This window comes from Salvelinus alpinus, chromosome 26, assembly GCF_045679555.1.
Source record: "Salvelinus alpinus chromosome 26, SLU_Salpinus.1, whole genome shotgun sequence".
NCBI classification, from domain to species: Eukaryota; Metazoa; Chordata; class Actinopteri; order Salmoniformes; family Salmonidae; genus Salvelinus; species Salvelinus alpinus.
This window is the reverse complement of record NC_092111.1, coordinates 37,607,791-37,679,879: the sequence shown is the minus strand read 5'-3', so window position 1 is coordinate 37,679,879 and position 72,089 is coordinate 37,607,791. Positions and strand designations below refer to the sequence as shown.

Here is a 72,089-nt window from a genome sequence, read left to right as displayed (position 1 = left end):
ACTCCTTTCTTTGGTTGGAAAATGGCTGTATGTATGTAGGCGCTGACCTAACATAATCGAATGGTGTATTTTCGCTGTAAAGCCTTTTTGAAATCAGACACAAAGGCTAGATTAACAAGAAGTTAAGCTTTAATTTGGTGTATTGCACTTGTGAATGTATGAAAGTAAAATATTTTGAAAAAATATTTTTTAATTTCGCGCTTTGCCATTTCAGCGGATGTTGTCGAATCGATCCCGCTAAAGGGATTTGATCCCTAAGAATTAACAATGACCAATCCCAATAGATCAGAATAAGATTTTGATCCAATGAATTGATAGCACACTGAAGTACAACAGCCTAATATCAACAATTGGTCCGCATTACATCATCATCAACAACAGCTGGTGCGCGAAATCTAATATTGAGGAAGTCTCAAGGTTTTGCTCGCCTGAGGTAGAGTATCTCATGATAAACTGCAGACCACATTATTTCCCAAGAGAGTTTTCATCTGTATTTTTCCTAACTGTCTATTTACCACCACAAACCAATGCTGGCACTAAGACCGCAGTCAATGAGCTGTATGTGGCCATAAGCAAACAATAAAATGCTCATCCAGAGGCGACGCTCCTAGTGGCCGAGGACTTTAATGCAGGGAAACTTAAATCCGTTTTACCTTATTTCTACCAGCATGTCACATGTGCAACAAGAGAAAAAAAACTCTAGACTAGCTTTACTCCACACACAGAGACGCGTACAAAGCTCTCCCTCGGCCTCCATTTGGCAAATCTGACCATAACTCTATCCTCCGGATTCCTGCTTACAAGCAAAATATAAAGCAGGAAGGACCACCGCTCGATACGGGAGATGTCAGATGACGCAGATGCTAAGCTACAATACAAGCAAAATCCGCACTGAGCTAAATGGTAGAACTGACGCTTTCAAAGAGCTGGACTCTAAACCGGACGCTTATAAGAAATCCCGCTATGCCCTCCGATGAACCATCAAACAGGCAAAGCGTCAACCCACGACTAAGATTGAATCGTAGTACACCAGCTCCGACGCTCGTCGGATGTGGCAGGGCTTGCAAACTATTACGGACTACAAAGGGAAGCACAGCCGCGAGCTGCCCAGTGACACAAGCCTACCATACGAGCTAAATTACTTCTATGCTCGCTTCGAGGCAAGCAGCACTAAAGAGCACCAGCTGTTCTGGACGACTGTGTGATCACACTCTCCGTAGCCGATGTGAGTAAAACCTTTAAACAGGTCAAGATTCACAAGGCAGCAAGGCCAGACGGATTACCAGGACGTCGTGTACTCCGAGCATGCACAGAACAACTGGCAAGTGTCTTCACTGACATTTTCAACCTGCCCTTAGCGAGTCTGTAATACCAACATGTTTCAAGCAGACCACCATAGTCCCTGTGCCCAAGAACACCATTATCCCAGAAACCCTAGACTCACTCCAATTTGCATACCACCCCAACAGATCCACATATGACGCAATCTCTATTGCACTCCACACTGCCCTTTCCCACCTGGACAAAAGGAACACCTACGTGAGAATGCTATTCATTGACTACAGCTCAACGTTCAACACCATAGTGCCCTCAAAGCTCATCAATATGCTAAGGACCCTGGGACTAAACACCTCCCTCTGCAACTGGATCCTGGACTTCTGATGGGCCGCCCCCAGGTGGTAAGGGTAGGTAACAACACATCTGCCACGCTGATCCTCAACAGTGGGGACCCTCAGGGGTGCGTGCTCAGTTCCCTCCTGTACTCCCTGTTCACCCACGACAGCACAACTCAAACACCATCATTAAGATTGCTGATGATACAACAGTGGTAGGCCTGATCACCGACAACGATGAGACAGCCTATAGGGAGGATGTCAGAGACCTGGTAGTGTGGTGCCAGGATAACAACCTCTCCCTCAGAGTGATCAAGACGAAGGAGATGATTGTGGACTACAGGAAAAGGAGGGCCGAGCATGCCCCCATTCTCATCAACGGGGCTGTAGTGGAGCAGGTTGAGTTCACATCACCAGCAAACTACCATGGTCCAAACACACCAAGACAGTCGTGACGAAGGCACGACAATGCTTATTCCCTCTCAGAAGACTGAAAAGATTTGGCATGGGTACTCAGATCCTCAAAAAGTTATACAGCTGCACCATCGAGAGCATCCTGACTGGCTGCATCACCGCCTGGTATGGCAACTGTTCGGCCTCCGACCACAAGGCACTACAAGGGTAATGCGTACGGCCCAGTTGGTTAAGGGCTTGTAAGTAAGCATTTCACTGTAAGGTACTGTATTCGGCGCATGTGAGAAATACATGTTTTATTTAATTTAATTTGATCGTCATCGTCATCATCCCAAAACAGGACAGGATTTAGAGCATGCCTAAATAATGGAATGTTTCAATCAAACTCCATGTGTGTGGAGACGTTGACAAAAAAAATGATGAAATGTAGGAATTTGTCAGAGATAAGAACCACTTAGGGGTAATACACGCATGTCAACACTGATTTTGTCTCACACTGGCAGCAGCAGTCTGCAGCTGTGTGTGTGTGTGTGTGTGTGTGTGTGTGTGTGTGTGTGTGTGTGTGTGTGTGTGTGTGTGTGTGTGTGTGTCTGGTTTAGTAGCTAATTAACCATCTGAACAAGGCTTCTGTTATCAGGAGTAACATTCAGGCCTGTCACAGACCGAAGCATGTCTTTGGAGGAACTGTCATTGAGACAAGCAGCTGATTGCAGGAACAGTCAGAGGCAAGTCCGTGACCTAGGAACCTGTGACAGTGATGGACATGGTGATTGGAGGAGGCAATGTGGCTTTGTATAATGGTTGGGCAAGCTATCTTCAAACCCATAGAGTGGTTAGGAGGAGGAGTCTACCGTGTACGGAAGACAATTCACCGTTCATTTCCTGTATTCAGGGTTCACTCAGACATCGTTTTAAGCGTTGTTTGTTTTACTATTGACAGTTACAGCTGATTTTGGCATTGTGTATCGATGTGCTTTCCTTAAATAAAAAAGGAGTCATCTGATTTATTCGTTTCAGTCTCGGAATTGTTTAATATAACGATTTGCCGTCAGCTCCTGATATCAGGGCATAAAAACTATAATCTGTCTCCTGAATTAGCCTAGTGTGCATGTGCGCACAGTTGGTACACTAGGCCCAGTGGTGGGCCGTCAGGGCCTGCAAGGCCTTCTCTGCTGGCCTAAACATCATCAGAATAGAATTTTTTTTTAAATATATTTTCCCACAAATATGTATTAAATTATTCCCCAGAGTAAGAGTTATACTCTTCATTTCATAGCTTTCCTCTTGGTTGCACTGCTTCCAGCCCCAGGTTGAGATTTGGAGGGCTGGTCTTTACGTTAGATCTTTTATCCAATCATATTCAGCCATCATGTGTTGCCAGGGGTCTAAAATCTGCCCTCAGGCCTTCAGAATCAACAGTGCGGGCGCTTGTAGCTTAAAGTGAATGGAAATTAAAATTTTGTGTCAACCAATCAGCTTTAGAGTTGGCTATTGTACGCCTGCTGGCTGGCTCCAGTGTTACACAGGAGCCAGCTAGCAGGCGTAGGGCGTCCACGTCTTTTGATTGGATTACCAATATTGAGAGGCAGGTCCTATGGGCAGGTCTATGCAGATCTAGGAAACTAAATTTGATAAACGAATTAATTCGCGTTCTACTGTTTTTTGAACCCACAATGGCGGAAGGAGGAGAAGATATCGATTTGGTCGAGGATATAATTATAACGCCATTCTCAAGACGAACTTTTCAAGAAAAGTTAGACATTGTAAGGAGAGGTCGCCCGACGCCACAAAGCCTGTCACAGGCGGGAAAGGGGTTCGTTCGTTCGCCACTTTCAAAGTTTCAACTATGAGCGCTGTCAATGGCTCACAGGCTCCGAGAAGCACTGCAAACTGTACTGCTGGGAATGCCTATTATTTGCAAGTGATCGATTTGGTGTTTGGAGCCACACTGGCTTTGCAAACTTGAGTTGTCTAACCAAGGCAGCAACGAGACACCAAAGTACGGCTGGGCACTTAGAAGCAATGGTGCTTTTGAAAACGTTTGGGGACACCAGAGTGGAGCTACAGCTCTCACTCGTCCTGCGTTATGTGACGGACACGGGAGTCAAGGAGCGATTTATCCGGTTTGAAGATGTGACAAGCGGCAAGCGAGCTGATGACATTGCCGCTCTTATTTTCCGTTTCTTGGAGGAAAATGAATGTAGTCTGGATAAAGTTGTGGCACAGTGTTTTGATGGCGCAGCAGTCATGGCATCCGGACTCAATGGGGTGCAGGCTAAAGTTAAGGAGAGGGCACCGATGGCCTTATTCATTCACTGCTATGCACATCGACTAAATTTAGTACTGACTCAAGGAGCCTCAAAGCTTAAAGAATGCAAGGTCTTCTTTGCCAACCTCAATGGCCTTGCAGCATTTTTCTCACGATCCCCTAAGCGCACGCAACTGTCTAATAATCAGTCTTTGGTGAGTAGGCATACAATGCATGTTATTTTTTATTAAATGTGTATGTATGTTTCGCATTTTATTTCGTTAATATTAAATAGCCTATATATTAACAAAATAAAATGGCAAATAGCCTATGTTGCAAATTATTTGTTTTCTTTTATTTTCAGTGAATAGTTATGTGTCTTTATCATCACGGTGAAACTGCTTTGGGTGCGACAATGCGCTGTTTAGTGAACACACTGTATTTATTTTTTGGGGGACTTAAAGCTCAAAGTCTCTTCCCCTGCAATTCTCTGAAAAAAATGTCAATTTCAAGGTGACGCAACGCCTGGTTATACTGCGTTTCTGTCTAAATGTATAGTGTCTAGAGCCATGGCATCTAAATGATGGTAATAACAGGTGGATTAATTCGGGTGGGACTGTGTAGGACCTCACTGAAGGCCCAGGCGCCAGGCCCACGGCACGCTACTGACTAGGCCCAAGCTTGTTTTCCCTAGCTAAACTAGTCAACTAGCTAAACTATGCTAGTTTTTGTCCTCTTTGCCAAATTTCATAAATACTACACCATCAACTTCAAAACTGCTTTGTTAGTTATACAATCACGTAACTAAGATATTATCTGGAAAGAAACTTGAAAATGATTTCTTGTTTTATTGTTTTGTCGAATAGTCATGACTAGTTCCAGATGCTTTATCTGAATAAAAACTATGGTGGCGAAGGATATCATTGATACTTACCACATAGTCATATTTTTTATCATGTAGAATAGTCTGTATACATACAGGAAGTACACAAATAGACAATGATATACATATGTACTTACCACTTACCAAGTTCAGTATTGAGATCCACCGACGTCATTGGCTGGACGATTTTGACTGGTCTTGGGACTGTGACAACGGGCAGCCTCTCCCCGCTTGGCTCGATTGGATATGTAGTGATTTAACCAACACAGACAGATATGTACACAGTCTTGTACACTTCATCTTTTTTTTTAAATGACTTTCGTATTTGTTGACAAAATCACACTCTATTAGTATAATAGTAATTCAGGAATGTCACGAGTTACTTGACACGAGAAAACCTGAGAAAATAGCAACTCTACCGATTGCAATGTCTACAATGAATGGCTAAATTACTTCCAGACGCGGTCTGCGGAGCTCATCCTCCTCAAGTCTCTACTGGTAACGGGAAGATATGTTTGAGCTTCCACCATGTAATGTAATGTACTTTGAGCATCTTGAAAAGCACTATATAAATCCAATCCAGTTATCTGTTGTGAGTGGATAAACTGCCACAGGTACTGTATAATGAACTGTGGATAAACTGCCACAGGTACTGTATAATGAACTGTGGATAAACTGCCACAGGTACTGTATAATGAACTGTGGATAAACTGCCACAGGTACTGTATAATGAACTGTGGATAAACTGCCACAGGTACTGTATAATGAACTGTGGATAAACTGCCACAGGTACTGTATAATGAACTGTGGATAAACTGCCACAGGTACTGTATAATGAACTGTGGATAAACTGCCACAGGTACTGTATAATGAACTGTGGATAAACTGCCACAGGTACTGTATAATGAACTGTGGATAAACTGCCACAGGTACTGTATAATGAACTGTGGATAAACTGCCACAGGTACTGTATAATGAACTGTGGATAAACTGCCACAGGTACTGTATAATGAACTGTGGATAAACTGCCACAGGTACTGTATAATGAACTGTGGATAAACTGCCACAGGTACTGTATAATGAACTGTGGATAAACTGCCACAGGTACTGTATAATGAACTGTGGATAAACTGCCACAGGTACTATATAATGAACTGTGGATAAACTGCCACAGGTACTGTATAATGAACTGTGGATAAACTGCCACAGGTACTGTATAATGAACTGTGGATAAACTGCCACAGGTACTGTATAATGAACTGTGGATAAACTGCCACAGGTACTGTATAATGAACTGTGGATAAACTGCCACAGGTACTGTATAATGAACTGTGGATAAACTGCCACAGGTACTGTATAATGAACTGTGGATAAACTGCCACAGGTACTGTATAATGAACTGTGGATAAACTGCCACAGGTACTGTATAATGAACTGTGGATAAACTGCCACAGGTACTGTATAATGAACTGTGGATAAACTGCCACAGGTACTGTATAATGAACTGTGGATAAACTGCCACAGGTACTGTATAATGAACTGTGGATACACTGCCACAGGTGCTGTAGCATTAACTGTGGATAAACTGCCACAGGTACTGTATAATGAACTGTGGATAAACTGCCACAGGTACTGTATAATGAACTGTGGATAAACTGCCACAGGTACTGTATAATGAACTGTGGATAAACTGCCACAGGTACTGTATAATGAACTGTGGATAAACTGCCACAGGTACTGTATAATGAACTGTGGATAAACTGCCACAGGTACTGTATAATGAACTGTGGATAAACTGCCACAGGTACTGTATAATGAACTGTGGATACACTGCCACAGGTGCTGTAGCATTAACTGTGGATAAACTGCCACAGGTACTGCAGAATGAACTGTGGAAAAACAGCCACAATTCTAGAAGGGTCTGAGTCCCAAATGGCACCCTATTCCCTATATAGTGCACTACTTTTGACCAGAGCACTATGGTCCTTGGTCAAAAGTAGTGCACTAAATAGGGAATAGGTTGCCATTTGGGACGAAGCCAAAGTCTGCCACCTAGTTCAATCTCTGATGAGGATGTGAAGATTTGTTAATGAGTTGGAGAGGATTTGCCAATGGGAATATATTATATTTCTGTGTCCCAAATGGCCCCCTGTTTAGAACTCTATAGTCCCTGGTCAAAAGTAGTGCATTACATAGGTAATAGGGTGCCATTTGGGCATACATTACATGGTTCAGGAGCAACTACAGTAGTCTACCAGGCAGGGTTTTTCTCCCTAAATCCTCTCAGGCTGGGCCACTTCAGGTTTTCTAAATCTGCATCAAAAATGGCACCCTATTCCCTAATAGTGCATTACTTTTGACCAGAGCCCTATGGAACCCTATTCCCTATATTGTGCACTACTTTTGACCAGAGCCCTATGGAACCCTATTCCCTATATTGTGCACTACTTTTGACCAGAACCCTATGGAAACCTATTCCCTATTTATTGTGCACTACGTTTGACCAGAGCCCTATGGGCCTTGGTTGTAAAGTAGTGCACTATTTAAGGAATAGGGTGCCATTTGCGATGCTGGGTGTATGTCTCCCCTTTACCCTGAGTGGAGGGAGATCACATGGGAGAGATTACTGTAACATAAGGGTGAGATTGCTTTCTGCCTGGTTGCTCTGAATCAACATCAGTGTGAATACCTACTAATTTGGACACGTTTGACAGGACCTCTGAGCTGAGAACAGACTTTTTCAATGTAGTAGTTAAATCAAGAACCGTATGCATAAAGGGTCTCAGGGTAGGAGTGCTGATCAGGATCAGTTTAACTTTGTTGTTGTTTTTCTTCCATAATTAATGTGTATATATATATGGACGAGGGGGTGCTGATCCTAGATCAGATGCTTTATGAATACAAGCCCAGGTATTATAATGACTATTTGTACTCTATGATTGTTTGAGAGAAGGTTATATTCTCATTAATTTACTAGTATGTAGGTTCAGAACTCATGTGACATCTGAGAGATCTGCTGTTATCTGAGTTCAATGGCTGCGTGCCCATTGGGCTCTGGTCAAAAGCAGTGCACTATACTGGGAAGAGCCAAGATGTCCTCTGAGGTTCCCCTGGGCTCTTGTGGAGTCTCCCCTGGCTCTGACCTAGGCCCGATGCCTTCTGGGTGCATTATGGTCCTGGAACTGGGTACAGCTGCTGAAGCACCAACCATCTGCCAGGCCAGCAGGCTCTTCAAGGTCCCAACTATACTGTGATCTATTTAAACCAATGTTCTGCAGAAAGAAACTGACCCAATAATTATAGTTCTGTAGAGTTCAGCCTACCCATAGACTATAATTATAGTTCTGTAGAGCTCAGCCTACCCATAGACTATAATTATAGATACTGGTGTCCTTAATTCTGACAATGTAGTAATAATGTTATATTAATTAAAGCTATGTTATGTGGATGATTGTAAACCAGTCCAAACAAATGAATTACCAACAATGGTAATGACTTCTGGAGAGGCAGTCAACAGCTTGTATGGCTGTGTCCCAAATGGTACCCTATTCCCTAAGGGCTCTGGTCAGAATTAGTGCACATAGATGCTGCTACGAGATGCTGCTACGAGATGCTGCTATTAGAAGCTACTATGAGATGCTGCTATTAGAAGCTACTATGAGATGCTGCTATTAGAAGCTACTACGAGATGCTGCTATTAGAAGCTACTATGAGATGCTGCTATTAGAAGCTACTATGAGATGCTGCTATTAGAAGCTACTATGAGATGCTGCTATTAGAAGCTACTATGAGATGCTGCTATTAGAAGCTACTACGAGATGCTGCTATTAGAAGCTACTATGAGATGCTGCTATTAGAAGCTACTATGAGATGCTGCTATTAGAAGCTACTACGAGATGCTGCTATTAGAAGCTACTATGAGATGCTGCTATTAGAAGCTACTATGAGATGCTGCTATTAGAAGCTACTATGAGATGCTGCTATTAGAAGCTACTATGAGATGCTGCTATTAGAAACTACTACGAGATGCTGCTATTAGAAGCTACTATGAGATGCTGCTATTAGAAGCTACTATGAGATGCTGCTATTAGAAGATACTATGAGATGCTGCTATTAGAAACTACTACGAGATGCTGCTATTAGAAGCTACTATGAGATGCTGCTATTAGAAGCTACTACGGGATGCTGCTATTAGAAGCTACTATGAGATGCTGCTATTAGAAACTACTACGAGATGCTGCTATTAGAAGCTACTACGAGATGCTGCTATTAGAAGCTACTATGAGATGCTGCTATTAGAAGCTACTATGAGATGCTGCTATTAGAAGCTACTATGAGATGCTGCTATTAGAAGCTACTATGAGATGCTGCTATTAGAAGCTACTACGAGATGCTGCTATTAGAAGCTACTACGAGATGCTGCTATTAGAAGCTACTATGACGAGCTTCAATCGAGCTTCAATGCCATACAACACTCCTTCCGTGGCCTCCAACTGCTCTTAAACGCTAGTAAAACCAAATGCATGCTTTTCAACCGTTCGCTGCCTGCACCCGCCCACCCGACTAGCATCACCACCCTGGACGGTTCCGACCTAGAATATGTGGACATCTATAAATTAAATACCTAGGTGTCTGGCTAGACTGTAAAATTCCCTTCCAGACTCATATTAAACATCTCCAATCCAAAATCAAATCAAGAATCGGCCGTCTATTTCACAACAAAGCCTCCTTCACTCACGCCGCCAAACTTACCCTAGTAAAACTGACTATCCTACCGATCCTCGACTTCGGCGATGTCATCTACAAAATAGCTTCCAATACTCTACTTAGCAAACTAGATGCAGTTTATCATAGTGCCATCCGTTTGGTTACTAAAACACCTTATACCACCCACCACTGCGACCTGTAAGCTCTCGTCGGCTGGCCCTCGCTACATATTCGTCGCCAGACCCACTGGCTCCAGGTCATCTATAAGTCTATGCTAGGTAAAGCTCCACTTTATCTCAGTTCACTGGTCACAATAACAACACCCACCCGTAGCACGCGCTCCAGCAGGTATATCTCACTGATCATCCCAAAAGCCAACACCTCATTTGGCCACCTTTCCTTCCAGTTCTCTGCTGCCTGTGACTGGAACGAATTGCAAAAATCGCTGAAGTTGGAGACTTTTATTTCCCTCACCAACTTTAAACATCTGCTATCTGAGCAGCTAACCGATCGCTCCATCTGTAAACAGCCCACCCAATTTACCTACCTCATCCCCTTAATGTTTTTATTTATTTACTTTTCTGCTCTTTTGCACACCAGTATCTCTACTTGCACATGATAATCTGATGATTTATCACTCCAATGTTAATCTGCTAAATTGTAATTATTCGCTCCTATGGTCTATTTATTGCCTACCTCCTCATGCCTTTTGCACACAATGTATATAGACTAATTTTTCCCCTACTGTGTTATTGACTTGTTTATTGTTTACTCCATGTGTAACTCTGTGTTGTTGTCTGTTCACACTGCTATGCTTTATCTTGGCCAGGTCGCAGTTGTAAATGAGAACTTGTTCTCAACTAGCCTACCTGGTTAAATAAAGGTGAAAAAATAAATAAATTAGAAGCTACTATGAGATGCTACTATTAGAAACTGCTATGAGATGCTACTATGAGATGCTGTTAGGATCCCAGAGGACTGATAAGACAGGCAACAGCAGTAGAGGCTCTCAAAGAGGCATTAGGAATGTACTGCACAAAAACAAATATCATAGGGTGAAGGTAGCCCGCAGGAAGACCACAGGGGCACATTGTGTGTGTGTGTGTGAGGCTGTCCAGTCCTGTCCCTCTACAGGGGTACTCTATGTGTCACCATGATTCAAGGTGACAGCCGCTGCCCTGAGGTGGCCTCAGGCTGCCAGACCAGTGACCAGTGCTGCAGTAGCTTATACTCAAACTACATACGACCTGCTGTTCTGTTCAGTTCTATGTAGCTGAACTCTCTCTCTGTCTCCGTCTCTGTCTCTCTCTGTCTCTGTGTCTCTGTCTCTGTCTCTCTCTCTCTCTCTCTCTGCATGGGAAACATATGTTTACACTGCCAAAGCAAGTGGATTGGATAAACAATAAAAAGTGAACAGTAAATATTACACTCTCACAATTTCCAAAATAATAGAGACATTTCAAATGTCATATTATGTCTATATACAGTGTTGTAACGATGTGCAAATAGTTCAAGTACCAAAGGGAAAATAATGTACACACATCACACACATTCTGGAAAGTCCCCAGACTAGTACAGCTGAGTGGTGCTAACATAACACACTACAACACACTTCCTAACCAGATCAAGAAGGATCTTATTTTTCTTCAGTACTTAGACACCCAGCATTTCATCCAGTCCGACCTACCTGTGGAGAGAGACCAGTACCTCCTGTGGATCACACCAGTGGGCGTTGATTGACTACAAAAAATATGTTATTGTCACATACGGATAGGTGTAGTGAAATGTGTTGTTTTACAGTGTCAGCATTAGTAGTGGAGCAAATTAGGGTTAAGTGCCTTGCTCAAGGGCACATCGACTTCTTTTTCACCTTGTCAGCTCAGTCATTTGAACCAGCAACCTTTCAGTTACTGGCCCAATGCTCTAACCGCTAGGCTACCTGTTAACCGCTAGGCTACCTGTTAACCGCTAGGCTACCTGTTAACCGCTAAGCTACCTGTTAACCGCTAGGCTACCGGTTAACCGCTAGGCTACCTGTTAACCACTAGGCTACCTGCCACCCAGAGGCATGCTCCAATAGAGAGCACAGATCAGCCCCTCACTGAAACCCAAAGGGCCATCTGCACCGCCACGATTATTGTGTGTGACCATGCATTAAGCTATTTGATGTTTCCCCTGGATTTACTGTTGATCACGACGGCCGGTACTGGGCTCAGACAGTCAGAGTATATCATGTTGGCTGGTACTGGGCTCAGACAGTCAGAGTATATCATGATGGCCAGGCCGGTACTGGGCTCAGACAGTCAGAGTATATCATGTTGGCCGGTACTGGGCTCAGACAGTCAGAGTATATCATGATGGCCAGGCCGGTACTGGGCTCAGACAGTCAGAGTATATCATGTTGGCCAGGCCGGTACTGGGCTCAGACAGTCAGAGTATATCATGTTGGCCGGTACTGGGCTCAGACAGTCAGAGTATATCATGTTGGCCGGTACTGGGCTCAGACAGGCAGAGTATATCATGTTGGCCGGTACTGGGCTCAGACAGTCAGAGTATATCATGTTGGCCGGTACTGGGCTCAGACAGTCAGAGTATATCATGTTGGCCAGTACTGGGCTCAGACAGGCAGAGTATATCATGTTGGCCAGTACTGGGCTCAGACAGTCAGAGTATATCATGTTGGTCGGTACTGGGCTCAGACAGTCAGAGTATATCATGTTGGCCAGGCCGGTACTGAGCTCAGACAGTCAGAGTATATCATGTTGGTCGGTACTGGGATCAGACAGTCAGAGTATATCATGTTGGCCAGGCCGGTACTGGGCTCAGACAGTCAGAGTATATCATGTTGGCCAGTACTGGGCTCAGACAGTCAGAGTATATCATGTTGGTCGGTACTGGGCTCAGACAGTCAGAGTATATCATGATGGCCAGGCCGGTACTGGGCTCAGACAGGCAGAGTATATCAAGTGTGCTGGGAGAATATGGTGGTGTGTGGGTTAAGTCTCGTTGCAGATGCCAAACGAGGGTGGGTATGTGCAATGGATAGACAGTGTGTGTGTGTGTGTGTGTGTGTGTGTGTGTGTGTGTGTGTGTGTGTGTGTGTGTGTGTGTGTGTGTGTGTGTGTGTGTGTGTGTGTGTGTGTGTGTGTGTGTGTGTGTGTGTGTGTGTGTGTGTGTGTGTGTGTGTGTGTCAGTCAGAGAGAGGGTATACAGTATAAAGCTCTTAAGCCATGTAAAATAATGTTACCATACAGGATAGGTATATCACCTCAATACTTTATTAAATAATCATCATCATCATCATCGTAATGAAAAAAGGAAAGTAAAAATTGCATTCTAACACATGACAAACAAGTTCCATAGTTTTCATGTTGAAGATTTCCCCAACAACAGTATTAGAAATACATGCGGTGGCTTTACAAAAGTCACTCTGGGCTCACTTCATTTTTAGTTTCTTCCAATGCCATTGTCAGTGCCCATGGGCAGGTAACCATGGAAACCTGGGGTAAGGGTGGCATCGACCGTGAGAGACTGAAGGATTACAGGTCTGTGAGAGACTGAAGGATTACAGGTCTGTGAGAGACTGAAGGATTACAGGTCTGTGAGAGACTGAAGGATACAGGTCTGTGAGAGACTAAATGATACAGGTCTGTGAGAGACTGAAGGATACAGGTCTGTGAGAGACTGAAGGAATACAGGTCTGTGAGAGACTGAAGGATACAGGTCTGTGAGAGACTGAAGGATTACAGGTCTGTGAGAAACTGAAGGATTACAGGTCTGTGACAGACTGAAGGATTACAGGTCTGCGAGAGACTGAAGGATTACAGGTCTGTGAGAGACTGAAGGATTACAGGTCTGTGAGAGACTGAAGGATTACAGGTCTGTGAGAGACTGAAGGTTTTACAGGTCTGCGAGAGACTGAAGGATTACAGGTCTGCGAGAGACTGAAGGATTCCAGGTCTGTGAGAGACTGAAGGATTACAGGTCTGTGAGAGGGTTTGCAACACATGGGTCTCTAACTCAATGTACTGATCATTCAGACAAGTCTTTTTGTTTAGGTTTTGTTCTAAGACTATTTTCCTTTCATAGATTATCAAACCGAGGTATAATGCAGCCTTGGAAATGATCTGAGATGTCGATAAGATGCAGTGCTGCTGGTTAACACGTACAGTCACTGAGGGTGAGGACCGGAGCTGCTTGTTCGGGACTGCCTGTGACTATCCGATCTCTAAAATGACTTCCTTTGTGCCCCAATTAATCACATTGTTGCATTGATGAGGCTTCACCATTAATCCCATTGTTAATTTTCTTATTTAACTAGACAAGTCAGTTAACAACAAATTCTTATTTACAATGACAGGCTGCCCCGGTCAAACCCGGACAACGCTGGGCCAATTTTGCGTGGCCCTATGGGACTACCAATCACGACCGGATGTGATTCAGTCTGGATTCGAACCAGGGACTGTAGTGATGCCTTCTTGCACTGAGATGCAGTGCCTTAGACCACTGCACCACTCGGGAGCCCATTGATGAGGCTTCACCATTGATTCATCATTTAATTTACACACGGCAGCCTTTACAACATGGCCGTGCTTTTGTCTCTGTGATGTTGCCGTGAAAAGATTTACCCAGCCCCTGTTTCACAAGATCCTCAGAGGAAGATTTACCCAACCCCTCTTTCACAAGATCCTCAGAGGAAGATTTACCCAGCCCCTGTTTCACAAGATCCTCAGAGGAAGATTTACCCAGCCCCTGTTTCACAAGATCCTCAGAGGAAGATTTACCCGGCCCCTGTTTCACAAGATCCTCAGAGGAAGATTTACCCAGCCCCTGTATCACAAGATCCTCAGAGGAAGATTTACCCGGCCCCTGTTTCACAAGATCCTCAGAGGAAGATTTACCCAGCCCCTGTTTCACAAGATCCTCATCAAAGGAAGTGAGACAGGCACGAATTTCAGACAATTCCTTCCTATAGAAGGCTAGGGATGCATCCCAAATGGCACCCTATTCCCCATAGTGCCATGGTCAAAAGTAGTGCACTAGGGAATAGGGTGCCATTTAGGATACTTACCCAGCCTCTTTAACTCATCATCCTCCCTCCTGACCCAACTAACCATCACAATGACACCAATTATAGCAGAACTTTTATCACATCTACCATGTTGAGACGGTGTGGTGTCAATAGCTGTGTCTGGAAGCGGTGTGTGGAAACATGTGACATAATACGTCATCATTTCCTCACATGATTTAACACGCTTCAGGATGTTAAAGAGAAAGGTTCATCAAAACAAAATGAGAGTACCGGTACTGTAGATTCTCTGTCATTCAGTAAGATAACATCCACAACGACAATAATACTTTAAAGTTGCAGTTATAATTATAACAATCCTCATGACATAATTACAAACTAATAGTGTTTGACATCAGATCTTCTCCCGGCGACTAGGGATGAACTGATTTAAGTTAAGGAAATAAAATGCAATAGAAAACACATCAACGTTGTGCTGATCAAAACAAAATGAAGCTTAGATTTGATCAAATCAAAGCGTTGCCCGGCGACAGCAGACACTCGCATAGCAGGTGTTGGAGGTGGAACTGCGTTGGAGCTGTCAAATCGGTAAGCAGCTGCACTTGCAAAGCCACATCAGCCCCACTCACTTTAGAATTTCAGAACGAGAAAAGTGTAGGCTATATAGAAATAATTAGCCAGAGTGGCGCAGCAGTCTAAGGCATTGCAGCTCAGTGCTAGAGGTGTCACTACAGACCCTGGTTCGATTCCAGGCTGTATCACAACTGGCCGTGATTGGGAGTCACATAGGGTGGCGCACAATTGACCCAGCGTTGTCCTGGTTTGGCCTAGTTAAATAAAGGTTAAATAAATAAAATGTAAATAATAAAGGTTTCTATCATCCTAATGGAGGAGTAGATTACATCTGTCATCATAATGGAGGTGTAGATTACATCTATCATCCTAATGGAGGTGTAGATTACATCTGTCATCCTAATGGAGGAGTAGATTACATCTATCATCCTAATGGAGGTATAGATTACATCTATCATCCTAATGGAGGAGTAGATTACATCTATCATCCTAATGGAGGTGTAGATTACATCTATCATCTGTCATCCTAATGGAGGTGTAGATTACATCTATCATCCTAATGGAGGAGTAGATTACATCTATCATCCTAATGGAGGTGTAGATTACATCTGTCATCCTAATGGAGGAGTAGATTACATCTATCATCCTAATGGAGGTATAGATTACATCTATCATCCTAATGGAGGTGTAGATTACATCTATCATCCTAATGGAGGAGTAGATTACATCTATCATCCTAATGGAGGTGTTGATTACATCTATCATCCTAATGGAGGTGTTGATTACATCTGTCATCCTAATGGAGGAGTAGATTACATCTATCATCTATCATCCTAATGGAGGAGTAGATTACATCTATCATCCTAATGGAGGAGTAGATTACATCTGTCATCCTAATGGAGGTGTAGATTACATCTATCATCCTAATGGAGGAGTAGATTACATCTATCATCCTAATGGAGGTGTTGATTACATCTATCATCCTAATGGAGGTGTTGATTACATCTATCATCCTAATGGAGGTGTAGATTACATCTGTCATCCTAATGGAGGAGTAGATTACATCTATCATCCTAATGGAGGTATAGATTACATCTATCATCCTAATGGAGGAGTAGATTACATCTATCATCCTAATGGAGGAGTAGATTACATCTGTCATCCTAATGGAGGTGTAGATTACATCTATCATCCTAATGGAGGAGTAGATTACATCTGTCATCCTAATGGAGGTGTAGATTACATCTATCATCCTAATGGAGGAGTAGATTACATCTATCATCCTAATGGAGGTGTTGATTACATCTATCATCCTAATGGAGGAGTAGATTACATCTGTCATCCTAATGGAGGTGTTGATTACATCTGTCATCCTAATGGAGGTATAGATTACATCTATCATCCTAATGGAGGAGTAGATTACATCCATCATCCTAATGGAGGTATAGATTACATCTATCATCCTAATGGAGGTGTAGATTACATCTGTCATCCTAATGGAGGAGTAGATTACATCTATCATCCTAATGGAGGAGTAGATTACATCTGTCATCCTAATGGAGGAGTAGATTACATCTGTCATCCTAATGGAGGTATAGATTACATCCATCATCCTAATGGAGGAGTAGATTACATCTATCATCCTAATGGAGGAGTAGATTACATCTCACATTTCCGTGTTCTAACAAGGCCACGTGTGGATATCTGTTAATGCGACTCCGTGCCAACAATGGCAATGTCCTCTTTAGGTATAATGCCGGGAGCCATTTGTGTATTTGACAGCCCTAACGCAGTTCCGCCGTCAAAACAACCGCTATGCAGATGTTGGCTGAAGCGGTTCTGATTGAATAGAGCACCTAGTCTATCTATCTGGCATGCACACCACCACTGTAGCTAGACACGACGTGTGGGTTTTTAAAAACGTTTTCCTGTCCTCGGTTCATTGGGTCACACAGCAACATATTTACACCGTCACAATTTGTTTCTTCCGTTAAAAAGGGATAGTTCAAACCCAATATGTCATGTTGTCATTTGAACTATAACTTTAAGTCTACACTTTAGACAGACTGTTATAGGTGTGTCCATACATACTGTAGCAGCAAAAACATACTGTAGCAGCAAAAACACACTGATTTAACAAGTTCATCACAACTCACAGAGCAATGGTGACAGACTGCCTTCGCCTCATATTCCCCAAAACCAAAGCTCACATTTGGCCAAACTAAGGTCTGGCCCAGCTCAACTATTCTGGAAGGTACAATAGTCTCTACTTGAATTCCATTTCCCATTCATGTCATTCATAGAATAGGGCGTAGGGTCCAAGTCTCCTGTTTTCTTCCTGGTTGAGGCTCCATATTAAGTCCATTTGTAGTGAAGCAGTTCAACCCGAGTTCCAGGGTTCTAATGAGGTGTTTGATTGGACAGATAGTCACAGTTTCTGTTGAGTAGTATGATATGATTGGTTGAAAACAGAGTGAAAGGTCCCGTTTAGGAATAAGATTGGAGGAACAGTGATATGATCCAGCTCAAGGATTTGTTTGGGTTGGTGGAGGAAAATGAGATAAGGGGTGATCTTCTTAAAGTGAGGGTGGACAGGGTCAAGGTGGCAGTCACATTATAACGACATAACAGAATTAAACTGAAGCGTATACAGGGCCTCTGTGTCTCAACTCTATAACTCTATAACTCCATGAACTACCGCCATTCAGGGAGCTTGTGGTTGTCATGGACAACAGGGTAGTCCCATAGCTGTAAACTGTACGGGACGGATGGGGATATGGCTCTAAGGTCATACGCAGTCATGAAACATCATTTTACGGTTTCTCTGAAAGATGCAATAATAAACCATTAGGAGTACAGGATTTAACTAGAAGTCTCCTGGTGGAAGCAAAACTCTTCCAATACTATGACCCACATCTAATCCCTATCGCCCCTACAGACAGTATAGTATACAACCTAATCCTTATCACCCCTACAGACAGCATAGTATACAACCTAATCCCTATCGCCCCTACAGACAGTATAGTATACAACCTAATCCTTATCACCCCTACAGACAGCATAGTATACAACCTAATCCCTATCGCCCCTACAGACAGTATAGTATACAACCTAATCCCTATCACCCCTACAGACAGTATAGAATACAACCTAATCCCTATCACCCCTACAGACAGTATAGTATACAACCTAATCCCTATCACCCCTACAGACAGTATAGAATACAACCTAATCCCTATCACCCCTACAGACAGTATAGTATACAACCTAATCCCTATCACCCCTACAGACATTATAGTATAAAACCTAATCCCTATCACCCCTACAGACAGTATAGAATACAACCTAATCCCTATCACCCCTACAGACAGTATAGAATACAACCTAATCCCTATCACCCCTACAGACAGTATAGAATACAACCTAATCCCTATCACCCCTACAGACAGTATAGTATACAACCTAATCCCTATCACCCCTACAGACAGTATAGTACACAACCTAATCCCTATCACCCCTACAGACAGTATAGAATACAACCTAATCCCTATCACCCCTACAGACAGTATAGTATACAACCTAATCCCTATCACCCCTACAGACAGTATAGAATACAACCTAATCCCTATCACGCCTACAGACATTATAGTATACAACCTAATCCCTATCACCCCTACAGACAGTATAGAATACAACCGAATCCCTATCACCCCTACAGACAGTATAGTATACAACCTAATCCCTATCACCCCTTACAGACAGTATAGAATACAACCTAATCCCTATCACCCCTACAGACAGTATAGTATACAACCTAATCCCTATCACCCCTACAGACAGTATAGAATACAACCTAATCCCTATCACCCCTACAGACAGTATAGTATACAACCTAATCCCTATCACCCCTACAGACAGTATAGTATACAACCTAATCCCTATCACCCCTACAGACAGTATAGAATATAACCTAATCCCTATCACCCCTACAGACAGTATAGAATACAACCTAATCCCTATCACCCCTACAGACAGTATAGAATATAACCCCTACAGACAGTATAGTATACAACCTAATCCCTATCACCCCTACCGACAGTATAGAATACAACCTAATCCCTATCACCCCTACAGACAGTATAGTATACAACCTAATCCCTATAACCCCTACAGACAGTATATAATACAACCTAATCCCTATCACCCCTACAGACAGTATATAATACAACCTAATCCCTATCACCCCTACAGACAGCATAGTATACAACCTAATCCCTATCGCCCCTACAGACAGTATAGTATACAACCTAATCCCTATCACCCCTACAGACAGTATAGAATACAACCTAATCCCTATCACCCCTACAGACAGTATAGTATACAACCTAATCCCTATCACCCCTACAGACAGTATAGAATACAACCTAATCCCTATCACCCCTACAGACAGTATAGTATACAACCTAATCCCTATCACCCCTACAGACATTATAGTATAAAACCTAATCCCTATCACCCCTACAGACAGTATAGAATACAACCTAATCCCTATCACCCCTACAGACAGTATAGAATACAACCTAATCCCTATCACCCCTACAGACAGTATAGAATACAACCTAATCCCTATCACCCCTACAGACAGTATAGTATACAACCTAATCCCTATCACCCCTACAGACAGTATAGTACACAACCTAATCCCTATCACCCCTACAGACAGTATAGAATACAACCTAATCCCTATCACCCCTACAGACAGTATAGTATACAACCTAATCCCTATCACCCCTACAGACAGTATAGAATACAACCTAATCCCTATCACGCCTACAGACATTATAGTATACAACCTAATCCCTATCACCCCTACAGACAGTATAGAATACAACCGAATCCCTATCACCCCTACAGACAGTATAGTATACAACCTAATCCCTATCACCCCTTACAGACAGTATAGAATACAACCTAATCCCTATCACCCCTACAGACAGTATAGTATACAACCTAATCCCTATCACCCCTACAGACAGTATAGAATACAACCTAATCCCTATCACCCCTACAGACAGTATAGTATACAACCTAATCCCTATCACCCCTACAGACAGTATAGTATACAACCTAATCCCTATCACCCCTACAGACAGTATAGAATATAACCTAATCCCTATCACCCCTACAGACAGTATAGAATACAACCTAATCCCTATCACCCCTACAGACAGTATAGAATATAACCCCTACAGACAGTATAGTATACAACCTAATCCCTATCACCCCTACCGACAGTATAGAATACAACCTAATCCCTATCACCCCTACAGACAGTATAGTATACAACCTAATCCCTATAACCCCTACAGACAGTATATAATACAACCTAATCCCTATCACCCCTACAGACAGTATATAATACAACCTAATCCCTATCACCCCTACAGACAGTATAGAATACAACCTAATCCCTATCACCCATACAGACAGTATAGAATACAACCTAATCCCTATCACCCCTACAGACAGTATAGTATACAACCTAATCCCTATAACCCCTACAGACAGTATATAATACAACCTAATCCCTATCACCCCTACAGAGAGTATATAATACAACCTAATCCCTATCACCCCTACAGACAGTATAGAATACAACCTAATCCCTATCGCCCCTACAGACAGTATAGTATACAACCTAATCCCTATAACCCCTACAGACAGTATATAATACAACCTAATCCCTATCACCCCTACAGACAGTATATAATACAACCTAATCCCTATCACCCCTACAGACAGTATAGAATACAACCTAATCCCTATCGCCCCTACAGACAGTATAGTATACAACCTAATCCCTATAACCCCTACAGACAGTATATAATACAACCTAATCCCTATCACCCCTACAGACAGTATATAATACAACCTAATCCCTATCACCCCTACAGACAGTATAGAATACAACCTAATCCCTATCACCCATACAGACAGTATAGAATACAACCTAATCCCTATCACCCCTACAGACAGTATAGTATACAACCTAATCCCTATAACCCCTACAGACAGTATATAATACAACCTAATCCCTATCACCCCTACAGACAGTATATAATACAACCTAATCCCTATCACCCCTACAGACAGTATAGTATACAACCTAATCCCTATAACCCCTACAGACAGTATAGAATACCACCTAATCCCTATCACCCCTACAGACAGTATAGAATATAACCCCTACAGACAGTATAGTATACAACCTAATCCCTATCACCCCTACAGACAGTATAGAATACAACCTAATCCCTATCACCCCTACAGACAGTATAGAATACAACCTAATCCCTATCACCCCTACAGACAGTATAGAATACCACCTAATCCCTATCACCCCTACAGACAGTATAGAATATAACCCCTACAGACAGTATAGTATACAACCTAATCCCTATCACCCCTACAGACAGTATAGTATACAACCTAATCCCTATCACCCCTACAGACAGTATAGAATACAACCTAATCCCTATCACCCCTACAGACAGTATAGAATACCACCTAATCCCTATCACCCCTACAGACAGTATAGAATATAACCCCTACAGACAGTATAGTATACAACCTAATCCCTATCACCCCTACAGACAGTATAGTATACAACCTAATCCCTATCACCCCTACAGACAGTATAGAATACCACCTAATCCCTATCACCCCTACAGACAGTATAGAATACCACCTAATCCCTATCACCCCTACAGACAGTATAGAATATAACCCCTACAGACAGTATAGTATACAACCTAATCCCTATCACCCCTACAGACAGTATAGTATACAACCTAATCCCTATCGCCCCTACAGACAGTATAGTATACAACCTAATCCCTATCACCCCTACAGACAGTATAGTATACAACCTAATCCCTATCGCCCCTACAGACAGAACACCAAGATAAATATATGTGTATGTGCACAGCTTGTAGACAGCGAAAACACAACCCTCTGTCTTCTGGTTTAGTCCTGACTGGCACACAAACACATTCACACACAAACACATTAGCACACAATTTAGATTAAAATGTGTGAACCAGAACACACACACACACACACACACACACACACACACACACACACACACACACACACACACACACACACACACACACACACACACACACACACACACACACACACACACACACACAAAATCATGTTGCAAAGAGGTAAACAACAAGCCTATTGGATGTGTCCCAAATGGGACCCTATTCCCTATATAGTGTAGTACTACCCTAAATGCCCTGGTAATAAAAACTAATGCACTATAAACATTATAGATTTACTATTTGAGACACTGCCAGGGGTCCCTAGAAGCTGCTTCATGCCAGCCGAGGACTTGTTTCTGTGTCTGTCTGTCTGTCTGTCTGTCTGTCTGTCTGTCTGTCTGTCTGTCTGTCTGTCTGTCTGTCTGTCTGTCTGTCTGTCTGTCTGTCTGTCTGTCTGTCTGTCTGTCTGTCTGTCTGTCTGTCTGTCTGTCTGTCTGTCTGTCTGAGATGGATGAAGGGGGTGGGGCTGGAGGACGAAGGGAGGAGAGGGGGACAGAGGTGGATGGAGGGGGTGGGGCTGGAGGAAGAAGGGAGGAGAGGGGGACAGAGGTGGATGGAGGGGGTGGGGCTGGAGGACGAAGGGAGGAGAGGGGGACAGAGGTGGATGGAGGGGGTGGGGCTGGAGGAAGAAGGGAGGAGAGGGGGACAGAGGTGGATGGCGGGGGTGGGGCTGGAGGAAGAAGGGAGGAGAGGGGGACAGAGGTGGATGGCGGGGGTGGGGCTAGAGGAAGAAGGGAGGAACGAAGGAGGAAAGGTAATCTCGTTAATACCAAAGCAGCAGCAGGCAGGTGCCCTGATGACAGGCACAGCCAGGGAACAAAGGACTGACGGGGTTAAACAGCTGATGACCCTCACTGACGCCCACTGCACAACACACACACACACACGCACACACACACACACACACACACACACACACACACACACACACACACACACACACACACACACACACAAAATAAGGGCATACTTTGCTTCCACCAGGAGACCCCTTAGATGAAATGATAGCTGGAGAGTTAGAGACAAATGGCCCTGCACTCTTCAGGCATTCCAAATGAAACCGTAATCCTTATGTAGTGCCCTACTTTTGACCTATGGCCTCTGGTCAAAAATAGTGCACTATTTAGGAAATATTTGAGTCTGTTGAGTTCTATCAAAGTCATCTATTTATAAGTAATGATGTCCATGATCTTCTAGGTTACAACGCTGTTGATAAAATACCATTCCCTTGGGTTGTTAATGACCCAACCAATCACTTTTTATAACCTCTGACCCCTGACTCTGCATGTGGTTGTGATGATGCATTTTCTTCTAGATCTGACACTAAAAACTGACCCATGTAAACAGATGTAACGATCACATTCAGATAGGGAGTCTTGGCTGTGGGGGGAGAGGGGAGGGGGTTAGAGAGGGAGGAGAGTGGGGGGGGGGGGGAGTGAGAGGGGAGACAGGGGAGACAGGGGAGGGGGGAGAGAGGGAGAGGGGGGACAGGGGAGGATTTCTATTTCTGTTCCTCCAGCTCACTGAGACTCAAGAGGTGAGAGTGGGGTCACCAAGGACAGGCGAGCTAAAAGGTCATTCAAGTAAAATCAGATGAGTCTTCCGTAACATAGAAGGGCTTGTGTTGAAAACACAACAGAAGACATCAACCCCATTGATGACACATGTCGAATTCTAATCGTGTCTTAGGGGGAACAGTTCCCCCCCTGTTGTAATATGGATGGCTCATAGTAGGATAAAGTAGGGTCTTGTGATTAGAGGTCGACCGATTCATCGGAAAGGCCGATTAATTAGGGCCGATTTCAAGTTTTCATAACAATCGGTAATCGCCATTTTTGGACACCGATCATGGCCGATTACATTGCATTCCATGAGGAGACTGCGTGGCAGGCTGACTACCTGCTATGTGAGTGCAGCAAGGAGCCAAGGTAAGGTGCTAGCTAGCATTAAACGTATCTTATAAAAACAATCAATCTTCACATAATCACTAGTTAACTACACATGGTTGATGATATTACTTATTTATCTAGCTTGTCCTGCGTTGAGTATAATCGATGCGGTGCCTGTTCATTTATCATTGAATCATAGCCTACTTCGCTAAACGGGTGATTTAACAAGCGCATTCGCGAAAAAAGCACTGTCGTTGCACCAATGTGTACCTAACCATAAACATCAACTTCTTTCTTAAAATCAATACACAAGTAAATATATTTAAACCTGCATATTTAGTTAATTTTGCCTGCTAACATGAATTTCTTTTAAATAGGGAAATTGTGTCACTTTTCTTGCGTTCTGTGCAACTGAGTCAGGGTATATGCAGCAGTTTGGGCCGCCTGGCTCGTTGCAAACTGTGTGAAGACTTTCTTCCGAACAAAGACAGCCAACTTCGCCAAAAGGGGGATGATTTAACAAAAGCGCATTTGCGAAAAAAGCACAATCGTTGCACGAATGTACCTAACCATAAACATCAATGCCTTTCGTAAAATCAATACACAGAAGTATATTTTTTTAAACCTGCATATTTAGTTAAAAGAAATTCATGTTAGCAGGCAATATTAAACTAGGGAAATTGTGTCACTTCTCTTGCGTTCATTGCACACAGAGTCAGGGTATATGCAACAGTTTGGGTCGCCTGGCTCGTTGCGAACTAATTTGCCAGTATTTTACGTAATTATGACGTAACATTAAAGGTTGTGCAGTGTAACAGCAATATCTAGGGATGCCACCCATTAGATAAAATACGGAAGGAACGGTTCCGTATTTGACTAAAAGAATAAACGTTTTATTTTCGAAACTATAGTTTCCGGATTTGACCATATTAATGACCTAAGGCTCGTATTTCTGTGTGTTATTATGTTATAATTAAGTCTATGATTTGATATTTGATAGAGCAGTCTCACTGAGCGGTGGTAGGCAGCAGCATGCTTGTAAGCATTCATTCAAACAGCACTTTCGTGCGTTTGCCAGCAGCTCTTCGCTGTGCTTCAAGCATTGCGCTGTTTATAACTTCAAGCCTATCAACTCCCGAGATTAGGCTGGTGTAACCGATGTGAAATGGCTAGCTAGTTAGCGGGGTGCGCGCTAATATCGTTTCAATCGGTAACGTCACTCGCTCTGAGACCTTGAAGTAGTTGTTTGCCTTGCTCTGCATGGGTAACGCTGCTTCGAGGGTGGCTGTTGTCGATGTGTTCCTGGGGCGAGGAGAGGGACGGAAGCTATACTGTTACACTGGCAATACTAAAGTGCCTATAAGAACATCCAATAGTCAAAGGTATATGAAATACAAATGGTATAGAGAAATAGTTCTATAATTCCTATAATAACTACAACCTAAAACTTCATACCTGGGAATATTGAGGACTCATGTTAAAAGGAACCACCTTTTACATTGTACATATTTTTTACATGGCACATATTGCACTTTTACTTTCTTCTCCAGCACTTTGTTTTTGCATTATTTAAACCAAATTGAACATGTTTCATTATTTATTTGAGGCCAAATTGATTTTATTGATGTATTATATTAAAATAAAAGTGTTAATTCAGTATTGTTGCAATTGTCATTATTACAAATAAATAAATAAAAATTGTCCGATTAATCGGTATCGGCTTGTTTTGGTCCTACTATAATCGGTATCGGTATCGGCGTTGAAAAATCATAATCGGTCGACCTCTACTTGTGATATACCATAACACCTTGCAACTCAACTCTGGACCTCGAAGCCCCCCTCTAATTAGGGACTGGTTTACAGCTGGGACACCAGGTGGGTACAATTAATTATCAGGGAGAACAGAAAACCAGCAGGCTCCAGACCTCATAAGGTAAGATTTTAAATCCCCTGCCATAAGATAATGGGGGGGGGGGGCATGACAAGCAGCTGATGGAATGATCCAACCGTGTCAGTGACCATACAGACCACAGTCATGAAAGGCCAGTAGGTTTCTTCCCCCCTGTGTTACATGCTTGGATGTAGGGGACAGGAGGGGGAAATGTTTGGCAGATAGGGGAAGGGGGGATGGGGATTGGGGGGGTTGTACCCCTCTACACCTCCTCTCACCGGTCCAGCACTCGGCTGTAGTCCTGTGGGCCGCAGCCCCCCTCACTCTTAAGCTCGGCAAACACGTGGGTGAAGAAGTGGGGATCGGCATTGATGCGTAGCATCTTGGTGCTAGTGGCGTCGATGATGGCAAGGCATCGGTCCCAAAACGCCTCTTTGCCAGCCTCCACCAGGAAAGGTTTCAGTGGGTAGGAGATCTCATTGCCCATGTAGGAGTAGGACAGGTAGAGGCAGGTGAGCAGCGTTGCCTGAAGCTCGTGCTCCGACGACACCAGGTCCCCATCCACCACATTTCGACACAGCATGTAGACAAACACAACGTTGGCTGGCGTCACGAAGGCCTGATCCTGCCAGCCCTGGAGGAGTAGAGAGCGGTCCACCGCCCTCACCCACTGCACTGGGTCCGCCGGGGAGAGGTGTTTCAGCCGATAGCAGCGGCCACACAGGAACTCACCCAGGCAGCGGAGAAGTTCACTAGTGGACGCCTGGATGATGACGCGCTTGGGGGACGAAGCGCCCGTTCCTTGATGGGGCACTTTTTTGACAGAGGGTAGCTGCTGGGGCTTAATGCCCATCTCATAGCCGCAGTGTCCCTGGCCAAAGCCTATCCCCAGGCCTAGTCCCGCTGGCCTGTTGTAGCTGGACAGGTTGGCACAGGATAGAGACTTCTTGACATTCTCCTGGTTGAGATGCAACACCGGGTCCTTCTGGTAAATGTTGTTGTTGTTGAGGGTGTCTCCTAGCAACCCAGGACCCCCAGAACATTTCTTAGAACCCCCTCGTTTCTTGGTGGTGGCAACCAGGCGTTTCCAGGTGAGCGCCGGGAGGAAGATTGACTGGCCCCGTTTCAGGCCGCCGGTGTGGTCTTTCTGAGTGTTGAGCGATCGGCTGCTCAGGTTCGGGTAGTGGTTGAGCGAACCGGGGCGTGTGTTGTAGTAGCTGTTCTTCCTGGATGCAGGGGACAGTGACAGTACTGCACCCATGGTGATTCAGTGATCTATTATACTGGCTTTGTGAGGTCAGATTTGGACAGGGGTGAGATGGAGGCACAGTTCTCTCCTGTTTAACTCTTTAAGTTTAGTTGAATTTAGAGACAAACGGTTTCCAGTTGATGCTGACACTATTCATATGCCCATGATGGCATTGCCATTATCTGCAACACAAGAACAGCAAACATTTATGATGTTGTGAATAAAAAAAGCAAATAGCCTACTTAAACTTTGAAAATAATACATTTGTATATTTTTCTCTCAAACATTTACATTCGCTAATGTCCTGTCAAGCAGCGCTGTGCACCTGCGTCCCACCAGACTGTTATTTGCACAAGCATATCAATACATACAGTGCCTTCAGAAAGTATTCATACCCCTTGACTTATTCCACATTTTGTTGTGTTACAGCCTGAATTCAACATGGATTACAAAGATTTTTTTCTCTCACCCATATACACACACAATACCCCATAATGACAAAGTGAAAATAAAATACAGAAATATCTAATTTACAAGTATTCTCACCCCTATGTCAATACATTTTAGAATCACTTTTGGATGTGATTACAGGTTTGAGTATTTTTGGGTAAGTCTCTAAGAGCTTTCATACCTGGATTGTACAATATTTGCACATTATTATTTTTTAAATCCTTCATACTCTGTCAATTTGGTTGTGGCTCATTGCTAGACAGCCATTTTCAAGTCTTGCCATAGATTTTCAAGCCGATTTAAGTCAAAACTGTAACTTAGCCACTCAGAAACATTCAAAGTCATCTTGGTAAGCAACTCCAGTGTATATGGGGTATTGTGTTTTAGGTTATTGTTCTGGTGAAAGGTGAATTTATCTACCAGTGTTTGAACCAGGTATTCCTCCTAAGATTTTGCCTGCGCTTAGCTCTATTCTATTTCTTGTTATCATAAAGAACTCCCTAGTCCTTGCTGATGACAAGCATACCCATACCATGATGCAGCCACCACCATGCTTTAAAACATGAAGAGTTGTACTCAGTGATGAGTTGTGTTGGATTTGAATTGTGGAGGAACTGCAACGTTGTTGATCCATTCTCAGTTTTCTCCTATCACAGCCGTTAAACTCAAACTGTTTTAAAGTGGAATTGAGAGCATTTTAACTACTTTGCAGATATGAAACCAACAGACAACCATAATATCAGGCAAAAAAAATCACATTTGCAGTTTATGCTACAAAATCAACTTTATCAAATCAAAATCCTCATATCAAATGTTATTGGTCACATACACATGGTTAGAAGCGGTTTTAAAAATAGATTCTATTTGACTCAAAATTCCATGTTGGCAGAATAGATGATTAATATAATTCACAAATATATTTCTTGGTAGTCCAAAACATATTGCTATCAGGTTGTAAATCACAGCTGCTCTGGTACATTGTTTGCTGCCTCCATTCGGGATGCAATATTTCAGTTTCAATGACTCAATATTTTGGACAAAAACGGACGAATGTAAACTAAGGTTGAGAATGTCAATACAATCAAACTAGCAAGGGAAGTGATCACAAGTCAGTCATAATGTAGCTAATAGGCTTGCGTACCTATTTATGTAGCTATTTATTTAGCAAGCTAAAAACACGGAGCCTAACGTTAGCTAGCTACCTAGCTAGCTAGGTGCTGGGGGATGTCATGTCATTGGAGGAGTTGGTGGGTGACCAACTTTTTCCCCTCATCATAGTGGCGGGAAGGAGGGGTGCTGGGGTGCTGACGCAATCCCTGAAAAATCATAGTCAAAAAATATTTATATAAAAAATATTTTTTCACAAAAGTAGTGCACTGGGCCTTTATTGGTCCTGCATTAGTGGACCAATACAGCCGTCAAATCACTCTCATCTGAGTGTGCCAGAGAGTGCAGAATAACTGATAGATTTACAATCCTGCAAGATCCGCTGACTATGACCGGTGTCAGTAAACGTTGGCAAAAAAATGTAATTGTTCGTCACTAACGCTCTAGATAACATGTAAACAGCCTAACCAGCTCTGCTAGGGAGAGTAAAATGGTCAGAGGGAGGTGTTCTCTCATTTGTGTCTGGAAGAAGATGGCAAGCTAGCCAACTTTAGCCAGTTAGCTTGGGTGCTTGACTGCTGTTGTGAGCATCATCCCTACTCCTCGGGCACGAGGCAATTTACGAACGCACCCTTAGTTGTCAATCAAATGTATTTGGCATCAATCAAATGGGAGGGCAGGTAGGCAAGTTCCCATTCAGTTGTCAAAATGTGGGTGGGTTGGGAAATGCACGAATTGGCAGGCGGGCTACAGAAGGACAAGCAGGCTACTACTATACCCCATCGTTTATCAGAGCAATTCAATTCTGGCCAACTAGCTGAAAAAGTTGAAAAGGGTTTGTCTAATGTTTTCTCGTTAGATTTGAGCTTATCTCACTCTGGCATTAGTTGTTGGTCTTGTTGTTGTTGATGTGCATAACATAGGGAGCGATAGCCTACCTTTTCATGGTTGTTTGATCAAAAGGACTGTTAAGTTCCCAAATGGAAGAAGACTCCCGTGGTATTTACATATTTGCAGAAATCCATTCAGGTGCATTTTGTGTCTTTTTGGCAACTGCGTTAATTCTAATGATCTAAAGTTGCGCTGTTGGTACTGCCAGTTCAAAGTGGATGATGGCAGGCCTGTGTGGCAAATGGCTTATTTGCATAACGACCTACTGTAGCTATGATTGGCTATGGCGCACCGGTCTGCATAGACTCTCTCTGGTCCTGGACGAGACAGCTGTTTTTCAGGTTTTATTTACTGCAGTGTCTATTAATTTTCAAAAATGCCGTACTGTACATCACTCCCAAACATTACCATATCTTAGTGCTAGCTTGTCAGACTTTTTTTTTTAAGTGTCATATTCTTCCTTAAACATATGAACAGATTTTAATAACATTTCATGCTGTCAGGTCCACTTTAAAGTCGCCACTGGCCTCATGGTGAATTCCCTGAGCGGTTTCTTTGAGAGGCATTGGAAAACCTCCCTCCCTGGGGTTTAATATGTGTTTGGAATTCACTGCTTGACCGAGGGACCGTACAGATAATTGTATGGCTCCTGAGTGGTGCAGGGGTCTAAGGCACTGCATCTCAGTGCTAGAGACATCACTACAGACCCTGGTTTGATTCCAGGCTGTATCACAACCGGCCGTGATTGGGAGTTCCATAGGGCGGCGCATAATTGGCCCAGCGTCGTCCGGGTTAGGGTTAGGCCGGGGTAGGCCGTCATTGTAAATAAGAATTTGTTCTTAAACTGTCTTGCCTAGTTAAATAAAGGTTAAATAAAAATAAAATTAAAATAAATGTGTGGGGTACAGAGATGAATTAGGTAGTCATTCAAAAATCATGTTAAACACAATTATTGCACACACAGAATGAGTCCATGCATTTTATTTTGTGACTTGTTAAGCACATTTTTACTCCTGAACTTATTTAGGCGTTGCCATAACAAAGGGGTTGAATACTTACTGACTCAAGACATTCATTTGTAAAAATGTTGAAAAACAATTCCACTTTGACATTATGGGGTGTAGGTGACAAAAACAAGTGACAAAAATGTTAAATTCAGGCAGCAAAATGTTGAACAAGTAATGGGGTTTGAATACTTTCTGAAGGCACTGTATCTCTGGTCCAGGGCGTTAGTGCGCGTTCTTCTACTATCCTCTACGAACACCCTGGACGCCCGGGACCAGAGCTAATCCAGACAATTCCCTAGTGTGAGGACCGTTCCTCATGCGCCAGTCTCCACTAAAGTCACCAGACTGACCCAAATAGAATATCCGCGCAGCTATAATAGTTGAATCATTTCAACACATTGTTGTAGCCTACTGCAGTGCGCTAAGGAAATAAATAGTCGATTTCCATGCACAATGATATTCTAATGCAGGCTACATTGCCAGAGCGCACTTTAACAAGATTTTTTAAAATGCCGATAAAAACACAAGCTCTCTGACAAACACAATCAATGAAAATCCATTTGACATAATAACAATTGTAAATAATTATCAATGAGAAATAAATACAATTTCAAAACCCAAACAGGTCATATTTTTTTCTCCAAAAGACAAACAAACAAACAATGCAAACAGAACAGATATGCTCACCTAGCCTATGTATGGCTATATCATCGGATGTCCGATGGCAGTATCAACCCGTTGTCCATTATCGCCTATCTGCAGTCCGCGATTTACAGAACTGCACAACAAAGCGCAATAACTGGACTGCCTGTGGGGAGGTAACATTGACAACTGTTCACATGAGTGCCGGAATTATTGATTCAGTTCAAGAAGCGCTTCTGAGCGCGTTGTTATTCTCAGGGCAGCCGCGTAGAAGCCGTCCGTCTCGGCCAAGTCGGGTGCAGGTGTCCAGCGCCGCGTAATAGCTGCTGCAGACTAAATCCAAAAGGCTGCTCCGTTATAGAGTAGAAATTCTTCTGTCAGTCGAGTCTCCATCTCAAAGGGATGACAACGCAAACTTTCACTTGGATATCTGACCACACTGTCCTTTCAATCGATTCCATCCTTGTGTGCAGAAAAGCCTATCCAGAACTTTACGTAAATACAAAGTCCTTCGAAAGCAGACAGAATACCGGCGGAAAGATACTCTGTGTCACTCCCTCATATCGGTAACCGTACGTTTCGACTAGAAGTGTTGCCTCCGCTTGACAACTCTTCTCTTCGCTCCAAAATATTGGCCGCTTTGTGGGCGTGGGTGTAGGCGTGAACCTATTCAAGTAAGTAAGTAAATACATTTAGAAAATGCAACAAAAAAAAAGAAGATATTAGCCAGCTGGCTGGCTACAACAGGCCACTGTGTCGGCTAAATAGCTTGCCAACTTTACATACTATAGCTAAGTGAAATATCATCAGCTGGTTGACTTCATATTAGCTTGTTATCTTGATGTAGGCCTATTTATCATTGTAAATTAAAAACTCATGCACCAAATGCATTTGTAGATAACAGCAAATGAAGAGGGTGAAAGGGTGTTATGCAGCTGTCGGGAAAAAGGAGAAGGTGTACTAGTTAGATAGGGCAGGTTGTGGGAGGACATTATGAAAATATTCTCCCGTTTGAGTCCCTAGCGAGGAAAACTATGATGACAGACAGAGAGATATTAGCCAGGGCTGTCTAGTTGTAATATGATGATGCCTGTTTCTTTGTGATGTCTGTCCTCAGATATGGGTAGCTGTGAAAGCCTGTCTGCAGATGAAGAGGTCCCAGTGAATGTCCCAAGAGACTGCTGGCACATTTTTTGGGGATGTACTTATGTTAGCGATTGTTGTTCACAACAATCCAGTTAAAAGTCACACACAATGTAGGCTGCAAACTTATTACAACTGTAGCAGGCCAATCCTTCTCCTGGAGGTATGTTGGGTATGCAGACTTCTGTTCCAGATCAGTTATAACACAACTGATTCAACGTATCAAACCTAATGACTTGATAATAATGTGTATTATTGCTGGGCTGGAATAGAAGTCTGCTCAGCCAGTAGATTAGGGAGTGGAGCAAGGTTGGCCACTTCTGGTGTGGACTTTTTTTGATCACCCGTTGTTCACCTACTTATTAAGATGTCTAACATTTACAAACCAGTTAGATTATTTGTACATTTTGAAATTATATTTTCATTAATTATATGTTGCATTCTATGTCCTAAACTCACACATCATTTGCATATTGATGAGATAGCTATATGTTCTCAATTTAAAAGGATACCAGTAGATAATGTATATGAGGCTTATCATAAGCCAGATTTTCTACATTATATTTCTGACATGAAATTGTTTAGTGCAAATCTGAACCTTGTACTCTAGCTACAGTAGAGTACATGGCAATAAGGATCTGGCAATTTGTAGGCTAATTTAAACTGTCAAAAAGGAACATTATTTGGCATGGGGAGTGTTGTAATTCTACCTTGTTTATTTGCCAAGAATGCTTTTAGAATACTGAGACGATTACTGATAATGGGCCTCTGTACGCCTATGTAGCTATTCCATAAAAAATCAGCCGTTTCCAGCTACAATAGTCATTTACAACATTAACAATGTCTACATTGTATTTCTGATCAATTTGATGTTATTTTAATGGACAACAAATGTGCTTTTCTTTAAAAAAATGATATTTCTAAGTGACCCCAAACTTGTGAACGGTAGTATACTTGTAACCTCACTTTTGAGAAAATGGCCTTTGAATGTTGTTTTGATACCTACTGGAGAGCTCTTCTTTGTCTACACCCATTAAGCATTGTTCACACCCTCATAAGCTTTAACCCCCACCCGAACTCTGACCATTTTACTTGCCCTAGCAGAGCTGGTTAGGTAGTTTTCATGTCATCCAGAGCTGGTTAGGTAGTTTTCATGTCATCCAGAGCTGGTTAGGTAGTTTTCATGTTATCCAGAGCGTTGTTGACTGTAACTGTGCTGCTGGCAACAATTGAATTACGCTTTTTTGCCGACGTTTACTAACACCGGCCACATTCAACAGGTGTTGAGCATTTGTAAATTCATCAGTTATTCTGCGCTCTGGCACACTCAGACGAGAGTGCACTGAAATCGAATGCATCTTGAATGGTAACTGCATAGTGGAGTCTTTTGTTAAGACATGTAGCTAGCTAGCTAAACAATTATCCATCATTCTAACTCATGATGTGTAATATCTGAAAATGTATTTAGCTAGACCATTTTACATTACATTTACATTTACATTTAAGTCATTTAGCAGACGCTCTTATCCAGAGCGACTTACAAATTGGTGCATTCACCTTATGATATCCAGTGGAACAACCACTTTACAATAGTGCATCTAACTCTTTTAAGGGGGGGGGGGGGCTAGAAGGATTACTTTATCCTATCCTAGGTATTCCTTAAAGAGGTGGGGTTTCAGGTGTCTCCGGAAGGTGGTGATTGACTCCGCTGACCTGGCGTCGTGAGGGAGTTTGTTCCACCATTGGGGTGCCAGAGCAGCGAACAGTTTTGACTGGGCTGAGCGGGAACTGTACTTCCTCAGAGGTAGGGAGGCGAGCAGGCCAGAGGTGGATGAACGCAGTGCCCTTGTTTGGGTGTAGGGCCTGATCAGAGCCTGAAGGTACGGAGGTGCCGTTCCCCTCACAGCTCCGTAGGCAAGCACCATGGTCTTGTAGCGGATGCGAGCTTCAACTGGAAGCCAGTGGAGAGAGCGGAGGAGCGGGGTGACGTGAGAGAACTTGGGAAAGTTGAACACCAGACGGGCTGCGGCGTTCTGGATGAGTTGTAGGGGTTTAATGGCACAGGCAGGGAGCCCAGCCAACAGCGAGTTGCAGTAATCCAGACGGGAGATGACAAGTGCCTGGATTTTACCTCTTTAATAGGAGTTGATAGCCAGAGTGAATTTACCAGCTAGTACGTCTAATCAACAGTTGTTGCAGTGACATTCTATTGAAGTGGATACTTGTATAGTGGAGTCTTTTGTCAAGACATGTAGCGAGCTAGCTAAACAATGAACCATAATCCCAACTCATGACGTTACTACCCTGCATGAATCTGCAGGTAGCTAACCAACCAGGTTCAATGTTAGCTAGCTAACATTAGGCTATAATTAGCCAAGCATAAGGCTCTTTGATATGAATAATAAGATCATACACGTAACGTTAGCTAGCGAGCCAGCCAGCTAACGTTAGCTAGCTAACAGTACACTTTAACTTGAAATGAAACCACTTTCTGTCAAAATTAGAAACGTGTAATATCTGAAAATGTAGCAAGCTAGACTATCGTACCCGTATACATCACGGATGGACGTGTCTCCTGTCGGATGCCATGGTTACCCTTAGTTTGAAGATGTAATCCAGAGACAGGTGTTTTCTCCATCTCCTGAGCTATCATATTCTAATTCTTCTGATTTCAAAACTCGGTCCTCCAGAAAGTTGAGAACACTTATGCAGTTTTACTACGCAATAAAAAATAAATAAAGCTGCGTTAGCAGGATTACCTAGACATACTGACCAGCTCAAATAGACAGAAGCGTGCTATATTGTAGACTCAATTCAATCCTAACTCATCTCTCGGTATGTCCAGCCCACTCATTATCTCAGCCAATCATGGCTAGCGGGAAGGTTGCTCTCTTTTTCTGTGGCTCAACCAACTAGGCTCGTAATTTAATAATTTCATTTGTATTTACAGATGGCATACATGTTTGTTATTAAGGCACATGAAAGTTCACATGTTCGAAAAGGCATCTCTGCCCCCCAAAAATGCATTTTGATCAACAACAAAAAGGTTTACGTTCAAACGTCTCTTCTGTGAAGTAGTGACCTGAAACATATGCCTAGTTTCCTGAAACGGGTTACATATGCTGAGCACTTGTTGGTTTCCTTTCCTTCCACTCATCCCAAACCATCTCAATTGGGTTGAGGTTGGGTGTTTGTGGAGGCTAGTTCATCTGATGCAGCACTCCATTACTTGCCTTCTTGGTCAAATAGCCCTTACACAGCCTAGAAGTGTGTTTGGGGTCATTGTCCTGTTAAAAAACAAATTACAGTCCCACTAAGCGCTAACCAGATGAGATGGCGTATCGCTGCAGAATGCTGTGGTAGCCATGCTGATTAAGTGTGCCTTGAATTCTAAATAAATCATAGACAGTGTCACCAGCAAAACACCCCCACACCATCACACCTCCTCCTCCATGCTTCACGGTGGGAACCACACATGCAGAGATCATCTGTTCACCTACTCTGCGTCTCACAAAGACACGACGGATGGAACCAAAAATCTCAAATTTGGACTCATCAGACCAAAGGACAGATTTCCACCGGTCTAATGGCCATTGTTTGTGTTTTTGGGCCCAAGCAAGTCTCTTCTTATTATTGGTGTCCTTTAGTAGTGGTTTCTTTGCAGCAATTTGACCATGGAGGCCTGATTCACGCAGTCTCCTCTGAATATTTCATGTTAAGATGTCTGTTACTTGAACTCTGTGAAGCATTTAATGAACTTATCCTCTGAAGCAGAGGTAACTCTGGGTCTTCCTTTCCGGTGGCGGTCCTCATGAGAGCCAGTTTCATCATAGTGTTTGATGGTTTTTGCGACCGCACTTGAAGAAACGTTCAAAGTTCTTGAATTTTTCTGGATTGACTGACCTTCATGTCTTAAAGTAATGATGGACTTTCGTTTCTCTTTGCTTATTTGAGCTGTTCTTGCCATAATATGGACTTGGTCTTTTACCAAATAGGGCTCTGTATCTTCTGTATACCACCCCTACCTTGTCACAACACAACTGATTGGCTCAAACGCATTACGAAGGAAAGAAATTCCACAAATTAACTTTTAACAAGGCACACCTGTTAATTGAAATGCATTCCAGGTGACAACCTCATGAAGCTGGTTGAGAGAATGCCAAGAGTGTGCAAAGCTGTCATCAAGGGTGGCTACTTTGAAGAATCTCAAATATAAAATATATTTATTTAACACTTCTTTGGTTACTACATGATTCCATATGTGTCATTTAAATGGCTTCTAAAAACGAGGTTCTCCAGTATTCACCAAGGTTCTCATCTCTCGTTTCATGATGGGCATGGACACATGTAGCCTACATCATGGAGAGGGTTTTACGCACATCCAAAGCATGGCTACAATAATGTAGGCCTGCCTACAATACATAGATTAAAAAGGGAACGCCAGCTCACTGTTTTGCTCCTCTCCAACTTGATCTTTTAATAACAAAGCTTCAGTGATTAAGATTTTTTTCTAAGCGGTCTCACGAGCCAAACCCTTTATCGACAGTCTTGAGTAGCCCAGGGGAGAGCGAGGTAAGTTGTCACACGGGTAAGTTGTCAAACTGTTCATACCTCCAACACTAGAGGCGCTATCTCAAAAATCAAATAGCTACTTTGTGTGACTACATGTTCTATGGTCAACTTCCTGTTCACATGTGGTCAAGGACACTCTAATCTGAGGTGAGCACAAGGTTCTTATTTTTCCCCTTCAAAAGTAAAAAATTGTCACTTTACATTTTATGCAATAAAACTTTGTTAGGTATGAATGCTCAAAATGATAATTTTGCTCTGAGTAGAGGAGACAATAACGTGTATTTTGATACTTTAGCTGCAGTCCTATCTTGAGCTAACCTTTTAGCCAACATTAGCACACATGTCAGTTTGGGGCAAGTTGTCTCAATGACCTTGGGGCAAGGCGTCACCTAGTGACAACTTGCCCCAGTATACATAGACACATAGAACAAAAAAACATTGTGATATCGTGTAATCAGCTCTGATAATAGTATTAAATGTTACTGTAAATGGATTATTATATACACGTGTAGTTTAGAGCAGCAGACATATCCCTGGACTACACAAGACAGGCTCTGGTGTGTGTGTGTGTGTGTGTGTGTGTGTGTGTGTGTGTGTGTGTGTGTGTGTGTGTGTGTGTGTGTGTGTGTGTGTGTGTGTGTGTGTGTGTGTGTGTGTGTGTGTGTGTGTGTGTGTGTCTACAACACACTACATGCCTACTGTATGAGACAGTATATCCACAGACACACACACACACTACTTCATACAGTGTCATGAATTTAGCATGGTGTTATGAATTGCATTGTGGCTACAAGGATAGTAGACAGGGAGGTGGGCGTAATACGCCTGTAATGAATATGTAATTGCAATGAGGAAATCTGTTTTTGAAGGAAAGATGAAAGGAAGGAAGGAAGGAAAGAGGGGAAGGAAAGAAAGATGGTTAGAAATGATAAAAGAAAGACAGAGAATGGCAGCATACCACCTGGCATAATGTTAATGGCAGTGAGGCAGGTGAAGTTGCAGAACAAATCAATCAGTAGTACAGCGAAGGATTTTGACATAAATGACAGTACTCTGACTCGGTATTGGGGCTGCAGGTAGCCTAGTGGTTAGAGCGTTGGACTAGTAACCGAAAGGTTGCAAGAATCAAATCCCTGAGCCGACAAGATAAAAATCTGTCATTCCGCCCCTGAACAAGGCACTGTTCCTAGGCTGTCATTGAAAATAAGAATTTGTTCTTAACTGACTTGCCTAGTTAAATAAAGATTGTCAAAAGGTTACCAGAGAAGAAACTGAAAGTCAGACAGCCATGCCAACAACAATGGTTGGCTATACAAAACCAAGGCAGGTTTTTTCCCCTGATTTGGAGATGCAGCTTGTTCAGTGTACTACTAGGTCAGCTGACATTTATTTTGGTCTGTCGCCAAGTGAGGTCAGAAGACTTGCCTACCAGTTTGCTGTGGCACACCAGCTGAAGTTTGCATCAATGTGGGCAAAAAAAGAAAAGGCCAACTCGGAGTAGTTTGCAGGCTTCTTAAAGCGGCACCCAACGCCGTCGCTGAGAAAGCCAGAGGCAACTAGCCTCATCAGGGCAAGTAGCTTCAACAGAGAAAATGTTAATGCTTTCTACGACAATGTAGCAGAAGTGCTACAGAGATATCAATTTGGACCAGGAGACATATGGAATGTCGATGAAACTGGGGTGACCACTGTACGGAAACATGACACAGTGGTGGGCAGACGTGGATTCAAATAAGTAGGGTCACTGACCTCCGCTGAAAGGGGAACCCTCGTCACACTGGCCTGTGCTGTCTCAGTCACAGGGAATAGTAAACCTCCATATTTTATATTCCCCTGTGTCAACTTCCGCGGTCATTTCCTGATCAACGGGCCACCTGGCAGCAAAGGAGTGGCAAATGCCTCTGGGTGGATGAAAGATGTGCACTTTGTTGACTTCCTGAAACATTTCGTTGAGCATACAAAGTGCTCAAAGGAGAAGACCTGTTGAATCCTTTTGGACAAAACCAAGAGTCTCATCTGTCCATTGATGGACTCAATTATGCCAAAGAAAATGGCATAATTATCCTGTCATTCCCACCACATTGCTCTCATCGGCTTCAACCGTTAGTCAGGTATGTCTGTGGGCCGCTAAAGAGGCACATCAACACCGGGTGTGATGCCTGGATGAGGAACAATCCCGGGAAGTCAATGTCAATTTATGACATTCCTGGGATTGTGGCAATCACCTATCCTCTGGCTGCAACCCCCTTGAACATTCAGGCTGGCTTTAGGGTGGCTGGGGTACAACCTTAGAACAGGGATGTACAGTGGGGAGAACAAGTATTTGATACACTGCCGATTTTGCAGGTTTTCCTACTTACAAAGCATGTAGAGGTCTGTAATTTCTATCATGGGTACACTTCAACTATGAGAGACGGAATCTAAAACAAAAATCCAGAAAATCACATTGTATGATTTTTAAGTAATTAATTTGCATTTTATTGCATGACATAAGTATTTGATACATCAGAAAAGCAGATCTTAATATTTGGTACAGAAACCTTTGTTTGCAATTACAGAGATCATACGTTTCCTGTAGTTCTTGACCAGGTTTGCACACACTGCAGCAGGGATTTTGGCCCACTCCTCCATACAGATCTTCTCCAGATCCTTCAGGTTTCGGGGCTGTCGCTGGGCAATACGGACTTTCAGCTCCCTCCAAAGATTTTCTATTGGGTTCAGGTCTGGAGACTGGCTAGGCCACTCCAGGACCTTGAGATGCTTCTTACGGCGCCACTCCTTAGTTGCCCTGGCTGTGTGTTTCGGGTCGTTGTCATGCTGGAAGACCCAGCCACGACCCATCTTCAATGCTCTTACTGAGGGAAGGAGGTTGTTGGCCAAGATCTCGCGATACATGGCCCCATCCATCCTCCCCTCAATACGGTGCAGTCATCCTGTACCCTTTGCAGAAAAGCATCCCCAAAGAATGATGTTTCCACCTCCATGCTTCACGGTTGGGATGGTGTTCTTGGGGTTGAACTCATCCTTCTTCTTCCTCCAAACACGGCGAGTGGAGTTTAGACCAAAAAGCTCTATTTTTGTCTCATCAGACCACATGACCTTCTCCCATTCCTCCTCTGGATCATCCAGATGGTCATTGGCAAACTTCAGACGGGCTTGGACATGCGCTGGCTTGAGCAGGTGGACCTTGCGTGCGCTGCAGGATTTTAATCCATGACGGTGTAGTGTGTTACTAATGGTTTTCTTTGAGACTGTGGTCCCAGCTCTCTTCAGGTCATTGACCAGGTCCTGCCGTGTAGTTCTGGGCTGATAACTCACCTTCCTCATGATCATTGATGCCCCACGAGGTGAGATCTTGCATGGAGCCCCAGACCGAGGGTGATTGACCGTCATCTTGAACTTCTTCCATTTTCTAATAATTGCGCCAACAGTTGTTGCCTTCTCACCAAGCTGCTTGCCTATTGTCCTGTAGCCCATCCCAGCCTGTTGCATGTCTACAATTTTATCCCTGATGTCCTTATACAGCTCTCTGGTCTTGGCCATTGTGGAGAGGTTGGAGTCTGTTTGATTGAGTGTGTGGACAGGTGTCTTTTATACAGGTAAGGAGTTCAAACAGGTGCAGTTAATACAGGTAATGAGTGGAGAACAGGAGGGCTTCTTAAAGAAAAACTAACAGGTCTGTGAGAGCCGGAATTCTTACTGGTTGGTAGGTGATCAAATACTTATGTCATGCAATAAAATGCAAATTAATTACTTAAAAATCATACAATGTGATTTTCTGGATTTTTGTTTTAGATTCCGTCTCTCACAGTTGAAGTGTACCTATGATAAAAATTACAGACCTCTACATGCTTTGTAAGTAGGAAAACCTGCAAAATCGGCAGTGTATCAAATACTTGTTCTCCCCACTGTATTTCTGTAATCCGAGTTTGCGCCATCCTACGTTACAGATTGCCCCATTCAGAGCCCAACCCTACCAGGCCCCAGCATCAACCCTGCCATGCCCCAGCAACATTCCAGCCCTGCCAGGCCCCATCTCCAACCTGCCAGGCCCCAGCAACATTCCAGCCCTGCCAGGCCCCAGCACCAACCTGCCAGGCCCCAGCAACATTCCAGCCCTGCCAGGCCCCATCTCCAACCTGCCAGGCCCCAGCAACATTCCAGCCTTGCCAGGCTCCAGCTCCATCCTGCCATGCCCCAGCAACATTCCAGCCTTGCCAGGCTCCAGCACCAACCTGCCATGCCCCAGCAACATTCCAGCCCTGCCAGGCTCCAGCTCCATCCTGCCATGCCCCAGCAACATTCCAGCCCTGCCAGGCTCCAGCGCCATCCTGCCATTCCCCAGCAACATTCCAGCCTTGCCAGGCTGCAGCACCAACCTGCCATGCCCCAGCAACATTCCAGCCCTGCCAGGCTCCAGCGCCATCCTGCCATGCCCCAGCAACATTCCAGCCTTGCCAGGCTCCAGCACCAACCTGCCATGCCCCAGCAACATTCCAGCCTTGCCAGGCTCCAGCTCCATCCTGCCAGGCCCCAGCAACATTCCAGCCCTGCCAGGCCCCAGCACCAACCTGCCATGCCCCAGCAACATTCCAGCCTTGCCAGACCCCAGCTCCATCCTGCCAGGCCCCAGCACCATTTCAGCCCTGCCAGGCCCCAGCACCAACCTGCCAGGCCCCAGCTCCAACCTGCCAGGCCCCAGCACCATTTCAGCCCTGCCAGGCCCCAGCACCAACCTGCCAGGCCCCAGCTCCATCCTGCCAGGCCCCAGCACCAACCTGCCAGGCCCCAGCACCAACCTGCCAGGCCCCAGCACCATTCCAGCCCTGCCTAGCACGAGCTCAGACCTGCCCAGTTCTTATGCTAGCACCAGCTCACCCATGTCCAGCTATGCCATTGCTGACTACTTACTCCAGAGGACATCCGGCCATATCCAAAAGCTGGCCCCCGAAAACCAGCTTGCATAGGAAGATAACGGCGCAAAACAGCAATTCTAACTGGCACACCAGTGAAGCAGGCACTAGAAATTGAAATTAATAGGCACAATCTAGCAAAAGGCTGTTTTCCGAAGAAAAGGAAGCAAGGGGGGAGTCCAAATTTGGATCTGCAAAGAACAAGGCAGCTAAAAAAAGAAAAATCATAGAAGAGTCATCATCAGATGAAGAGTGCTTCTGCCTCGTCTGTGTGGAGCCATCTTTAAAACAGCCTTCCAAAGGAGACTTGGGTGAAGTGTGTGAGATACAACAAATGGGCCCATGATGCTTGCACCTCAGGCCAGGCAATTTATGTGTGCCAGAACTGTGACTCTGAAGATGAGTCTGATTAGTCAGATATGGATGTAATCGTATAGGCTGTTAAAAAACTGTGCACACCTCTAGCACAGCTCTAGCATAACTCTAGCATACCTATAGCATAGCTCTAACATACCTCCAGCATAGCTCTAACATACCTCCAGCATAGCTCTAGCATACCTCTAGCATAGCTCTAGCATAGCTCTAACATACCTCCAGCATAGCTCTAACATACCTCCAGCATAGCTCTAGCATACCTCTAGCATAGCTCTAGCATACCTCCAGCATAGCTCTAGCATACCTCCAGCATAGCTCTAGCATACCTCCAGCATAGCTCTAGCATACCTCTAGCATAGCTCTAGCATAACTCTAGCATATCTCTAGCATAGCTCTAACATACCTCCAGCATAGCTCTAACATACCTCCAGCATAGCTCTAGCATACCTCTAGCATAGCTCTAGCATACCTCCAGCATAGCTCTAGCATACCTCCAGCATAGCTCTAGCATAACTAGGCCAACAATACCTTTGTGACCTGAATAATCAAGTCTCTTTCAAGCCAAGAGAATGGAATGATATAGGCTGCAAATAGGGCCACAGAGTATACTGAGTGAGTGAACACCTCAAACATATCCTCTCGTCTCACCCTTATCTTAGGTTACGTTTCTAATGGGAGTCTATTCCCTATGTAGTGCACTACTTTTACAAGGGCCCATAGTAGTCAAAGTAGTGGACAATGGAAAGAAGTAGTGGACTATAGGGAATTGTGTACCATTTGGGATGAATCTCTAACCTATAATACATTGCAGCATACGCTCCCAAGATGCCCCCTGTTACTTCAGCCTGTTATGGTAGATGACTGAGTGCTGCTGCTTAGTGACACAGTGTTGGCTAGCCTCGTATGGGATATATCCTGTGAAATAGGAACCGAATTGCCACACAATTTAACTAGAGCTTTATGCAACTCTCTATTTTGGGCATGCTAAAAGGGACTTTCCATAGAAGAAGTTAAGCCACTGGAGAGGGAGATGGAGAAACAGAAGATACAGTATCTGTTGGTAGAGCAATGCAGGATAACATTCTGTAGAAGGAACGAGGCTTGTTATGCAACAACCATCTCGATAAGGTGCTTCCCCTCATCATATAGGTTGTATATAACACAGCCCCCAAGCTCTGGAATAAGACCCCAGCTAGCACATTTGGTTTCTTGGAAGTTATGGGAACATATGTTTTTTGTTTCCCATTAGTTCTGGGAACGAAGCCATAATTTTCCTGACCGGTAAGACACAAGTGAAAATTGTATCCTGTTCTGGGAACAATAATTTTTAGGTTGCAGGGAGGTTTTGAGAATGTTTTACTATGGTTCCCTGAACGTTTTCCTGGTAGGTTTCATTAAAGAGGCAACCTGCAGTTGCTACATCCATTTTTGGAATTAATTATACCCATTGATTCTTCAAGAATATAACTTATAAATGCCTCATGAGCTTAGTTCAACTGTTACCCCATCAGAACCAAAAATATAATATTGTTTTACTCCAATGTTTGTGAACAAAGTAAATGTAAACAAAGACTATATAGCTTCAAAACATGGTTAAAACTATAATTTTTATATCATGGATTGTCAGTCTTTGCATCCATAGCTCTGTCTATGAATTTCCAGGTCTCTGGTCATAAGTAGTGCGTGCACTATACAGGGAATAGGGTGCCATTTGGGACACATTCGGGGATATCGCCTCATTCACTCCCCCCTTCCCCCTCCTTCCTCCACCCCTCCACACTCCACCCTGGAGAAACAGCTGCAGGGCTACCTCCAGCCCAGCTGAAACAGGCTGACTACTAGCAGCTACTGTATCAAAGAGGCTCTTGTTGGACCCAGCTCAGCTGCCACCAGTGGAGGCTGGTGGGAAGAGCGACAGGAGGATGGGCTCATTGTAATGGCTGGAATGGAATAGATGGAGCGGTATCAAACATATGTGAACCACAATGATCCCGTTCTCCTATAGCTACTCCCACCAGCCTCCTCTGGCTGCCACCACCATCTACCCAGACAGGGGGGAGAAGAAAGACCATGACTTGCCCTGAGATCTCTGATGCCTGTCTTTGTAGCATGGCTCTAACCTAACCTTGTAGCATGGCTCTAACCTAACCTTGTAGCATGCACCCAACCTAACCTTGTAGCATATCCCCAACCTAACCTTGTAGCATGGCCCCAACCTAACCTTGTAGCATGGCTCTAACCTAACCTTGTAGCATGCACCCAACCTAACCTTGTAGCATATCCCCAACCTAACCTTGTAGCATGCACCCAACCTAACCTTGTAGCATGGCTCCAACCTAACCTTGTAGCATGCACCCAACCTAACCTTGTAGCATGGATCTAACCTAACCTTGTAGCATGGATCTAACCTAACCTTGTAGCATGGCCCCAACCTAACCTTGTAACATGCCCCCAACCTAACCTTGTAGCATGCCCCCAACCTAACCTTGTAGCATGGCCCTAACCTAACCTTGTAGCATGGCTCTAACCTAACCTTGTAGCATGCACCCAACCTAACCTTGTAGCATGGCCCCAACCTAACCTTGTAGCATGCACCCAACCTAACCTTGTAGCATGGATCTAACCTAACCTTGTAGCATGGATCTAACCTAACCTTGTAGCATGCACCCAACCTAACCTTGTAGCATGCCCCCAACCTAACCTTGTAGCATGGATCTAACCTAACCTTGTAGCATGGCCCCAACCTAACCTTGTAGCATGGCCCCAACCTAACCTTGTAGCATTCCCCCAACCTAACCTTGTAGCATGCACCCAACCTAACCTTGTAGCATGGCTCTAACCTAACCTTGTAGCATGCCCCCAACCTAACCTTGTAGCATGCCCCCAACCTAACCTTGTAGCATGGCCCCAACCTAACCTTGTAGCATGCCCCCAACCTAACCTTGTAGCATGGATCTAACCTAACCTTGTAGCATGGCCCCAACCTAACCTTGTAGCATGCACCCAACCTAACCTTGTAGCATGCCCCCAACCTAAATTGTAGCATGGATCTAACCTAACCTTGTAGCATGCCCCCAACCTAACCTTGTAGCATGGATCTAACCTAACCTTGTAGCATGCCCCCAACCTAACCTTGTAGCATGGATCTAACCTAACCTTGTAGCATGCACCCAACCTAACCTTGTAGCATGCCCCCAACCTAACCTTGTAGCATGGATCTAACCTAACCTTGTAGCATGCCCCCAACCTAACCTTGTAGCATGGATCTAACCTAACCTTGTAGCATGCCCCCAACCTAACCTTGTAGCATGGATCTAACCTAACCTTGTAGCATGCCCCCAACCTAACCTTGTAGCATGGATCTAACCTAACCTTGTAGAATGCACCCAACCTAACCTTGTAGCATGCCCCCAACCTAACCTTGTAGCATGGATCTAACCTAACCTTGTAGCATGCCCCCAACCTAACCTTGTAGCATGGATCTAACCTAACCTTGTAGCATGCACCCAACCTAACCTTGTAGCATGCACCCAACCTAACCTTGTAGCATGCCCCCAACCTAACCTTGTAGCATGGATCTAACCTAACCTTGTAGCATGGCCCCAACCTAACCTTGTAGCATGGATCTAACCTAACCTTGTAGCATGCCCCCAACCTAACCTTGTAGCATGGATCTAACCTAACCTTGTAGCATGGATCTAACCTAACCTTGTAGCATGGATCTAACCTAACCTTGTAGCATGGCCCCAACCTAACCTTGTAGCATGCACCCAACCTAACCTTGTAGCATGGATCTAACCTAACCTTGTAGCATGGATCTAACCTAACCTTATAGCATGGATCTAACCTAACCTTGTAGCATGCACCCAACCTAACCTTGTAGCATGGCCCCAACCTAACCTTGTAGCATGGCCCCAACCTAACCTTGTAGCATGGCCCCAACCTAACCTTGTAGCATGGATCTAACCTAACCTTGTAGCATGGCCCCAACCTAACCTTGTAGCATGGATCTAACCTAACCTTGTAGCATGCACCCAACCTAACCTTGTAGCATGGCCCCAACCTAACCTTGTAGCATGGATCTAACCTAACCTTGTAGCATGCCCCCAACCTAACCTTGTAGCATGGCCCCAACCTAACCTTGTAGCATGGATCTAACCTAACCTTGTAGCATGCACCCAACCTAACCTTGTAGCATGGCCCCAACCTAACCTTGTAGCATGGCCCCAACCTAACCTTGTAGCATGGCCCCAACCTAACCTTGTAGCATGGATCTAACCTAACCTTGTAGCATGGCCCCAACCTAACCTTGTAGCATGGATCTAACCTAACCTTGTAGCATGCACCCAACCTAACCTTGTAGCATGGCCCCAACCTAACCTTGTAGCATGGATCTAACCTAACCTTGTAGCATGGCTCCAACCTAACCTTGTAGCATGCCCCTAACCTAACCTTGTAGCATGGCCCTAACCTAACCTTGTAGCATGGCTCTAACCTAACCTTGTAGCATGGCTCTAACCTAACCTTGTAGCATTCCCCCAACCTAACCTTGTAGCATGGCTCTAACCTAACCTTGTAGCATGGCCCCAACGTAACCTTGTAGCATGCACCAAACCTAACCTTGTAACATGGCCCTAACCTAACCTTGTAGCATTCCCCCAACCTAACCTTGTAACATGCACCCAACCTAACCTTGTAGCATGGCTCTAACCTAACCTTGTAGCATGCACCCAACCTAACCTTGTAACATGCACCCAACCTAACCTTGTAGCATGGCTCTAACCTAACCTTGTAGCATGCACCCAACCTAACCTTGTAACATGCACCCAACCTAACCGTGTAGCATGCACCCAACCTAACCTTGTAGCATGGCTCTAACCTAACCTTGTAGCATGCACCCAACCTAACCTTGTAGCATGGCCCCAACCTAACCTTGTAGCATGCACCCAACCTAACCTTGTAGCATGGCTCTAACCTAACCTTGTAGCATGGCTCTAACCTAACCTTGTAGCATGCACCCAACCTAACCTTGTAGCATGGCTCTAACCTAACCTTGTAGCATATCCCCAACCTAACCTTGTAGCATGGCTCTAACCTAACCTTGTAGCATGCCCCCAACCTAACCTTGTAGCATGCCCCCAACCTAACCTTGTAGCATGGCCCCAACCTAACCTTGTAGCATGCCCCCAACCTAACCTTGTAGCATGGATCTAACCTAACCTTGTAGCATGGCCCCAACCTAACCTTGTAGAATGCACCCAACCTAACCTTGTAGCATGCCCCCAACCTAAATTGTAGCATGGATCTAACCTAACCTTGTAGCATGCCCCCAACCTAACCTTGTAGCATGGATCTAACCTAACCTTGTAGCATGCCCCCAACCTAACCTTGTAGCATGGATCTAACCTAACCTTGTAGCATGCACCCAACCTAACCTTGTAGCATGCCCCCAACCTAACCTTGTAGCATGGATCTAACCTAACCTTGTAGCATGCCCCCAACCTAACCTTGTAGCATGGATCTAACCTAACCTTGTAGCATGCCCCCAACCTAACCTTGTGGCATGGATCTAACCTAACCTTGTAGCATGCCCCCAACCTAACCTTGTAGCATGGATCTAACCTAACCTTGTAGCATGCACCCAACCTAACCTTGTAGCATGCCCCCAACCTAACCTTGTAGCATGGATCTAACCTAACCTTGTAGCATGCCCCCAACCTAACCTTGTAGCATGGATCTAACCTAACCTTGTAGCATGCACCCAACCTAACCTTGTAGCATGCACCCAACCTAACCTTGTAGCATGCCCCCAACCTAACCTTGTAGCATGGATCTAACCTAACCTTGTAGCATGGCCCCAACCTAACCTTGTAGCATGGATCTAACCTAACCTTGTAGCATGCCCCCAACCTAACCTTGTAGCATGGCCCCAACCTTACCTTGTAGCATGCACCCAACCTAACCTTGTAGCATGGATCTAACCTAACCTTGTAGCATGGATCTAACCTAACCTTATAGCATGGATCTAACCTAACCTTGTAGCATGCACCCAACCTAACCTTGTAGCTTGGCCCCAACCTAACCTTGTAGCATGGCCCCAACCTAACCTTGTAGCATGGCCCCAACCTAACCTTGTAGCATGGATCTAACCTAACCTTGTAGCATGGCCCCAACCTAACCTTGTAGCATGGATCTAACCTAACCTTGTAGCATGCACCCAACCTAACCTTGTAGCATGGCCCCAACCTAACCTTGTAGCATGGATCTAACCTAACCTTGTAGCATGCCCCCAACCTAACCTTGTAGCATGGCCCCAACCTAACCTTGTAGCGTGGATCTAACCTAACCTTGTAGCATGCACCCAACCTAACCTTGTAGCATGGCCCCAACCTAACCTTGTAGCATGGCCCCAACCTAACCTTGTAGCATGGCCCCAACCTAACCTTGTAGCATGGATCTAACCTAACCTTGTAGCATGGCCCCAACCTAACCTTGTAGCATGGATCTAACCTAACCTTGTAGCATGCACCCAACCTAACCTTGTAGCATGGCCCCAACCTAACCTTGTAGCATGGATCTAACCTAATCTTGTAGCATGGCTCCAACCTAACCTTGTAGCATGCCCCTAACCTAACCTTGTAGCATGGCCCTAACCTAACCTTGTAGCATGGCTCTAACCTAACCTTGTAGCATGGCTCTAACCTAACCTTGTAGCATTCCCCCAACCTAACCTTGTAGCATGGCTCTAACCTAACCTTGTAGCATGGCCCCAACCTAACCTTGTAGCATGCACCAAACCTAACCTTGTAACATGGCCCTAACCTAACCTTGTAGCATTCCCCCAACATAACCTTGTAACATGCACCCAACCTAACCTTGTAGCATGGCTCTAACCTAACCTTGTAGCATGCACCCAACCTAACCTTGTAACATGCACCCAACCTAACCTTGTAGCATGGCTCTAACCTAACCTTGTAGCATGCACCCAACCTAACCTTGTAACATGCACCCAACCTAACCTTGTAGCATGCACCCAACCTAACCTTGTAGCATGGCTCTAACCTAACCTTGTAGCATGCACCCAACCTAACCTTGTAGCATGGCCCCAACCTAACCTTGTAGCATGCACCCAACCTAACCTTGTAGCATGGCTCTAACCTAACCTTGTAGCATGGCTCTAACCTAACCTTGTAGCATGGCTCTAACCTAACCTTGTAGCATGCACCCAACCTAACCTTGTAGCATGGCTCTAACCTAACCTTGTAGCATATCCCCAACCTAACCTTGTAGCATGGCTCTAACCTAACCTTGTAGCATGCCCCCAACCTAACCTTGTAGCATGCCCCCAACCTAACCTTGTAGCATGGCCCCAACCTAACCTTGTAGCATGCCCCCAACCTAACCTTGTAGCATGGATCTAACCTAACCTTGTAGCATGGCCCCAACCTAACCTTGTAGCATGCACCCAACCTAACCTTGTAGCATGCCCCCAACCTAAATTGTAGCATGGATCTAACCTAACCTTGTAGCATGCCCCCAACCTAACCTTGTAGCATGGATCTAACCTAACCTTGTAGCATGCCCCCAACCTAACCTTGTAGCATGGATCTAACCTAACCTTGTAGCATGCACCCAACCTAACCTTGTAGCATGCCCCCAACCTAACCTTGTAGCATGGATCTAACCTAACCTTGTAGCATGCCCCCAACCTAACCTTGTAGCATGGATCTAACCTAACCTTGTAGCATGCCCCCAACCTAACCTTGTAGCATGGATCTAACCTAACCTTGTAGCATGCCCCCAACCTAACCTTGTAGCATGGATCTAACCTAACCTTGTAGCATGCACCCAACCTAACCTTGTAGCATGCCCCCAACCTAACCTTGTAGCATGGATCTAACCTAACCTTGTAGCATGCCCCCAACCTAACCTTGTAGCATGGATCTAACCTAACCTTGTAGCATGCACCCAACCTAACCTTGTAGCATGCACCCAACCTAACCTTGTAGCATGCCCCCAACCTAACCTTGTAGCATGGATCTAACCTAACCTTGTAGCATGGCCCCAACCTAACCTTGTAGCATGGATCTAACCTAACCTTGTAGCATGCCCCCAACCTAACCTTGTAGCATGGATCTAACCTAACCTTGTAGCATGGATCTAACCTAACCTTGTAGCATGGATCTAACCTAACCTTGTAGCATGGCCCCAACCTAACCTTGTAGCATGCACCCAACCTAACCTTGTAGCATGGATCTAACCTAACCTTGTAGCATGGATCTAACCTAACCTTATAGCATGGATCTAACCTAACCTTGTAGCATGCACCCAACCTAACCTTGTAGCATGGCCCCAACCTAACCTTGTAGCATGGCCCCAACCTAACCTTGTAGCATGGCCCCAACCTAACCTTGTAGCATGGATCTAACCTAACCTTGTAGCATGGCCCCAACCTAACCTTGTAGCATGGATCTAACCTAACCTTGTAGCATGCACCCAACCTAACCTTGTAGCATGGCCCCAACCTGACCTTGTAGCATGGATCTAACCTAACCTTGTAGCATGCCCCCAACCTAACCTTGTAGCATGGCCCCAACCTAACCTTGTAGCATGGATCTAACCTAACCTTGTAGCATGCACCCAACCTAACCTTGTAGCATGGCCCCAACCTAACCTTGTAGCATGGCCCCAACCTAACCTTGTAGCATGGCCCCAACCTAACCTTGTAGCATGGATCTAACCTAACCTTGTAGCATGGCCCCAACCTAACCTTGTAGCATGGATCTAACCTAACCTTGTAGCATGCACCCAACCTAACCTTGTAGCATGGCCCCAACCTAACCTTGTAGCATGGATCTAACCTAACCTTGTAGCATGGCTCCAACCTAACCTTGTAGCATGCCCCTAACCTAACCTTGTAGCATGGCCCTAACCTAACCTTGTAGCATGGCTCTAACCTAACCTTGTAGCATGCACCCAACCTAACCTTGTAACATGCACCCAACCTAACCTTGTAGCATGGCTCTAACCTAACCTTGTAGCATGCACCCAACCTAACCTTGTAGCATGCACCCAACCTAACCTTGTAGCATGGCTCTAACCTAACCTTGTAGCATATACCCAACCTAACCTTGTAGCATGGCCCCAACCTAACCTTGTAGCATGCACCCAACCTAACCTTGTAGCATGGCTCTAACCTAACCTTGTAGCATGGCTCTAACCTAACCTTGTAGCATGGCTCTAACCTAACCTTGTAGCATGCACCCAACCTAACCTTGTAGCATGGCTCTAACCTAACCTTGTAGCATATCCCCAACCTAACCTTGTAGCATGGCTCTAACCTAACCTTGTAGCATGGCTCTAACCTAACCTTGTAGCATGCACCCCACCTAACCTTGTAGCATGGCTCTAACCTAACCTTGTAGTATATCCCCAACCTAACCTTGTAGCATGGCTCTAACCTAACCTTGTAGCATGCACCCAACCTAACCTTGTAGCATGGCCCCAACGTAACCTTGTAGCATGGCTCTAACCTAACCTTGTAGCATGGCTCTAACCTAACCTTGTAGCATGCACCCAACCTAACCTTGTAGCATATCCCCAACCTAACCTTGTAGCATGCACCCAACCTAACCTTGTAGCATATCCCCAACCTAACCTTGTAGCATGGCTCTAACCTAACCTTGTAGCATGGCTCTAACCTAACCTTGTAGCATGCACCCAACCTAACCTTGTAGCATGGCCCCAACCTAACCTTGTAGCATGGCTCTAACCTAACCTTGTAGCATGCACCCAACCTAACCTTGTAGCATATCCCCAACCTAACCTTGTAGCATGGCCCCAACCTAACCTTGTAGCATGCACCCAACCTAACCTTGTAGCATGCACCCAACCTAACCTTGTAGCATATCCCCAACCTAACCTTGTAGCATGGCTCTAACCTAACCTTGTAGCATGGCTCTAACCTAACCTTGTAGCATGGCCCCAACCTAACCTTGTAACATGCCCCCAACCTAACCTTGTAGCATGCACCCAACCTAACCTTGTAGTATGCACCCAACCTAACCTTGTAGCATATCCCCAACCTAACCTTGTAGCATGGCTCTAACCTAACCTTGTAGCATGGCTCTAACCTAACCTTGTAGCATGCACCCAACCTAACCTTGTAGCATATCCCCAACCTAACCTTGTAGCATGGCCCTAACCTAACCTTGTAGCATGGCTCTAACCTAACCTTGTAGCATGCACCCAACCTAACCTTGTAGCATATCCCCAACCTAACCTTGTAGCATGGCTCTAACCTAACCTTGTAGCATGGCTCTAACCTAACCTTGTAGCATGCACCCAACCTAACCTTGTAGCATGGCCCTAACCTAACCTTGTAGCATGGCTCTAACCTAACCTTGTAGCATGCACCCAACCTAACCTTGTAGCATGGCTCTAACCTAACCTTGTAGCGTGGCCCTAACCTAACCTTGTAGCATTGCTTTAACCTAACCTTGTAGCATGGCCCCAACCTAACCTTGTAGCATGGCTCTAACCTAACCTTGTAGCATGCACCCAACCTAACCTTGTAGCATGGCTCCAACCTAACCTTGTAGCATGGCCCCAACCTAACCTTGTAGCATGCACCCAACCTAACCTTGTAGCATGCACCCAACCTAACCTTGTAGCATGCCCCCAACCTAACCTTGTAGCATGGCCCCAACCTAACCTTGTAGCATGGCCCCAACCTAACCTTGTAGCATGCACCCAACCTAACCTTGTAGCATGGCCCCAACCTAACCTTGTAGCATGCACCCAACCTAACCTTGTAACATGGCCCCAACCTAACCTTGTAGCATGCACCCAACCTAACCTTGTAGCATGCACCCAACCTAACCTTGTAGCATGCCCCCAACCTAACCTTGTAGCATGGCTCTAACCTAACCTTGTAGCATGCCCCCAACCTAACCTTGTAGCATGGCCCCAACCTAACCTTGTAGCATGGCCCTAACCTAACCTTGTAGCATGGCCCCAACCTAACCTTGTAGCATGGCCCTAACCTAACCTTGTAGCATGCCCCCAACCTAACCTTGTAACATGGCTCTAACCTAACCTTGTAGCATGGCTCTAACCTAACCTTGTAGCATGGCTCTAACCTAACCTTGTAACATGGCTCTAACCTAACCTTGTAGCATGGCTCTAACCTAACCTTGTAGCATGCCCCCAACCTAACCTTGTAGCATGGCCCCAACCTAACCTTGTAGCATATCCCCAACCTAACCTTGTAGCATTCCCCCAACCTAACCTTGTAGCATGCACCCAACCTAACCTTGTAGCATGGCCCCAACCTAACCTTGTAGCATGCACCCAACCTAACCTTGTAGCATGGCCCCAACCTAACCTTGTAACATGCACCCAACCTAACCTTGTAGCATGGCCCCAACCTAACCTTGTAGCATGCCCCCAACCTAACCTTGTAGCATGGCTCTAACCTAACCTTGTAGCATGGCTCTAACCTAACCTTGTAGCATGCCCCCAACCTAACCTTGTAGCATGGCTCTAACCTAACCTTGTAGCATGCACCCAACCTAACCTTGTAGCATGGCCCCAACCTAACCTTGTAGCATGCACCCAACCTAACCTTGTAGCATGCACCCAACCTAACCTTGTAGCATGCAAGAATATGAGGGGTGGCCATTCATCTTCTGGCTGTGCCAGGTGGAGATTATAACAGAACATGGCCAAGATGTTCAAATGTTCATAGATGACCAGCAGGGTCAAATAATAATAATCACAGTGGTTGTCGAGGGTGCAACAGGTCAGCACCTCAGGAGTAAATGTTAGTTGGCTTTTCATAGCCGATCATTCAGAGTATCTCTACCGCTTCTGCTGTCTCTAGAGAGTTGAAAACAGCAGGTCTGGGACAGGTAGCACGTCCAGTGAACAGGTCAGGGTTCCATAGCCGCAGGAAGAACAGTTGAAACTGGAACAGCAGAACGGCCAGGTGGACTGGGGACAGCAAGGAGTTATCAGGCCAGGCCATCCTGAGGCATGGTCCTAGGGCTCAGGTCCTCCGAGAGAGAAAAAAAGAAAGAAAGAGAGAATTAGAGAGAGCATACTTAAATTCACACAGGACACCGGATAAGACAGGAGAAATACTCCAGATATAACAGACTGACCCTAGCCCCCCGACACATAAACTACTGCAGCATAAATACTGGAGGCTGAGACAGGAGGGGTCAGGAGACACTGTGGCCCCATCCGATGATACCCCCGGACAGGGCCAAACAGGTAGGATATAACCCCACCCACTTTGCCAAAGCACAGCCCCCACACCACTAGAGGGATATCTTCAACCACCAACTTACAATCCTGAGACAAGGCCGAGTATAGCCCACAAAGATCTCCGCCACGGCACAACCCAAGGGGGAGCGCCAACCCAGACAGGAAGATCACGTCAGTGACTCAACCCACTCAAGTGACGCACCACTCCTAGGGACGGCATGGAAGAGCACCAGTAAGCCAGTGACTCAGCCCCTGTAATAGGGTTAGAGGCAGAGAATGCCAGTGGAGAGAGGGGAACCGGCCAGGCAGAGACAGCAAGGGCGGTTCGTTGCTCCAGAGCCTTTCCGTTCACCTTCACACTCCTGGGCCAGACTACACTCAATCATATGACCTACTGAAGAGATGAGTCTTCAGTAAAGACTTAAAGGTTGAGACCGAGTCTGCGTCTCTCACATGGGTAGGTAGACCATTCCATAAAAATGGAGCTCTATAGGAGAAAGCCCTGCCTCCAGCTGTTTGCTTAGAAATTCTAGGGACAATTAGGAGGCCTGCGACCGTAGCGTACGTGGTATGTACGGCAGGACCAAATTGGAAAGATATGTAGGAGCAAGCCCATGTACTGCTTTGTAGGTTAGCAGTACAACCTTGAAATCAGCCCTTGCCTTAACAGGAAGCCAGTGTAGTGAAGCTAGCACTGGAGTAATATGATTTTAAAAAATTATGTAAGAGAAAGGGTTGGCACAGAATAAGACACAGAAGATGTTTTATCCTCCTGAGCTACTCTACTCAGTGTTGTTGTTGTTTGCACTATGCTAGCTACCGTTTATATAAGAGGACAGTGTCCCTGGCAGCATGTTGTCTCATTACATGCTTTCATCATGTTCCAGCCATGCTGTGGCTCTGCCACGTCTAGTTGTCACAGCACTGTAGGGTACGTCCCAATTACAGTTGAAGTCGGAAGTTTACATACACCTTAGCCAAATACATTTAAATTCAGTTTTTCACAATTCCTGACATTAAATCCTAGTAAAACTTCCCTGTCTTAGGTCAGTTAGGATCACCACTTTATTTTAAGAATGTGAAATGTCAGAATAATAGTAGAGAGAATGATTTATTTCAGCTTTTATTTCTTTCATCACATTCCCAGTGGGTCAGAAGTTCACATACACTCAATTAGTGTTTGGTAGCTTTGCCTTTAAATTGTTTAACTTGGGTCAAACGTTTCGGGTAGCCTTCCACAAGCTTCCCACAATAAGTTGGGTGAATTTTGGCCCATTCCTCCTGACAGGGCTGGTGTAACTGAGTCAGGTTTTTAGGCCTCCTTGCTCGCACATGCTTTTTCAGTTCTGCCCACAAATTTTCTATGGGATTGAGGTCAGGGCTTTGTGATGGCCACTCCAATACCTTGACTTTGTTGTCCTTAAGCCATTTTGCCACAACTTTGGAAGTATGCTTGGGGTGATTGTCCATTTGGAAGAGCCATTTGCGACCAAGCTTTAACTTCCTGACTGATGTCTTGTAATGTTGCTTCAATATATCCACATAATTTTAATTCCTCATGATGCCATCTATTTTGTGAAGTGCACCAGTCCCTCCTGCAGCAAAGCACCCCCACAACATGATGCTGCCATCTCCGTGCTTCACGGTTGGGATGGTGTTCTTTGGCTTGCAAGCCTCCCCCTTTGTCCTCCAAACATAACGATGGTCATTATGGCCAAACAGTTGTTTTTTTGTTTCATCAGACCAGAGGACATTTCTCCAAAAAGTACAATCTTTGTCACTATGTGCAGTTGCAAACTGTAGTCTGTTTTTTTTATGGCGGTTTTGGAGCAGTTGCTTCTTCCTTGCTGAGTGGCCTTTCAGGTTATGTCGATATAGGACTCGTTTTACTGTGGATATAGATACTTTTGTACCTGTTTCCTTCAACATCTTCACAAGGTCCTTTGCTGTTGTTCTGGGATTGATTTGCACTTTTCGCACCAAAGTACGTTCATCTCTAGGAGACAGAACGCGTCTCCTTCCTGAGTGGTATGATGGCTGCGTGGTCCCATGGTGTTTATACTTGGTTACTATTGTTTGTACAGATGAACGTGGTACCTTCAGGCATTTGGAAATTGCTCCCAAGGATGAACCAGACTTGTGAAGGTCTACAATTTTTTTTCTGAGATCTTGGCTGATTTCTTTTGATTTTCCCATGTCAAGCAAAGAGGCACTGAGTTTGAAGGTAGGCCTTGAAATACATCCACAGGTATACCTCCAATTGACTCAAATTATGTCAATTAGCCTATCAGAAGCTTCTAAAGCCATGAAATCATTTTCTGGAATTTTCCAAGCTGTTTAAAGGCACAGTCAACTTAGTGTATGTAAACTTCTGACCCACTGGAATTGTCATACAGTGAATTATAAGTGAAATAATCTGTAAACAATTTTTGGAAAAATTATTCGTGTCACGCACAAAGTAGATGTCCTTACCGACTTGCCAAAACTATAGTTTGTTAACAAGACTTTGTGGAGTGGTTGAAAAACTAGTTTTAATGACTCCAACCTACGTGTATGTAAACTTCCGACTTCAAATGTACCTCCACATTGTTCTGGTACTCCCTGTATATAGCTCCACATTGATCTTGTACTGGTACTCCCTGTATATAGCTCCACATTGATCTGGTACTGGTATTTCCTTTATATAGCTCCACATTGATCTGGTACTGGTACTTCCTGTATATAGCTCCACATTGATCTGGTACTGGTACTCCCTGTATATAGCTCCACATTGATCTGGTACTGGTACTTCCTGTATATAGCTCCACATTGATCTGGTACTGGTACTTCCTGTATATAGCTCCATTCTTGTGCATGTTATTTTATTCTTCTTGTGTTAGTCACTATTAAAAATCTGCGTCTTTGGGAAATGTTTGTAAACAAACATTTCACTGTAAAGTCTACACCAGTTTTATTTGGCGCATGTGAAAGATAACATTTAGTATGTTATTTGATGCGCAGAGGGTGAACAGTGCTTTCTACCTTCAACAGAATATAGTTATACTGCCATCTAGTGGCCAATGTCAGGGCATGTTACCAGAGAACACTACACCATGTAGGATTATTTTATGATTAATTTATGATTGATTGATGATTTAATTCATTAGAGCAGAGGTTGGTTAATTGAGCAGTAAGGCCAGAAGGGAGTGTGGTACTGTATATAGCCAGTAGGTTAATAGTACCGCTAAGGGCTGTTCATTCTATGGTACAGGGGAGATTATGCTGTACACTACCGGTCAAAAGTTTTAGGACACCTACTCATTCAAGGGTTTTTCTTTATTTTTACTATTTTCTACATTGTAGAATAATAGTGAATACATCAAAGTTATGAAATAACACATATGGAATCATGTAGTAACCAAAAAAGTGTTAAACAAATCAAAATACATTTTATATTTGAGATTCTTCAAATAACCACCCGTTGCCTTGATGACAACTTTGCACACTCCTGGCATTCTCTCAACCAGATTCAGGAGGCAGTCACCTGGAATACATTTAAATTATCAGGTGTGCCTTCTTAAAAGATAATTTGTGGAATTTATTTTCTTCTTATTGCGTTTGAGCCAATCAATTGTGTTGTGACAAGGTAGGAGTGGTATACATAACTACTGTATACCAACAACAATGCAGTTATATGTCATATAGAGAAACAAGTATTTTTACCTGTGGTATATCTAGTGTTGGAAAAAGTATTACATGTTCATACTTGAGTAAAACTAAAGATAACTTAATAGAAAATGACTCATGTTAAAGTGAGTCACCCAGTAAAATAGTACTTGAGTAAAAGTCCAAAAGTATCTGGTTATAAATGGACTTAAGTACAGTGGTGGGAAAAGTACTCAACTATCATACTTGAGTAAAAGTACAAAGTAAAAGTAAATACTAGACATCAAATTCCATATCAGATTACACAATTGTCTTTCTTTTTTAATTTACAGACAGCCAGGGGCACACTCCAACACATAATTTACAAACGCAGTATTTGTGTTTAGTAAGTCCGCTAGACCAGAAGCAGTAGGGATGACAACGCATTATATTGATAGGTGCGTGAATTGGACCATATTGCTGTCCTGCCTGAGTATTCTAAATGTAACGAGTATTTTTGGGTGTCAGGGAAAATGTATTGAGTATGAAGTACATCATTTTCTTTAGGTTGGTAGTGGAGTAAAATGAAAAGTTGTCATAAATATAAATAGTAAAGTACAGATACCGCAAAAAAAGGACTTAAGTAGTACTTCAAAAATATTTTTACTTAGTTACTTTACACCACAGGGTATATCGTCTCGGTTGGAATGTGTACCCGGTTTACAATTGTTGGGAGCAAACAGGAAGTAGTTGAGTTGATGCATGGCTGTAGACATGGTCAGTTCATCATAAAAAAAAAATGATAAAAGAATAATTGGTCTCCATTTTGTCTACACATAGAGTCATCCATCCACCATCTAAAGAACCATCTAAAGAACCATCTAACTACGACTTCACCAAGACCTGTCAGTGTCAGGGTGGGTCATCACTACTTTAATAAGTTCTTTATTCATGCGTGTCAATATTTCAAAGCACAATGTTCTATTCAACTACATGTCAAATTAAATATATATGCTCTTCCATGACATAGACTGACAAGGTGAATTCAGGTGAAAGCTACGATCCCTTATTGATGTCACCTGTTTAATCCACTTCAATCAGTGTAGATGAATGGGAGAAGACAGGTTAAAGAAGGATTTTTAAGCCTTGAGACAACTGAGACATGGATTGTGTATGACAAAAGATTTAAGTACCTTTGAATGGGGTATGGTAGTACTGTAGGTGCCAGGTGCACCGGTTTGTGTCAAGAATTGCAACGATGCTGAGTTTTTCACGCTTAATAACAGTTTCCCATGTGTGTCAAGAATGGTCCACCACTCAAAAGGACATCCAGCCAACTTGACACAACTGTGGGAAGTATTGGAGTCAACATGGGCCAGCATCTCTGAGGAACACTTTTGATACCTTATAGAGTCCATGCCCTAACAAATTGAGGCTGTTCTGATGGCAAAATATGCAATTCAATATTAGGAAGGTGTTCCTAATGTTTTATACACTACGAGTATATGTAGAGGTTTGTTTTATGTTGGACTTTTTTACTCAGAGCAAGCAATGCTGTAAATAATTGGGAAGTTTAGGGGAGACCAGGAAACAAAGTAATCATACTTTACCAAATAACTCTAATTAGAAATAACTTAGAAAGCTGCTATTCAATGTGCTAATGCTTGATTAGTGTATCTACATGTATAGGACGTTTTGCTTAAATCCATAAATTATTCTGTTGTGTTATTGACAAAAAACATTCAGGCCGAATTATAATATATAAATAGGGTCTCTACATGAATATAGTGCTTTATACAGTATGTCCCTCCGACATTATGTGTGTGAACGTTGATAAAACATTACATTTAACAGTTGGATCACATACAATGATGCTCTAAAGTCTAACTAAACTAAACCATGTAAACAGATTCCAATAGCAGTGTGTTTTAATTCAAATAAATTCATGAAAATGTGTTCTAGGAATATTTTAACCCACTTAATCCGAAGATTTTCCCAAGTTTTCACCATCATTGTAAAATTATTAGTTATTTGGTTGCTTTGGGAAAGTCATTTCTGAAGAATTTTGCTTATTTAATGTCATTAGTGATTCATTTACGTTTGTCCTTCAGGGTTAAGGTCATCCCTGTAACGTGAACTTAACTCATGTTTTAATATGGTAGAAGTATTCCTTTAAAAAAAATAAGAAGAAAAAATAAACATTGAACATCTAATAATCAAATCCTAAAGTAAAAGCAGGTGAGCTGGTTCTACTCTTTTTGTCCGTTTTGTGGTGGAAAACTGAGCGGGAGATACTCAACTAGTCCAAAGAAGGCCAGTTTTATTGCTTCTTTAATTAGCACAACAGTTTTCAGCTGTGCTAACATAATTGCAAAAGGGTTTTCTAATGACCAATTAGCCTTTTAAAATGATCAACTTGGATTAGCTAACACAACTTGTCATTGGAACACAGGAGTGATGGTTGCTGATAATGGGCCTCTGTGCGCCTATGCAGATATTCCATTAAAAATCAGACGTTTCCAGCTACAATAATAATTTACAACATTAACAATGTCTACACTGTATTTCTGACAAAAAAAGGCTTTTCTTTCAAAATAAGGCCATTTCTAAGTGACCCCAAACTTTTGAACGGTAGTGTATGTTGAACCAACTTGGAATGGATGTTGAATTGACGTCTGTGCCCAGTGGGGAGGAACCATCTAACTTCAAGTTGGAAAATCCTTTAGCGAAAGAGATCTGTAGTTATTTCTTGAATATTGTGAGATATTTTGACATTCACTTATTGCATTCCAGTTTGACTCAAAGGTTTGTTGTCCACCCAGAGCCACCGTCCTTCAGTCTCCAAGCAACTCAGTCCGATCCAGTGCTTCATATCATCACCAAGGGTTGACAAGAAAATATTCTGGGGAACAGAAAAGTTGAAAAATAGGTTCTAAAAAACAGTTTCTACTCTTAAACACAGCTGACTTTCTTTCTGTCTGGTTTGACTTGATCCTCTGTTCGTCTTACATACAATTTTGAAGAAAACAGAAGTTGGGTTTGAAAAAGTGATGATCTTTAAAAACCTTTCCATAGCCTCTAATTTCTCTCTTTCACCTTGCTCACCCATTTCTCTTGGCTGTTGACAATGACCAGGTGACCTCTCTTTGAGACACAGTTATTGAGTCCAGTTCATATAACCAGTAGAGAATAAGTAGCATGAAACAACGAGCCCTTAGCACAGGCTTTATAACCTTCAACCTCTGCTTGACGAAAATAAAATGGTAACACTTTAGGGAATATATCTTTAGGTTTGCTTCTTCTTGAAATGCTATACTTTCACATCTTCTTACTATGGTAGGATTTCAGCCTTTACAGGTTATTCTTAATGCCTACTTGACACGCAGTTCCTCACATATTTGCATATTCAAACCTCAAACATTTGCATATTCAAACCACAAACATTTGCATATTCAACCCTTAAATATTTGCATATTCAATCCTCAAACGTTTGCGTAGTCAAACATATTCCAGACAGTAACATTCATGACAGTGTCAGATTGTGACAGTTCCAACTCACCTATTAGGTTGGCTACGAGGTTACTCTGCTGTGTCTCCAGTGAATCAAACTGGTTGCTCTTACTGACATCTATTGAAAGAACCACAGGCAAGTAAATATTTAAAAAAAAATGTTTATCAATGCCCAAATGATTTTGGTATTATGAGAAATGGCACAATAAAACAATGGGAGCATTTACCATTGTGCAGGTATCTATTCTTTTATCATCTGATAAATTGTGTTCACATCCAAATACATAGGAAGATACTAAACCAAGAACAGAGTGCAGATATACTCACAGAGGCCCACCACAGCACCCAGAGCACAGAAAGCACAGAGCAGGGTGAGGTAGAGAACAGCCAACAGGACCTACAACCCCCTGGAGAGAGAGGCTGCTACCCCTGGTCGAGGAGTGGAGCCTGCGTTCCCTGGTCGAGGAGTGGAGCCTGGGTCCCCTGGTCGAGGAGTGGAGCCTGTGTTCCCTGGTCGAGGAGTGGAGCCTGCGTTCCCTGGTCGAGGAGTGGAGCCTGGGTCCCCTGGTCGAGGAGTGGAGCCTGTGTTCCCTGGTCGAGGAGTGGAGCCTGTGTTCCCTGGTCGAGGAGTGGAGCCTGTGTTCCCTGGTCGAGGAGTGGAGCCTGCGTTCCCTGGTCGAGGAGTGGAGCCTGCGTTCCCTGGTCGAGGAGTGGAGCCTGCGTTCCCTGGTCGAGGAGTGGAGCCTGCGTTCCCTGGTCGAGGAGTGGAGCCTGCGTTCCCTGGTCGAGGAGTGGAGCCTGCGTTCCCTGGTCGAGGAGTGGAGCCTGCGTTCCCTGGTCGAGGAGTGGAGCCTGCGTTCCCTGGTCGAGGAGTGGAGCCTGCGTTCCCTGGTCGAGGAGTGGAGCCTGCGTTCCCTGGTCGAGGAGTGGAGCCTGCGTTCCCTGGTCGAGGAGAGGAGCCTGGGTCCCCTGGTCGAGGAGTGGAGCCTGGGTCCCCTGGTCGAGGAGTGGAGCCTGGGTTCCCTGGTCGAGGAGAGGAGCCTGGATCCCCTGGTCGAGGAGTGGAGCCTGTGTTCCCTGGTCGAGGAGTGGAGCCTGTGTTCCCTGGTCGAGGAGAGGAGCTTGTGTTCCCTGGTCGAGGAGAGGAGCCTGGGTCCCCTGGTCGAGGAGTGGAGCCTGTGTTCCCTGGTCGAGGTGTGGAGCCTGTGTTCCCTGGTCGAGGAGAGGAGCCTGGGTCCCCTGGTCGAGGAGTGGAGCCTGTGTTCCCTGGTCGAGGTGTGGAGCCTGTGTTCCCTGGTCGAGGAGTGGAGCCTGTGTTCCCTGGTCGAGGAGTGGAGCCTGGGTCCCCTGGTCGAGGAGTGGAGCCTGTGTTCCCTGGTCGAGGTGTGGAGCCTGTGTTCCCCGGTCGAGGAGTGGAGCCTGGGTCCCCTGGTCGAGGAGTGGAGCCTGGGTCCCCTGGTCGAGGAGTGGAGCCTGCGTTCCCTGGTCGAGGAGTGGAGCCTGCGTTCCCTGGTCGAGGAGTGGAGCCTGTGTTCCCTGGTCGAGGAGTGGAGCCTGTGTTCCCTGGTCGAGGAGTGGAGCCTGTGTTCCCTGGTCGAGGAGTGGAGCCTGCGTTCCCTGGTCGAGGAGAGGAGCCTGGGTCCCCTGGTCGAGGAGTGGAGCCTGTGTTCCCTGGTCGAGGAGTGGAGCCTGTGTTCCCTGGTCGAGGAGTGGAGCCTGCGTTCCCTGGTCGAGGAGAGGAGCCTGTGTTCCCTGGTCGAGGTGTGGAGCCTGTGTTCCCTGGTCAAGGAGTGGAGCCTGTGTTCCCTGGTCGAGGAGTGGAGCCTGTGTCCCCTGAACCGAACAGAGAGTAAAGTTTACATTAGGGTCAATTCCATTTAAATTCCAGTCAATTCAGAATGTAAACCAAATTCCAATTCCCCATTTTTCACATTGAAAATAATTGACATAATTGACATTTCAATGTACTTCATGAATTGACTGGAATTTAAATGGAATTGACCCCAAGCTTGGTTTACATTGCCCTCATTAGAATGTGTGCAGCTGACCGTATGTAGAAATACAGCAAAATAAAGTTGAAGCTGTTTTTCAGAGCTCCTTTTACAACATATTTGTTTAGATTTGAGTTGTGTAATAATATGAATACAATCTCATCCTTAGAATTTAAGACAGTCTCTCTTTCATGTTTCAGTTACAGTCTCTCCTTTATTTTTAAGTAATGAGGACCTTTCTAAATGAGTGAGCGGACACGTATGAGTGGAAATTGGAGTTGATGATCTAGGCAAACAAGTGTGCCCTAACAGTAATCCCTGTTTCTGTGTAGTCACATTTACAGTACCTTGCAATACCTCTAGAGGACTCCTATTACCCATGGTTGAGAGGGATTGTCTGTGCTGACTCCTATTACCCATGGTTGAATGGTATTGTCTGTGCTGACTCCTATTACCCATGGTTGAAAGGGAGAGTTCGTGTGCGTATGTGTGTGTCTCTCTTCACAGTCCGCGTTGTTCCATAAGGTATAGTTTTATCTGTTTTTGAAATCTGATTTTACGGCTCACTTGAGTTACTTGATGTGGAATAGAGTTCCATGTAGTCATGGCTTTATTTAGTACTGTGTGTTTCCCAGAGTCTGTTCTGGACTTGGGGACTGTGAAGAGACCCCGGGTGGCATGTCTTGTGGGGTATGTATGGGTGTCTGAGCTGTGCGATAGTAGTTTGATCAGAAAGCTCGGTGCTTTCAACATGTCAATCAATACCTCTCACAGAGACCAGTAGTGATGCAGTCAATCTCTCCTCTACTTTAAACCAGGAGAGATTGACATTCACGGTGGCAGGTAGCCATGTGCATTCAGTTGTACAACTGACTAAGTATCCCCCTTTCCCATTCATGTTAGCTCTATTTGGACGTTTAAGGGCCAGCTGTGCTGCTCTGTTCTGGACCAAGTGTAATTTGCCTATGTCCCTTGTGTGTGTCACTTGACCATATGACTGGACAGCAGTCCATATGACTGGACAGTAGTCCATATGACTGGACAGCAGTCCATATGACTGGACAGTAGTCCATATGACTGGACAGCAGTCCATATGACTGGACAGCAGTCCATATGACTGGACAGTAGTCCATATGACTGGACAGCAGTCCATATGACTGGACAGTAGTCCATATGACTGGACAGCAGTCCATATGACTGGACAGCAGTCCATATGACTGGACAGTAGTCCATATGACTGGACAGCAGTCCATATGACTGGACAGCAGTCCATATGACTGGGCAGTAGTCCATTTGACTGGACAGTATTCCATATGACTGGACAGTAGTCCATATGACTGGACAGTATTCCATATGACTGGACAGTATTCCATATGACTGGACAGTAGTCCATAAGACTGGACAGTAGTCCATAAGACTGGACAGTAGTCCATAAGACTGGACAGTAGTCCATATGACTGGACAGTATTCCATATGACTGAACAGTATTCCATAAGACTGGACAGTAGTCCATAAGACTGGACAGTAGTCCATATGACTGGACAGTATTCCATATGACTGGACAGTATTCCATAAGACTGGACAGTATTCCATAAGACTGGACAGTATTCCATAAGACTGGACAGTATTCCATATGACTGGACAGTATTCCATAAGACTGGACAGTATTCCATATGACTGGACAGTATTCCATATTACTGGACATTATTCCATATGACTGGACAGTAGTCCATATGACTGGACAGTATTCCATAAGACTGGACAGTATTCCATAAGACTGGACAGTATTCCATATGACTGGACAGTATTCCATAAGACTGGACAGTATTCCATATGACTGGACAGTATTCCATATGACTGGACATTATTCCATATGACTGGACAGTATTCCATAAGACTGGACAGTATTCCATATGACTGGACAGTATTCCATATGACTGGACATTATTCCATATGACTGGACAGTAGTCCATTTGACTGGACAGTAGTCCATAAGACTGGACAGTATTCCATATGACTGGACAGTATTCCATATGACTGGACAGTATTCCATATGACTGGACATTATTCCATATGACTGGACAGTAGTCCATATGACTGGACAGTATTCCATATGACTGGACAGTATTCCATTTGACTGGACAGTAGTCCATAAGACTGGACAGTATTCCATATGACTGGACAGTATTCCATATGACTGGACATTATTCCATATGACTGGACAGTAGTCCATTTGACTGGACAGTAGTCCATAAGACTGGACAGTATTCCATATGACTGGACAGTATTCCATATGACTGGACAGTATTCCATATGACTGGACATTATTCCATATGACTGGACAGTAGTCCATATGACTGGACAGTATTCCATATGACTGGACAGTAGTCCATATGACTGGACAGTAGTCCATATGACTGGACAGTATTCCATATGACTGGACAGTATTCCATTTGACTGGACAGTAGTCCATAAGACTGGACAGTATTCCATATGACTGGACAGTATTCCATATGACTGTACATTATTCCATATGACTGGACAGTAGTCCATTTGACTGGACAGTAGTCCATAAGACTGGACAGTATTCCATATGACTGGACAGTATTCCATATGACTGGACAGTATTCCATATGACTGGACATTATTCCATATGACTGGACAGTATTCCATATGACTGGACATTATTCCATATGACTGGACAGTAGTCCATATGACTGGACATTATTCCATATGACTGGACAGTAGTCCATATGACTGGACAGTATTCCATATGACTGGACAGTAGTCCATATGACTGGACAGTAGTCCATATGACTGGACAGTAGTCCATATGACTGGACAGTATTCCATATGACTGGACAGTATTCCATATGACTGGACATTATTCCATATGACTGGACAGTAGTCCATATGACTGGACATTATTCCATATGACTGGACAGTAGTCCATATGACTGGACAGTATTCCATATGACTGGACAGTAGTCCATATGACTGGACAGTATTCCATATGACTGGACAGTAGTCCATATGACTGGACAGTAGTCCATATGACTGGACAGTATTCCATATGACTGGACAGTATTCCATTTGACTGGACAGTAGTCCATAAGACTGGACAGTATTCCATATGACTGGACAGTATTCCATATGACTGGACATTATTCCATATGACTGGACAGTAGTCCATTTGACTGGACAGTAGTCCATAAGACTGGACATTATTCCATATGACTGGACAGTATTCCATATGACTGGACAGTATTCCATATGACTGGACATTATTCCATATGACTGGACAGTATTCCATATGACTGGACAGTATTACATATGACTGGACATTATTCCATATGACTGGACAGTAGTCCATATGACTGGACATTATTCCATATGACTGGACAGTAGTCCATATGACTGGACAGTATTCCATATGACTGGACAGTAGTCCATATGACTGGACAGTAGTCCATATGACTGGACAGTAGTCCATATGACTGGACAGTATTCCATATGACTGGACAGTATTCCATATGACTGGACATTATTCCATATGACTGGACAGTAGTCCATATGACTGGACATTATTCCATATGACTGGACAGTAGTCCATATGACTGGACAGTATTCCATATGACTGGACAGTAGTCCATATGACTGGACAGTATTCCATATGACTGGACAGTAGTCCATATGACTGGACAGTATTCCATATGACTGGACAGTATTCCATATGACTGGACAGTATTCCATATGACTGGACAGTAGTCCATATGACTGGACAGTATTCCAGGTGCTACAAAACTAGGACTCATTTTGTTGATAGCGATGTCACGAAAGCAGAGTGGCGCTTCATTACCTCGTCATAGTTACCGTTGTATCAATATGTTTTGACCATGACAGTTTACAATCCAGGATTACTCTAAGCAGTTTAGGCACCTCAACTTGCTCAATTGCCAGATTATTCAATACAAGATTTAGTTGAGGTTTAGGGTTTAGTGAATAATTTGTCCTTTTAGTTTTTTAAATATTGTCTGTGCTGACTCCTAATACTCAACATGATAGAAAGGATTGTCTGTGCTGACTCCTAATACTCAACATGATAGAAAGGATTGTCTGTGCTGACTCCTAATACTCAACATGATAGAAAGGATTGTCTGTGCTGACTCCTAATACTCAACATGATAGAAAGGATTGTCTGTGCTGACTCCTAATACTCAACATGATAGAATGGATTGTCTGTGCTGACTCCTACCTAAAGTCTGTCTGTTTCAGGGATTGGATTTTCCGGCTGCTAATTTCAGTTTGTGATAGATTCATTCATGTGATGAGTTGTGATGAGTTAACATTTCACCATAAAATGATTTAAAAATAATAATTTTACTCCGTAGTACAAAAGATTAATGTCAGTATTTCCTTCCCATCTCATGGTGAACAGCAGCAATACATGTGACCAAATGGACATTCTCAGACATCAGACTTGGTGTGGATGGGCTCCCAAGTGGCGCAGTGGTCTAAGGCACTGCGTCTCAGTACTTGAAGCGTCACTACAGATGCCCTGGTTCGAATCCAGGCTGTATCACAACCTGGTGTGATTGGGAGTACCATAGGGCAGTGCACAATTGGCCCGGTGTAGGCCGTCAATGTAAATAAGAATTTATTCTTAACCGACTTGCCTAGCTAAATCAAAAAAAGTATCTGAAAATGGAAGTTTCCATTGTCTTTTAAAAGAAGACAACTATGCTAATCAGAGTGTTGGGTTTTCCCCTGCACAAAATACTTTAGTAAAAGGGTTAATGGTTTGTTCAAGGTAGGGTTCACGTGTCTTTGAACAGGGCTATATAAATTCCATCTATTATTATTCATTTATTATTATTATTATTTTAGAAGTGAAAGTAATGGTGTTTTTATACAACACTCATCTTGGGAAGATAAATATTGTACCTATAACTTCCATCACTTGTTTTTTCCCTCCATAACTCAGGTTTCAGGTTTTCCGCTTCCCTGTCCGCGTGTCTGTGTTCTTGATCATCATGGTGGCTAGAGAACAGGAAGGTCAAACCTGTTAACCTTTCCATTGAACAACACATCATCAGAGTGAGCCAACATGCAGTTTGCTACACCTCAGGCACACAAACAGACCCCACAGCTCCACAGGCCCAACGTACCTGTCAGCACCGGGCAAACATTTGATCCCTACACTGGATCAACCCTCAAACCCTCATTCCCCCCAAAACCCTTAACTTAACCCTTAACATGACTTCCCCTCTTGCCAATCTTTCCCTATTGCGTCTTCATAACGGCCCAGATTACTGATGAGATGAAATAGGAGAGATAGTTTGCATTCAGTCCTAAAATGTACAGTATCAGTATGAACATCCAGCTACTCTCATCATAACTCTAATAAGGTAATGGATATGATGGTGTTTGTTTTGGGTGCAAAGGGATTGAGGGGCTTCCAGTGTTGATGGAACAGAGAGTGGGCTGAAGAGATTTGGGACGAATTGTTTGTTGTTGGAGCGCAGCCTGTAGAGTTAACCCCTGACCTTCTATAACCCCTGACCTTTGGGCATACAGTTCTATCCACGCATCAGGGAGAGGGACTGTCGAGACTGTCACTCGGAACACCCTGGAACAATCCGGAACACGGCGAGACCAGGGCTGTGTCCAAAATGGCACCCTATTACCCTATGGAACCTGGTCAAAAGTAGTGCACTACATAGGGAATAGGGTGCTATTTAGAACAGACAACCAGCTTCTGAACGGGGGCAGAGTGGGACCCATCCCAGGACCAATTAGGCAGGTGGAGGCGTGAAGCCTCACACAGGATCAGACACACAGTTTGAGGGAAGAATGCAGGCCAGGGGGAAACCTGAGATGTCCAGAGGAACAGAACAGTGTTAGAGAGGAACCTCTGACTTAGTTGGGACCGCAGATTAAAGACTGAGCTCAGCCCCAAAAGCTAATCTGAGCCACCAATGTCTAATGTGAGTCCAAAATGGCACCCTTTTCCCCACAGGGCTTAGGTCAAAAGTAGTGCACTATATAGGGAATAGGGTGCCATTTGGGACACAGCATGTGTCTCCACTGAACAGAAAGTGAGGCGATTGAGAAGTGGAGGTAGATGAACGCAGTATAATTCTGACTGTCCTGTCAAAGAGGTTTCATATATACCAGATTTCAACGTCACGTAGCAAGGTCTTTGCACATATTGTTCCTGAGGTAGAACTGTTATCAACTTCATCAACTGTGGGTTCTGTTACAGTGTTGGGTGCCATTACCAACAGAGCTGGTGTTCTCTCTTGAAACAATGCAAATAAAAATATACAGTACAACAATTTGACTGAAAATATGCAACAGTGCAGGACTTTCCAAGTCAAGCTTTTTATTTCAAATGTTGACATTCCTGACTGTCAAGAGGAGAATAGAGAGAGGTGGAAAGAGGTGGGTGACCTCACTGTGCCAGCACAATCCCACACATGCATCTAACAACGGGCACATTACTTTCAACATGCACATTACTTTCAACATGCACATTACTATCAAGGGTCACCTTACTATCAACAGCTACATTACTATCAACAGACACATTACTATCAACAGCTACATTACTATCAACAGCTACATTACTATCAACACACATTACTATCAACAGCTACATTACTATCAACAGCTACATTACTATCAACAGACACATTACTATCAACAGCTACATTACTATCAACAGCTACATTACTATCAACACACATTACTATCAACAGCTACATTACTATCAACACACATTACTATCAACAGACACACTACTATCAACAGCTACATTACTATCAACACACATTACTATCAACAGACACATTACTATCAACAGCTACATTACTATCAACAGACACACTACTATCAACAGACGCATTACTATCAACAGTCACATTACTATCAACAGACACATTACTATCAACACACATTACTATCAACAGACACATTTCTATCAACAGCTACATTACTATCAACAGATACATTACTATCAAGGGGCACATTACTATCAACAGCTACATTACTATCAACAGACACATTACTATCAACAGACACATTACTGTCAACAGCTACATTACTATCAACAGACACATTACTATCAAGGGGTACATTACTATCAACAGCTACATTACTATCACGGGGCACATTACTATCAACAGCTACATTACTATCAACAGTCACATTACTATCAACAGACACATTACTATCAAGGGGCACATTACTATCAACAGACACATTACTAACAACAGACACATTACTATCAACAGCTACATTACTATCAACAGACACATTCCTATCAACAGCTACATTACTATCAACAGTCACATTACTATCAACAGACACATTACTATCAAGGGGCACATTACTATCAACAGCTACATTACTATCAACAGACACATTACTATCAACAGACACATTACTGTCAACAGCTACATTACTATCAACAGACACATTACTATCAAGGGGTACATTACTATCAACAGCTACATTACTATCACGGGGCACATTACTATCAACAGCTACATTACTATCAACAGTCACATTACTATCAACAGACACATTACTATCAAGGGGCACATTACTATCAACAGACACATTACTAACAACAGACACATTACTATCAACAGCTACATTACTATCAACAGACACATTACTATCAACAGCTACATTACTATCAACAGTCACATTACTATCAACAGACACATTACTATCAAGGGGCACATTACTATCAACAGACACATTACTATCAACAGACACATTACTATCAACAGCTACATTACTATCAACAGACACACTACTATCAACAGACACATTACTATCAACACACATTACTATCAACAGACCCATTACTATCAACAGCTACATTACTATCAACATACACATTACTATCAACAGACACAGTACTATCAACAGGTACATCACTATCAAAGGGCACATTACTATCAACCGACACAT

The 72,089-nt window shown here is 43.9% G+C and overlaps 1 protein-coding gene and 1 long non-coding RNA gene across 2 annotated transcripts; one reads left to right on the top strand and one right to left on the bottom strand.

Annotated features, from left to right (window-relative positions):
- Nucleotides 1-13,121: 13,121 nt before the first annotated feature.
- On the bottom strand, nt 13,122-31,879 carry LOC139555266 (cyclin-dependent kinase 5 activator 1-like). The gene is made up of 2 exons (XM_071368927.1): nt 31,754-31,879; nt 13,122-27,793 (listed from the first exon to the last, which is right to left on the bottom strand). Exon 2 carries the CDS (start codon nt 27,621-27,623, stop codon nt 26,637-26,639), a length of 987 nt encoding a protein of 328 aa, XP_071225028.1. The 5' UTR covers nt 27,624-27,793; nt 31,754-31,879; the 3' UTR covers nt 13,122-26,636.
- Nucleotides 31,880-32,269: 390 nt separating this feature from the next.
- LOC139555267 (uncharacterized) lies at nt 32,270-33,780 on the top strand. The gene is made up of 2 exons (XR_011670969.1): nt 32,270-32,382; nt 32,826-33,780. It is a non-coding gene; the product is annotated as an uncharacterized lncRNA (long non-coding RNA).
- Nucleotides 33,781-72,089: the final 38,309 nt, after the last annotated feature.

What these genes read in the sequence shown, in the direction of transcription:
- LOC139555266 (XM_071368927.1), bottom strand. Translation starts at nt 27,623, where the DNA reads ATGGGTGCAGTACTGTCACTGTCCCCTGCATCCAGGAAGAACAGCTAC.